Source organism: Rattus norvegicus, chromosome 3, assembly GCF_021556685.1.
Source record: "Rattus norvegicus strain SHRSP/BbbUtx chromosome 3, alternate assembly SHRSP_T2T, whole genome shotgun sequence".
Lineage (NCBI taxonomy): Eukaryota > Metazoa > Chordata > Mammalia > Rodentia > Muridae > Rattus > Rattus norvegicus.
The window spans coordinates 61,988,594-62,060,682 of record NC_141536.1 but is presented as its reverse complement, the minus strand read 5'-3'; the positions used below and the strand labels follow the sequence as shown (position 1 = coordinate 62,060,682).

The following is a 72,089-nucleotide window of genomic DNA, read 5'->3' as shown; positions in this document are numbered from 1 at the left end:
AAGAAAAACACAAGTGGGGGTAAGTTTTGTGGGGAGATCAGAACCCTGTTCAGTGAAGCCTTTGTTTTGTTTCTGCCCACTTCCCTGTATCAAAACATCCCCTGTGGCAGTTAAAAGCTGCTGGCTACCCCAATTAAAGTGTTTTTTTGGAGAAGCTGTCGAAAATAGTTCCTGGAGCACTTTTAAGTTATTACATGTGGGTTACATAAGCACGGAGCACTTGTTAAAACATTCGACATGTGAGAGGAATTGAGTCACTCAGCAGTGAGTCAAAGCTTTAGCTCTGCAGTGTGACTAACGTGGTCGTTGGAGATTGAAGCAGCCTGGAAAAAAGTATTATAAAAAAAATCAATAGAAGACTATTCACTTCCAGGAGTCTGTACTCTTAGCTTTTAAAAACACAGTTATAACTATTTTGTACTTAGATTAAATGTGCTCTTAGATATAACGGTTATAGGACCAGACACATTACAAAGGGGATTTGGGAAGCAGGGCTAATCCTTTATTTGCTTAAATGTATCTTTTTTGAGAGCCCCACATACTGGCTTGGGCAAAGAAAGATGTAGAAATTTATCCCTCTAAACCAAAACGGATAGTATAATTTAAATTTCTCATGGTCCTTGGGGGCACCTGGGTGGGACAGCTTTTCCTTGAACTCTGTGTGTATTTGGCATCCTCTGCCCATCGCTATTGCCTATCTCCTCCGACATACCAAGAACAGTCTCTTGGCACAAGAACCACCTTACACATTTCCAAAGCCGCATTTGTGTGTCAACTCTGCCCTTCCTCTGGAAGAGGAAAACAAATAAATAACAGACTCTATGTTTAGCTCAAGTATTTAACTTCTACCTTTGATCTACCTTTTCCACCGTCTCTGCAAGCTGGAAACCAGCCTTCACTGGAAAATGGAATATCAGGGATCTTCCCATCAGGTTAGCATTCCAAGGCAATGGTCATTACTCACCTGTTTGGCCTTCATAGTCACTATCAGTCACTAAAGCCATTCGTCACTATTCTCCACATGTAAGCCAACCCTAGTTGGTATGTGTTTACATAAGAGCTATTTACAAAGGTAAGCCTTCATGTATAACTTCATTGCATTATTGATTTGTCAAACTTATACACTGGCTAGAAACGAGACATTATTCACATGAATTTATGTAAAAGTTATATCCCTGTGAAAGTAAAGAAACTTGGTAAAAATAGCATTCTCTTGATTTTTATGTGATAGAGAGCAAGCATTCAACTCCTAAGACATGGTGTTCTAAATTTAGGATTTGAAATAACTTCAGAAGAAAGGCAAAATGAGCTATCATGTATCTTCACAGAAAACCAGAACATTAAAACTAAAAGTTGTCTGGATAAATAATCACATTGGAAATACCCTTGTTTGTGTGAGTCTATTGTAATTGTTCTTTTATTTCACTGGACCTTGGATCACATAGATGGATTGGATTAAATCTATCATGTACTTCAGGGCAGAAAAGAGCCCTGGAGGTCCTGAGTTGGTTTACTGGTACAGCCTGAAGTTTTCTAAGCAGCCCTATTACAGAAGACTGTACACACCGTGATCCTTAGTCCAGAGCACCAGGTAGAGTTTCCATTCTGAGACACTTAGGAAGGAGACACCAACACTTTTCTGCTCAAACAAAAGTGAAATTTTAAATTTTCATTTAAAATTTGGAAGAAAGCAGAAATCTATTCAGTAATGAGGACAAATTGTTGTGGTCAATTTAGTACACTACTAATAATATCAGAAAGAGGAGAGTAAAATTCTCATAGCTATTTCAGAAGGATTTCAGCAATGCTTACTATGAAGTAAGGCCATATTAGTGATCCTTTCCCACACTCATTCTCTACCTTGCCCTCCCATCCCTGACTCATTTAATCCTTGCCATTGCCTTATTCCTTGTTCTTTCTTCCCTTGAAGCACCCCCGTGGCCTCTGTACAGTTCCCTGCCTAGACTATGGGGCCATAGTCTAACACACATTTCTAAAATTTCAAATCTAGCGTCCATGTGTGAGAGGGAATGTGTGATATCTGTCTTTCTGGGTCTCTGTGACCTTACTCTGAATGGTGGTGTCCAGCTCCATCCATTTACCTATAAATTTCATTTTTCTTTATAGCTGAATAATATTCCACTGTATATTCTGAATTTTTATTATCCATTAATCAGCTGATGAACACCTAGGCTGCTTCCATTTCCAGGTTTCTGTGCAAATAGCAGCAATTATACGGATGAGCAAACATCTCTGTGGTAGGACATGGAGTCTTTGAATTCATATACCCAGGAGTGGTCAGCTAGTAAGTCTATTCCCAGCTTCCTGAGGGACCTCCACACTGACTTCCTAGTGACTGCTAGTTGCACTCCCACCAGCAATGAGTGTTTTATTTCACTATATCCTCACCAGCACTTGTTGCCATTTGACTTTCGGATCTTAGCTGCTCTGACTGGGATAATGTCACATTTTTGAAAATGCCATATGCAAACCTACTAATACAGAAGCTTCTAAAAATGTATACATATACATATTGTGTTGGTTAGTTTATTGTTAAAGCTAGAGTCATCTGGAAAGAGAAAACCTCAATTGAGAAAATGCCCCACTAGAGTAGACTATAGACAAGCGTGTGGGGACATTTTCTTGAGTGATGGTTAATGTGGGACTTGGGGCAGTAATGCCCCTAGGCAGGTGGCCCTGGAGGGTGTAAGAAATCAAGGCATATATAGGCAGCATAGAGTGGTTCTGTGGTTTTAGAAACAGTGAGAAATAGAAAACACATAGAGCTGAGAATGGAGGGAGTGGGTGTGAAGGAATTGGAGGTGAAGGCATAGAAGTAGAATTGATGACATTCACAATAAGATACTAAGACATGGCAGAAGATGGATATGGGGGAAGATAACTAACTATAATAAGGGCTTAGTGGAAAACATTGATAAAAAGCCTTACAAAATTGCTAAGACAATTTTACATTCACATTATATTCATATTTGAAATTCTTAATAAATACATTTGTAAAGAATACACACACACACACACACACACACACACACACACACACACACTGTAGCTGTCTTCAGACCCACCAGAGGAGGACATCAGATCCCATTACAGATGGTTGTGAGCAACCATGTGGGTGCCAGGAATTGAACTCAGGACCCCTGGAAGAGCAGTCAGTTCTCTTAACTATATCTCTAGCTCCTAATAGATACATTTTAAGAACTAATATGGACACTGAGTGACAATATACACACTGATCTCCATGGACATCAGGTAAAATCTTTTGTCTCTGAAAGTTTTATTTTCCTTTGCCTAGGGAAGGTTAAATGTCTCTTCTGACATCACCAGTTTTTCCCACACCATCTTTAAGATTATGTCAAGTAAGGAATTTGGTGCATACCAAACAAAACTGGTTGTTTCCTTCATCTCTATACCACTAGATCTTTGTGGAAGACATAAAAACAGTATCTTCCAATGTTCAGCCCCTTAGTGTCTATCTTTAACATCTTCAAACATGCCTCTGAGTATAAACCCTGTTCTCCCTGTGATCACCCCAGCTATTATTGACCAACCAAGATTATGGTACAAGAGTCTACCCTTCTCTTCTAATGGTTATTTCTTGATCTGACTTCTCTGATGCAGATTTAAAGAGACTGTTTGCTCTGCACTATAGTATGCTGATGTTTGCTGATCAATACTGCTTCCAGCTTTTTCCATTATTGATGTCTATGTCTCATAAGCCTGCAACACTCCTGTCTCAGAGAGCTCATGTAAAAACTATCCCAAAGAGTTAGTGATGGTAAGTCAGGTTTCTCTAGAATAACAGAACTTATAGAATAAATCTAGATAGGATGGATGAATAGATAGATAGATAGATAGATAGATAGATAGATAGATAGATAGATAGATAGATAGATAGGGGATTTGTTGGAATGACTTACAGGCTGCAGTCCAGCTAATCCACAATGTCTGGCTGTGAATGGAGAGTCTAAGAATCCAGTAGTTGCTCAGTCTGCAAGGCTGGATGTCTCTGCTGGTCTTCTGTATATTCTGGAATCCCAAAGAAGTAGGCTCTAATTCCAGTGAAGGAATGAGTCTGCTAGTAATGTGAGGGCAAGTAGGCAAAAAGCAAAAGATTCCTTCTTCTGTGTCTTCATATAACTTCCAGCAGAAGGCATGATCCAGATTAAAGGTGTGGCTTCTGCCTCAAGACCCATCTCAAGGTCCAGATCAAAGATGTGTGTCTTCCTCCCTCAAAGGTCCAGACTAGAAGTGGATTCACCCACATGAAACCAAGCTAAAAAAATTCTCCTCCAGGACTGACTTCCATTTCTGAAGTGTAGTTCATTTAAGAGGCCGTCAAGCTAACCAATAATAATTATCACACATGGTAAGTTGGATTTGATGCTGGTTCCCTTATTACTGAAAGCACATAGAAGAACACATCACAGAACTTGATAAGGGAAAGTTTGCCTGTACTGTTCACTCTTCTTAGGCATAGGAATAAGGATTCTGGGGAATGAATTCTAAGGGAAGAATTTGTTACCAAGGTCACAAGGCTCTTGGAGAAACTGATAGCCTAGGAGGAAACAGAAATGTCCAAATTGCAATAGCTAACCATGAAAGCGAGCCTAGAAAAGCCTGGGATAGTGGGCATGCTAGAGTAAGCGTGAGGGCAGGAAAACTTATACTGTTAATTTTTTAAACGAGAGGCAAAAATACACTATTTGCCAAGACCATCGGGAAGATACTGGCACACCAACATCTTTAAGGATTCAGCATTGGCTTCTCTCTACAGGTTGGGGAAAGTTGCATGGAACTTGGCTGTTTGATAACAGTGATGATGATGGGACCCAAGGCAAGGGAGAATGAATCAATGTTGGTCCACCAAAGCCAGAGAATCCCACTGACAAAATAACCAGCAATGCCAGAGTACTAACATAAGGGAAGCTGTAAATACGCTTAATAGCACCCGGTTAACAAGAGGAGAAGAGGAGGGGGAGGGGAAAGGGGAGAGGGGAGGGGGAGGGGAAGGGGGAGGGGGAGGGGTGAGAGGAGAAGGAGGGAGAGGAGGGGGAGGAAGAGGGCCACAGAAATGCAGTGGGTGAAAAGAAACTTGAGGATGGTGTCCTGATTAAGTTTTTGTTGAGTTGACACCAGTATGGTCATCTAGGAAGAGGAACACCAATTGAGATATCACCTCCATCAGACTGCCTAAAAGCAAGTCTGTAGGGCATGTTCTTGATTGATGTGGACAGCCCAACACACACAGTGGTTCTGGGTGGTGGTGGGGGAAGGGGGGTCTGAACAAGTCCTGGGACACAAGCCAGTAAGTGGCATCCATGCATTGTTTCTACTTTAGTTCCTGCCTCCTTCAGTCCATGTCCTGACTTTGTTGATAATGCCCTATATGTGGATATATAAGCCAAAAACTCTGTTCAACTGCTTTTGGTCATAGTGTTTATTAAAGCAATAGAAAGCAAACTAAAGCAGATGGTTATGTCTGTTTTACAAGTCACAACGTTGTTCAGCATCTGTGCATGTACCAGGTATTTATCTGTCTATCTGTGTCTCCCTTCTTCTCTCCCCACTTCTCCTTATTGCTCTTAGCCCTTTCTTCTTTCCCTTCACTACAAAGACATCTGCATCATCTAGCAATCCCAGAGAATGTTTTATGCATTCATTTTATCAGGCTGGCCAAACAGACTGAGCAAAAGCTGGGCAATGAACTGAAACAGTTGTGCTCCAGAGTAAGAAATGAACCCCATGAAGAACCAAACGTATCTCTTTGTTAAATGGTTAAGGATACAGTATCACAGAAGAACTAAGGGGTCCATTTCAAAGTAAAGGGGGAAAATGCTGCATTTCTCATTCCCAGCAAAAAACGGGGAGATAATAGCACAAGGCTTGAAAGCTGCTTTGAGTTCTATAAACACCAAATTCTACCATAGGACTATTTTTCTTTCTGAGACGTAAGTCCCCCAGCTCCTCAATGTAGCACAGGAAAGCGCTGTAAAGTATGTCTGAGCTGTGTTGCAAGAACAAATACACCCAGATACATGATCTTGCACAGCTTATGGTGTCAAAGGTGTCATCAATAGAAAAACAAATGTAATGTGGAGTTTATAGACTCTCAGAGGGAGAATATCAGGTACCCAAGATTCTGGATATAGAGTTAAAATCATTTGAAAAACTGCTTCAGGCTTTGTTTACTGCCTTGTTTGACTACTTTGTCTTTGATCTAAGAACTGACCCTATTCTCTGCAAGTACCTAGAACGCAGACTGGAGAAGAATAAACCTGCTTCAGCCTCAGCGCTGCCAGGTGTCGTGTTATAATGTTGTCTAATTGTCTCTTTTTAACCGTCCCTCCCTAGAGGCCGGGTTAACTGACTGGGCTGGCTTGATCACTTATTAATCCAAGGACAGCTGTGCCTTCTACCTTCTAGAGCAAGATCTCCTATAGCTCAGTCTTGACTCAGGCTACGTAGTCCTGGTTTTTGAACACCTAAGCCTGCTTCTGATGCCCAGTGCCTGGAAAACAGTCCTGCAACCCCTTTCCAGCTGGTCCTCTCCTGGTCAGTGTGAATGTGTGTCCTCCAGCCTCTCTGGAATGTGGAGAGCAATGATAGATAAAAAAGAACCTGGAGCCTGCAATAATCTGAGGGAGCCTCAGTTAAGGGTGAGCCCCCATCAGATTGGCCACTTGCTGTGTCTGTGACAGCTTGTGTGGATTGATGACTGATGTGGGAAGGCTTTTTCTCTGAGGGTGGCAGTATCCCTAAGGATGGAGGCTGGGGCCGGATAAGAGATCTCACTGAGCAAGAGACAGTGACGTGCAAGTGAAGAAACAAGGATTGTCTATGGTTTTACCCCTTCATTTCCTTATTTGATTTTCTGATGTAAGCTCCCAAAATGATGGACTAGGATCTGACAGAACCATCCCAACCAACCAACAAACCAACCAACCACCTAACCAAGCAAGGAAAGAAACTTCATTACCTGAGATGCTTTCGGTTGGAGGACTTAATAACAGCACCAGAGTAACAAGTTTGAACAAAGAATTGACCTCCAAAACTGATTCCACTACTGGACAGAACCTGAGAATGTTCTCTTTTGGAGAAATGTGACAACCATAAGGACTTGAGATGGCAAAAGCATAGAAAATTGTACACAGAGCACAATTGGCTCCTCTCGTAGGGTCCAGAAGATCGGTGCATCAAGAGTCATGCAGACTGAGGGACTGTCTGATCACAATATTTCAGTGGAAGATAGACTCCGTGAGAAATTTAACTATACATCATCGTGTGATATTTTGCCCCCAAATCTTTTTTATTCTGCCCATTCCCTGTGGAACTGAGTTAGCAGAATTAAATGATAATGGGCTGATGTCTTAGACTCTCCCAGATGCTCCTGGCTCTGGCTGTGTTCTCCCTTATCTATTTCACATTTAAAAAAACCTGCTTCAGGGGTTGGGGATTTAGCTCAGTGGTAGAGCGCTTGCCTAGGAAGCGCAAGGCCCTGGGTTCGGTCCCCAGCTCCGAAAAAAGAACCAAAAAAAAAAAAAAAAAAAAAAAAACCTGCTTCATTATGCTACTCTAAAGAAGGGATACTGACCAAGCTACACTAAGTGATATGAAAACAGAAGATAAATAAGATACTCTCCCCTTAGACACATCAAGTTGGAAAGCCATCATATATATTCAGTAGATGTCAAAGCTGGGTGTGGTAGTTTGAATGGACCCCATGGGCTCATGTATTTGAATATTTGGTCCACAGTTGGAAGAACTGTTTGGGATTTGGCCTTGTTGAAGGAGGTGTCACTGAAGGTAAGTTTTCAGAAACTCATGCCATTCCTACTGAGATCTCTGTCTCCTACTTTGAAGATAGGGATGTAAGCTCTCAACTACTGTTTCAGCACTATGCATCCTGCCTGTAGCCATGACGGTCATGGACTCTAACCCTCTGAAATGGTAAGCCCCTAATGAACTTGTTCTCCTACTAGCTGCTTTGGCATGGAATCTCTTCACAACAACAGAAACATAGCTAAGAGACTAGGTAACACATCTCAGTGACTGCTTTTAATGACAAAAGCAAAGTGGAGCAAAGACAGACATCCACAAAACAAACCAGGAAGAAAGGCTTTGCCTGTAGAGAGGAGGATTTGGGATTTCTGGTTCTTTTAAAAACACAGAAGTATTATAAGAATATGTTTTCGCCCGGCCCACAGCTCCCTGCTCCCAAACCCCAGGGGAGAGAGAGAGCTCACCGCCCGGACAGGTGGGGACTCCTGAGACTGCAGAGCGGGAGAGACTACCAATACTGCCCACCCCTGCCCACATCCCTGGCCCAAGAGGAAACTGTATAGGGCCTCTGGGAACAGGAAGATAGGGGCATTCAAGTGGCCAGTCCCCTGCAGTCCAGACACCGCTCAGACCTGAAGGGAACCGATCAACAGCCCCTTGGACCCAAATCTCGTGGGAGGGAGAGCTAAACTTTCAGAGGGGCAGACAGGCCTGGGAAGCCAGAAGAGACTACACTCTGCCCACATTTCTGACTCCAGAGGAAAACACCTAACTCCATCTGGGACCCCGGTGCAAGGGGCCCCGGGAAAAGGTGGGGCAGGTCCTTCTGGTTGCCGCCCTCACGGGGAGCTCAAAAGCAGCCCCCCAGAAGCACCTTCAGCCCTGGGACCACAGATAAGACCGACTTTTCTGCTCCAAGTGACTTGCCTGGTAGACTCAGAACACACGCCCACAGGAACAGCTGAAAACCAGTAGACAGGAACGACTGCATACCTGAAAGCAGAACACTCTGTTCCCATAACTGGCTGAAAGAGAACAGGAAAACAGGTCTACAGCATTCCTGACACACAGGCCTATAGGACAGTCTAGCCACTGTCAGAAATAGCAGAACAAGGTAACACCAGAGACAACCTGATGGCAAGAGGCAAGCGCAGGAACCCAAGCAACAGAAACCAAGACTACATGGCATCATCGGAGCTTAATTCTCCCACCAAAGCAAACACGGAATATCCAAACACACCAGAAAAGCAAGATCTTGATTTTAAATCACATTTGATCATGATGATGGAGGACTTCAAGAAAGACATAAAGAACTCCCTTAGAAAAAGGCAGGGAAACATAAATAAACAAGTAGAAGCCTATAGAGAAGAATCACAAAAATCCCTGAAAGAATTCCAGGAAAACACAATCAAACAGGTGAAGGAATTAAAAATGGAAATAGAAGCAAAATAGAAAGCACAAAGGGAGACAACCCTGGATAGAGAAAACTAAAGGAAGAGACAAGGAGCTGTAGATACAAGCATCACCAACAGAATACAAGAGATAGAAGAGAGAATCTCAGGAGCAGAAGATTCCATAGAAATCATCGACACAACTGTCAAAGATAATGTAAAACGGAAAAAGCTACTGGTCCAAAACATACAGGAAATCCAGGACTCAATGAGAAGATCAAACCTAAGGATAATAGGTATAGAAGAGAGTGAAGACTCCCAGCTCAAAGGACCAGTAAATATCTTCAACAAAATCATAGAAGAAAACTTCCCTAACCTAAAGAAAGAGTTGCACATAAACATACAAGAAGCCTACAGAACTCCAAATAGATTGGATCAGAAAAGAAACTCCTCCTGTCACATAGTAGTCAAAACACCAAATGCACAAAACAAAGAAAGAATATTAAAAGCAGTAAGAGAAAAAGGTCAAGTAACATATAAAGGCAGACCTATCAGAATCACACCAGACTTCTCACCAGAGACTATGAAAGCCAGAGATCCTGGACAGATGTCATACAGACCCTAAGAGAACACAAACCCAGCCCAGGTTACTGTATCCAGCAAAACTCTCAATTAACATAGATGGAGAAACCAAGATATTCCATGACAAAACCAAATTTACACAATATCTTTCTACAAATCTAGCCCTACAAAGGATAATAAATGGTAAAGCCCAACATAAGGAAAGAAGCTACATCCTAGAAAAAGCAAGAAACTAATCGTCTTGGCAACAAAACAAAGAGAAGAAAAGCACACAAACATAATCTCACATCCAAATACAAATATAACAGGAAGCAACAATCACTATTCCTTAATATCTCTCAACATCAGTGGAGTCAATTCCCCAATAAAAAGACATAGATTAGCAAACTGTATACACAACGAGGACCCTGCATTCTGCTGCCTACAGGAAACACACCTCAAAGACAAAGACAGACACTGCCTCAGAGTGAAAGGCTGGAAAACAACTTTCCAAGCAAATGGTCTGAAGAAGCAAGCTGGAGTAGTCATTCTTTTTTTTTTTTTTTAAAGATTTATTTTATTTATTATATATAAGTACACTCTAGCTGTCTTCAGATACACCAGAAGAGGGCATCGGATCTCTTTACAGATGGTTGTGAGCCACCATGTGGTTGCTGGGAATTGAACTCATGACCTCTGGAAGAACAGTCGGGTGTTCTTAACCACTGAGCCATCTCTCCAGCCCTGGAGTAGTCATTCTTATATCGAATAAAATCGATTTTCAACTAAAAGTCATCAAAGAAGATAAGGAAGGACACTTCATATTCATCAAAGGAAAAATCCACCAAGATGAACTCTCAATCCTAAATATCTATGCTCCAAATACAAGGGCACCTACATACATAAAAGAAACCTTAGTAAAGCTCAAAGCACACATTGCACCTCACACAATAATATTAGGAGATTTCGACACCCCACTCTCATCAGTGGACAGATCATAGAAACAGAAATTAAACAGAGACATAGACAGACTAAGAGAAGTCATGAACCAAATGGACTTAATAGATATTTATAGATCATTCTATCCTAAAACAAAAGGATATACCTTCTTCTCACCACCTCATGGTACTTTCTCCAAAATTGTCTATATAATTGGTCATAAAAGAGGCCTTAAAAGATACAGAAAGATAGAAATAATCCCATGCGTCCTATCAGACCACCACAGGCTAAAGTCAGTCTTCAATAACGTTAAGGGAAGAATGCCAACATATACATGGAACTTGAACAATGCTCTACTCAATGATAACCTGGTCAAGGAAGAAATAAAGAAAGAAATTAAAGGCAGGAAATAATCAAACTCAAAGCTGAAATCAACCAAGTAGAAACAAAAAGGACCATAGAAAGAATCAACAGAACCAAAAGTTGGTTCTTTGAGAAAGTCAACAAGATAGATGAACCCTTAGCCAGACTAACGAGAGGACACAGAGAGTGTGTCCAAATTAACAAAATCAGAAATGAAAAGGGAGACATAACTACAGAATCAGAGGAAATTAAAAAAATCATCAGATCCGACTACAAAAGCCTATATTCAACAAAACTTGAAAATCTGCAGGAAATGGACAATTTCCTAGACAGATACCAGGTACCGAAGTTAAATCAGGAACAGATAAAACAGTTAAACAACCCCTTAACTCCTAATGAAATAGAAGCAGTCATTAAAGGTCTCCCAACCAAAAAGAGCCCAGGTCCAGATGGGTTCAGTGCAGAATTCTATCAGACCTTCATAGAAGACCTCATACCAATATTATCCAAACTATTCCACAAAATTGAAACAGATGGAGCACTACCGAATTCCTTCTATGAAGCCACAATTACTCTTATACCTAAACCACACAAAGACCCAACAAAGAAAGAGAACTTCAGACCAATTTCCCTTATGAATATCGATGCAAAAATACTCAATAAAATTCTTGCAAACCGAACCTAAGAGCACATCAAAACAATCATTCACCATGATCACATAGGCTTCATCCCAAGCATTCAGGGATGGTTTAATATATGAAAAACCATCAATGTACTCCATTATATAAACAAACTGAAAGAACAAAACCACATGATCATTTCATTAGATGCTGAGAAAGCATTTGACAAAATTCAACACCCCTTCATGATAAAAGTCCTGGAAAGAATAGGAATTCAAGGCCCATACCTAAACATAGTAAAAGCCATATACAGCAAACCAGTAGCTAACATTAAACTAAACGGAAAGAAACTTGAAGCAATCCCACTAAAATCAGGGACTAGACAAGGCTGCCCACTCTCTCCCTACTTATTCAATATAGTTCTTCAAGTTCTAGTCAGAGCAATCAGACAACAAAAGGAGATCAAGGGGATACAGATTGGAAAAGAAGAAGTCAAAATATCACTATCTGAAGATGATATGATAGTATATTTAAGCGATCCCAAAAATTCCACCAGAGAACTACTAAACCTGATAAACACCTTCAGCAAAGTGGCTGGGTATAAAATTAACTCAAATAAATCAGTAGCCTTCCTCTACACAAAAGAGAAACAAGCTGAGAAAGAAATTAGGGAAATAATTTATAATTATTAGCCCCAAATAATATAAAATACCTCGGTGTGACTTTAACCAAGCAAGTAAAAGATCTGTACGATAAGAACTTCAAGCCTCTGAAGAAAGAAATTGAAGAAGACCTCAGAAGATTGAAAGATCTCCCATGCTCATGGATTGGCAGGATTAACATAGTAAAAATGGCCATTTTACCAAAAGCGATCTACAGATTCAATGCAATCCCCATCAAAATACCAATCCAATTCTTCAGAGAGTTAGACAGAACAATTTGCAAATTCATCTGGAATAACAAAAAGCCCAGGATAGCTAAAACTACCCTCAACAATAAAAGGACTTCAGGGGGAATCACTGTCCCTGAACTCAAGTGAAAGTGATTGTTGGCGGGAGAGAGGGTGGTAATGGGGGGAGGATGGGGAGGGGAACACCAATAGAGAAGGGGAGGGGGATGGGTTAGGGTGATATTGGCCTGGAAACCGGGAAAGGGAATAACAATCGAAATGTAAATAAGAAATACCCAAGTTAATAAAGATGAAAAAAAAAAAAGAATATGTTTTCATTTTAACTCCAGTTGTGGGAGATGGCGCTGCTTCACGTTGTCCACATTAGCTGACTATGATTTGCCTCTTGCTCTAGCAGGCGTGTGATTTTGCCAGTGGCAGATATTTTGTGTAATTGTATGACATTTTGGAATTCCAAGTTTAGGCAGTGTATCAATGCTAGGGCCAAGGGAGGCAGTGTGGGTTGTTGGTTGTTGGTTCCTTGTTGTTAGTTGCTATAGGTCATGGTTTGTTAAGTAGTCATGCACAAAGAGCAAACAACAACAAGAAGAAATTAGATATCCTGATGGCAAAGATCAAACTTACCCCAAGGCACTTGACACCCCTAATCAGCAGGAAGTAGTCTAATGATAATGTCACCCTCTTTCTGACCCCTAACTTTATTCAGGGATCTCTTTCCCTTCCTCACTATCCTTCCTCTCCTCTTTTCTAGTATTAGGGAGTTGAAAAGGTTGGGGAGAAGGTAGAGAAGAAAAAAGGAATACACAATGTAGCAAAGACAAGTTACATTTGCTACAGCGTCCTACCAGGACACCTCAAAAGCAGCTTGCCAAAGAGAAAGGGAGTTAAATCCAGTCCTTCAGCATAAAAACCAGTATGAGACCTATCACAGCAAAACCAAAATGGGGCTACCTCGCAGCCCCTTTCCCCAAAGGAAGTCCAGCACAGTGCACTTTAGTGTGAGACAGGCCTCATGACCTCTATCCCCAATTTGATACCTATAGGTTCAGCTATGGGAACTACACTAGACAACTAATAAGACTGTTTCCAATATGGGGCAGTAGAAAGACCATCTAGAATATGAGTAGTAACAGAAGACTGTCTTAAAACTCAGTCTAGGTGACCATAGTCCGACCTTCCACCATAAAGGAACCAAAGATCTGGTATCATAGCAGAATTTTCAGAGACTCTAGAACTAACCTGGCATCAGACATAGACTTGTATCTATTGAGATGAAGGAAGTTTTAGCCTACATCACTGCTGTCTTTAGAGTGGGCCTGGGGCACTCAGATAACCTGTCTTGGTGCCAGCTTCAGCGGCAAAATGTAATCTCCATCACTCTTTCCCCAAGTTTATGCAGTTGAGCTGTCCCCAGGTTAGTTCTTACATTTGGGGTTCCTTACACCTGCTCCCCAACCAGGCAGAAACCTGTGTCCTGGTAAGGCAGACTCATGTTTTGACATGCATCACAACCAGATATGGCAGGCATGTGGGTGCCTTGGAGATTGGGAGGGGTGAAGTTTGTTCTGATGAGGAGATCCATGTGTGACCCCTGTTAAGGTCACTCATAGTGGCTACAGGACTTCTTTAAGCAGGATAGAAAAACAAAAGGCAACAAGATGCTACTCATTAGACATAGAAGAGGAGCAATCACAGAGCTTGGGCCCCCGAATTTAGTGCTGGGATGGTGAAACATCAACTGGTAGAAGTTAAAGTTTCCTCTTCAGCTGCCTGCCGATAGACAGAGTCCCTTCCGCTGCCCCTGGACAGCCCCAATCCTGCCGATAGACAGAGCCCCTGGACAGCCCCAATCTTGGGAAACGGCAGGTGGCCTCATCTATTAGACGTCTATTCCAGCCAGCCTCATCTATGGCTGATGGTAGAAGTCTTTGGCCACATGTCCAGCTCAGTAATAGGAAGCGGACGGCAGTGCAGGCCTTGGACCTGCCCCAGCACTGTGCTGGTCTCGGTGAAGTGCGGACTCAGACATGCGATGCATTTTGGTTGCATTGGTGGGCAGAGACCTGAATAGAAGCCTGGGTTAGTCCACACACATACAGTGATGATAGCCTCTAGTAGTTATTTTCTTATGGATGTAACCACACCCCCGACCTCCCCTCACCAAAAGGAAAAACTGTAAGGGGAAAAGGTATTTATTTTGGCTTACATTTCATCGTGATAAAGCAGGCCATGGGAGGTGTTTGGTCTGTGGTACTGTGGTGGTTTGAATATGCTTAGTCCAGGGAGTGGCACTACTAGGAGGTGTGGCCTTGTTGGAGTAGGTGTGTCATTGTAGGCATGGGCTTTAAGACCCTCATCCTAGCTGCCTGGAAGTCAGTATTCTGTTAGTAGCCTTTAGATGAAGATGTAGAACTCTCAGCTCCTCCTGCACCATGCCTGCCTGGATGCTGCCATGCTCCTGCCTTGATGATACTGGACTAAACCTCTGAACCTGTAAGCCAGCCCCAATTAAATGTTGTCCTTATGTATACCTCAGTCATGGTGTCTGTTCACAGCAGTAAAACCTTAACTAAGATAGGTACCCACAAGTAATCAAGGAAAGAGGAATATTAGTGCTCATCTTGGATTTTTGTTTTGTTTTGTTTTCCTTTTTCTCTTTTTAAAACTCAGTCTGGTCCCCAGACATGAGAGAATGCCATTCACATTCAGGGTATGTCTTCCCACCTCATTTTGGAAACTCCCTCCAAGACACATGGAGTGGTTAACCTCCTAGGTGACTCTAATTCCAGTCAAGTTGACATTAAAAATTAAACATTACACATTCAGAACTGACAGAATCGTTTGCCTTACAAAGCTCCACTAGTATGTGCAATGTACTGGGCCTATCCTGACCTAGGGATAGCCTTGTGGGAACCCCAGTCCTGTCTAAAGCACCATCTACAGATCTAGGACAAGCAGGGTTTTAGATGGTCCTCTTGCAGTGACAACGTACAAACAGTAGGGTTGGGACAAATCCGGTCTGATGCTGAAAGAGTGGAAGTCACCAAAAGCTCACAGACACATAAAATAAGCAACCTACTTAGATTTCTGGAACGATAGGCACCAAAACCAAAAAGCCATATCACAAGAACTGGAATAAATACCTAATTTTTCAAATCCCACAAGATGTCTTATGCCAACGAGTATCAAGAGCTTTCAGAAAGTTTAACCTTACCTTATGGTCACAATATGTACTATAAACAAACAAATAAACCAAATATCAACTTGTAGGAAACTTGATTCTCAAGAAGACACAGAGAAATGATTCAATACTCCAATAGAGAAATTTAATTGACAAATGGAGGCAATTAAAAGTCACATACTAATTGAAATTGAAAATGCAATAAGAGGCATCAATAACAATTGGCATTAGAGGTGGGCCAAGCTATGCAGAATTTGTCACTTATTTTATATACTGGGATACACTACACACACACACACACACACACACACACACACACACACACACACATGACATGATTTCCTTGGGAAAAGAGAGGCTGTGAATAGAGAAAGTGCAAGAAGTCTTGATACCAGGCTGTACTGTCTGACTCAAGATGTCTGGGGAAACCACGGAGAGCTTAACCACTGCCAATCTAGGAGCCCAATTTCATCATCACCCAATACTTGCTTGTTTATATAGACATGAATATGGTAAGAACAGACTATGGTAATGCTGAAAGGATTTACCATTGACATTGACAATGGTTTCTAACAGAATCCAGTAGTGCCTTTGACAAGATGCCGGGTGCTCCTTGTGGTGGATCTCTCTCATCTGTCTCACCTCTATTACACTTAATATTTGCTCAAACATTTCAATAACCTCAAGTAAACCATTAACAATGGACGGATACCTTGAACATGAAATTAATAGGTGACACACTTAGTAGTAGTTATCTTGAATGTGCCATGTCTATCAACTAATGTAATACTGATGACTGCATGGAAGTGATTGCCATTTTCCTCTTTAAAAATATTAGGAAGTGAGTACAGAATGTGAAGTAACTTGGATGGGTGGAGAGTTTGTGAATAAATAATAGGATCCATGATTCACACCGTGGTTAAATCAGTTACTTTTCTAAAAAGGGTTTATTGGAGCTTATGGTTGCAGAGGGTTGAGTCCATGATGCAAGATTAAAGCAATGGCCATTGGAGCAGGAAGTTGAGGGCTTACATCTCCAAATTGTAATCAGTAAGCATAGAGAGTGAACTGGGAAAGGCATATAGCTTTTGAAATCTCAGTGCTCTCCGTCAGTGACTTCCTTCATCAAGGCCAAACCCATAAGCCTTCCCAAACAGTGCCACCCACTGGGAACCGAGTATTCAAATCCCCAAGACTATGGGGCATCCATTCAAGACACCACATACGGTCCCTGGCCCCGATAGGCTCATGTTCAAATCATAATGCAAATACATTTAGTTCCACTCCATAAGTCTCCATATTCTTCCAGACTGTTATGCTGTTTAAAAGTCCAAAGTCTCTTCTGAGACTCCAGGAAATCTTTTAATTATAACCACCTGTAAAATAAAAATGTGAATTTCATACCTTCAACGTGAATTGGCTTAGAATTTAGGAAGAAGGGAGAGATGGGCACATAGTAAGGAAATACTGAACCAAAGCAAGAACAGCACTCAGCAAAGTGAAGGTCAAATCCTGTAGCTCCGTGTCCAGTGTCAAAGGGCTTAAATCATTCTGTTCCTCCAGCTTTTCTACTTGCAATATACATCTATCTCTTGGAATAGTTCCACTTCCTGTGTGCAGCTCTCCTTGTCAGACATCCCACAACTCTGGCATCTCCAGCATCATTGGCGCTCCAATGCAATCTAGGCTTCACTTCCATAGCCTCACATAATAGTGTCTCAAGTCCTCCACACAGAGCTCTCCACCAAACATTCCCTATCATAGGGGCTCTCTGAAAGTCCCCATGGGGGAAGCAATCCATGATTCTTTATTCCCTTGTCCTTCATAATCTTAAAGCCAGCACCTGGGAGACACTGCCAAGTTCACGTGCCAGTTAGGGATGTTTTCTGCACCCCTGGATGACATCCCAGCATCTTTTGCTTGTTGGTGTTAGACAGGAGCAGGAAACACCTTATGCTCTTTCATAAGTTGAAAGCTTAGCTGTGGAGGGGCTAAGCTGAGGATACTCTTCCCTGTATTCCACTGTAAATCAGGTCTCTCTTTAATTTCCTTATCTTTTTCACCCAGCCCTGGATGCAACATTAAATTCCACTTTTCTTTTCAAACTGTACATTTTCTATTTCTTTCTCTCTTTCTCTCTTTCTCTCTTTCTCTCTTTCTCTCTTTCTCTCTTTCTCTCTCTCTCTCTCTCTCTCTCTCTCTCTCTCTCTCTCTCTCTCTCTTTCTTTCTTTCTTTCTTTCTTTCTGTTTGTTTGTCTTTTGTTTTTCCAGACGAGGTCTCTCTGTGTAGCCCTGGCTGTCCTGGAACTTGCTCTGTCGACTAGGTTGGCCTCAAACTCACAGAGATCTTCCTGCCTCTACCTCCTAGGTGCTGGGATTAAAAGCATGGTATCTTCTTAATCAGGCCTAATTTGTCATCTCCAGCTGATCTGTATCAATTACCCCAGCAAAGGAAAGGGTTCACTGTAGTGGAGCTGGTCTCTTGTTAATCACAGCTGTTTCTTCAGCCCCGATGATCAGAATCTCAGGCAACACATGGATTTAAGATGATGAATCTCAGTTGCCAACTTGACTTGAGAGTACCCAGCCAGAGCAAGGCTGACTCCATAACAGACTGCACACTGGCAGTTTGGGAGACTAGGCCTAAGTTTCTTTTTCCCAGAACTGGAAAATACCAAACCAAGTCATTTCCAGATAAAAACACCCTCGAGGGCAGCCAGTCAGAAAGCTACTCCTAGCCTGAGCCAACCCCATAGGCAGCCAATTAGGAGCTGTAGAAGCTGCCCCACCACCCAGCTTGAGCCAAGTATAGCCAATCAGCGTAAATTCCCCAAATCCCCCAGAGCCTTAACCAATCAAAAGGCACCCATACCTCTGAAGATAGAGCCAACCAATCAAGGGAAAGAAGGTAAGAGTCACTTACTCCTACCCCCACGGACTTTATATTGACCCTGCAAAGTCTGCAAATTGCTTTTGGTCTGTCCTTCTCCATCAGTAGCATGTTGTTCTGTCCTGTTGCTGACAGTACTAAATCCAAACTTCTGGAGGATTCCAACACAGACTGAAAAAAAGCAGCTCTCCAGGCATCGTCCAGGACTCCCAACACCAGACAGGACTCCAGAGACGAAGCCTCATGGACTGAGCAACAACAGAATTCTTGCCTCTTCCACTGTGAGGCAGCTGTCCTTGGACTGTTTTGGTGGTTTAGGTAGGTATGCCCCATAGTCTTATGCGTTTTAGTGCTTGGTCCATAGGAAGTGACACTATTAGGAGATGTGAGGCAGCGTGTCATTGTGGAGGTCGGCTTTGGGGTCTTCCATGCTTGAGTGTGCCCAGTGTGACACACAACCTCCTTGATCAAGATCTAGAACTCTCAACTCCTTCTCTACCACCATGTCTGCCCAAATGTCACCATTTTTCCTGTCCTGGTTATAATGGACTAAACCTCTGAAACTGTAAACCAGCTCCAATAAATCTCTTCCTTTATAAGAGTTGCCACTATCATGGTGTCTCTTCATGGCAATAAAAACCTAACTAAGACAATTAATCCAGGCCACATCCTGTAAGCCAGCCTGGTACATCCCTCATTATACATTTATTCTATCAAAACTGTTCTCTTAGAAAATCTAATACAGGGTGAGGAGCCGCTCGAGAATTTTATCATTCCCTTTGCTTTGTTCTTGTTGTCGCTGCTGCTGCTATTGTTGTTTTGGTTTGCTTTGCTTTCTTTCTGCTTTCTGAGACATGGTCTCAATCTATAGCCTTGGCTGGCCTGAAACTCACTACGTAGACCAGGCTAGCCTCAAACTAGAGAGCTCTGTGCCTCTGCTTATGTTGAGTCAGCTCAGTCAGTCAGTGGGTTCTCCAGGGCAGGAGCGAGGATTAAAGAGAAAAAGGACAGACAACACTGTAGCATGACCCCTCAGTTCTGAGGCTGAGATGAACTAATTTTTTTCCCCAGTCTGATTTTATACCATTTTAATTACATGCAGATTATAAGGTCAGTTCTAGGTTGAGGAACAAGCAGGATAATAAACACGAATAGTCAAGGAACAAACAAGGCAATAAACAAAGTCCCATGATCACTGTTTCTAGGGGCTTATCAGGATGACCAAGAGATCTGAGCCTACTTCCCTGACCTAGCCCAAAGTCATATTCTTGCCTGAAGCCTACTTCTTTGTTCTAGCCCAAAATCAGATTCCTGCCTGGAGCCTACTTTCTAGTCCTGGCCCAATGTCAAATTCCTGCCAAGCAGCCCCCAGAAGCTCTCCACACTATGTAGGCTTGGCTGGTTGGCCTGGAACTAACTATAGAGATCAGGCTGTCCTTGAACTCTTAGAGACCAGGTCTGCCTCTCAAATTATGGGATTAAAGTGTGCCTAGCCCTTAATTTTTATTTTTACTCACATCCTGTGGCAGTTTGAATAAAAATGGCCCACATAAGCCCTTCGGAATTGGCACTAATAGGAGGTGTGGCTTTGTTGATGTGGTGCAGTGGGAGGAAGCATGTCACTGAGGTGAGCTTCTCAGATGCTCAGAACTGACCTCAGACAGTGTTCAACTGTCTCCTCCTGCTGTCTGTGGATCTAGATGTAGAACTCTCAACCACCTCTCTAGCCCCACAATTACTTCGATGCTGTAATACTTCCCACCATGATTTCCACCATCAAAATAATGGAATAAACCTCCAAGTTGTAAGCCAGCTCCAATTAAATTGTTTGTTCTATTGTAACAATTGCTATGGTCATGGTGTCACTTCTTAGCATTAGAAACCCTAAGGAAGTCATACTATCTCTAGGAAAAGGCTCAATCACCCTAAAATTATAACAGAGACGCAGAACTTAGTGTCCCATGCATTTGAGGCCAGTCCCTATGAAGCAGAGCCCTGCAGATCTCTGTGAGTTCATGACCAGCCTGGTCTACATAGTATGTTCCAGGACAGCCAAGGCTACCTAGTGAGATCCTGTCTCTGTTTAAAAAATAACAAAATTCTAGGAGAAGCCAAGTCTGGCTTATAAAACACTTGGGGCTATAAAGATGACATTGTTTTAGGAAGAGATCTCCACTCGCATTAGCAAGCACTTTATGCTTAGCTTTTGTTAGCACTGAACATCAAAGACTAAGGAAACAGTATAATTGAGGCCAGTGCTCTCACCTCTTTACAGATTCACATTCCAACCCTGAGAAAAGTCACCCCCTTATCATAAATACAGCATGCTTTTCTTTTATCTTTTTCTTTTTCCCCTCCCTCCTTTCTTTCTTCCTTCCCTTTTCTTTCTTCCTTCCTTCCTCCCTTTCCCTCTCCACTTCCCTCTCCCCCTTCCCCTCCCCCCCTCTTTCTTTCCTTTCGTTCTTTCTAGACAGGGGTTCATTACAAAATGTCATTTATAATCAGATAGTCTTCCATTCACTTGAATTTAAAATCTTGGAACTTAATAGATGCTAAATATTTTGTCACCCCCCCCCCCCCCAAACAGACTTTTGGTAAAGATTTTGTCAAAAGTCTGAAAGGGATCTCAACTCTTTTTAATATCTTCAGGCAAGATATTATATAGTAAGCCTCTGTGGTAGTTTCCTAGTATGTATCTTAGAGTTAAACTTTGACACTGTGGGGGGGCGGGAGCTAAGGTGACTACTAAGAGCTACTTTCTATGGCTTTAGAAGGTGAGTAGTGTTAGAATAAGATGCATGCCTGGAAAACCTAGCTCACAAAAGTTGAACGCCTACCCGCACGAACTACAATTCCCGTCTTGCACCGCGGCTCTCTTCGGCAATCGACTACCTATTTCCGTCCGCGCCGCCGGAGCATGCTGGACTTTGTAGTTCACTTGCGCTTACATGTTCTTTTTTCGTGTACTTCGTAAGGAGGGACAGTGCTACTAGCTGGATTGCTTTGAGTCTGGTGTTACTATACGGTACTATCATTAGTATTATAACATACCTGTCAATTCACTATCAGTTTTTCACTAATTTCTCCCGCTGCCTTCACCCGGGAAAGGGAACTGATACACTTCCGGTGTGATGGCGGCGCGGTGGAGCTTTAGGTAATTACGGAACTCTGAAGACTCGGGATATGCTGGGAGCCAGAGTAGGGGCGGCGGGTTGCTAGGTCGCGTGGAGAGGGCAGGGGCTTGCGAGTGGGCGCTTGCCTGGTGGACCTTGCTTTTCTCACGTGGCTGCGCCGTCTCCACCAGCGGCCCGCGAGGTGCGGCGTGAGCGGTCTGGGCCTAGCACCGGTGGCGGGGCGTTCGCGTCTGGGCCTTGGTCTGGGTTAACGTGGGTGAACTCCTCTCCTGGGAGCGCCCTGGGTCACGTCCCCAGTCGGCTTCCCAGGACCCAGGGCTGGCATTAATAAACTGTGGTAATGCTTTTGCCTCATTCCAGCTTAATATCCCAGTAGCCAACTCTATTCTGTTTTCATTTATAGTTTGTTTTCATTGACTTTATTGATTCCCTAGTGCTCCATGTTTCGCATCTTCTGTGTTTACGTCTCATAGTTAATCCTAACTCTAAAAGCCTCTACTATTTGTAACTTCCAAGCATGGGTTTGCAGTCCCTGCCCCTAGCAAGCTGCAGGCTCCGCAGTACACCCTCACAAACAGGAATGTACTAGCTGTTTCCACCTGCTCTAAATGCAAGACTTTTTTGATACATTGTAGCCACTAAGTACTTTCGACCCAAAGGGAGAATAATTGGGGAAAGGTATTGTAGAAACATTAACTGAGTCGCGGTAAGCGGTTGGAGAGTTGGCCCAGTGGTTAAAAGCACATGCTGCTCTCTCAGAGGGATCTCGGTTCAGATCCAAACACCCACAAGATGGATCACAACAAATTGTAATCTCAGTTTCCGGGGACAGGATAACCACTTGCACCAGCACTTGAATTCTGTGTATTTGTATATGAAGGCAGAAAGGTCCATATACCTAAAAATGAGCTACCTTTTCTGTTAATTGTGCCCTGTATTTAAACTGCTTTTTTTTTGGGGGGGGGGGTCTGTTTGTTTTTGTTTTTCCAGACAATTTCTCTGTGTAGTCTTGGCTGTCTTGGAACTCACTCCTTAGAGCAGGCTGGTCTCAAAGGTCTGCCTGTCTCTGCCTCCCAAAAGCTGGGATTAAAGGCATGTGCCATCACTGCCCAGCTCAGACTGCATATTTTGCCACCTAGTTGATTCCAAATTTGGTCATGACTGGCCCAGTCAGACTAGTCTGGGAATAGACCAGTTCCAGAAAGAAGTGATTATTGGTAATACAGCAGATTGGAACTAATACCTTTGAGGGCTGTTCTGTCAGATTTCCCTTGTTTTCTCTGTAAGTCTGAAATTACTTACTACAGGGACTCTAGCCAGCTTGACTGTGGTGGACAAGTCCCTTCTTCCCAATTCCCTGTGTCTTGCTAAAAAACGTTAGATTACATTCCTAAAGCTAGCCCCCAACATCTGTTCCCTTGTCTAACCTGTAAAGATCCAGCTATCAAAGTGTTGAAGTCCAACAATCCAAAGCCTCTTTTGGGTCACTTAATTAACTTGCCCAATTTAAATTAAATACCTCATCCCATCCTAACACCCCCACCCCACCCTACCCCATAAATTATCATTTTCCTACATGCATGTCTGTTTCCTCTCTATCCAGAGACAGTTCTTTGTCTCCTCTTCTCTGCCCTTTCCCCTTCCGGAGCAAAGAAGTCTTTGTGCAGAGAGCGTGGTCTTGGGGTGTCTGGAGCCATCTTCGAGGTTCCCTACAGTTCTAACATGGAAGGCTGATAGGGCACAAAGGCCTCCGGTATGGATTTCAGTAAACTCTCAGGCTCCGTAACACTTTTCGTACATCTCCCCAGTGAATGTGGGAGAAGGCAGTTGAATGCTTACTCAGCATAAACTTCAAAAACATTTTTTAAAAAGGTAGCACATGGGCAGGGGAGGGGATTCAAGCAACCCTTTGCCTATTGCGCCATGTTAGTAAATCCCAGTGAATAGAAAGAAAAGAAAGTGTGGGGCATCCTGTTTTAGGAAAAGCTTCAGTAATTAAAGTAAGCAGGACCCAGAATTAACTGTTTGAGCCTAACTCAGTAGTGGCTTAAGCCAGACAAAGTTCAGCACTTCCTCCCTGAAAATGTATCCTGTGAGTCACTTTACGAGGGTAGGTTCCTTCTAGACCAGAGCTTCTCTGGTAGGTGGTAGTGCTTGGTGTCTAGAGGCTACAAATTTCTCTTATGGAGAAATTTCCTTTAAGCCAGAATATGCTCAGGTGAAAAGACAGACAAAATCTCTAATGATAAGAAAAGTCATTTCAAGCCAATCTGTGCAAGTTGGCAGACTCAGTTGACAAAGCTGGTGACCAGATTTATTGATGGGTTTACTACTAGTAATATGGTCTTGAAGAACAAGAACAAGTCATTTGAATCAGAGAGGGGTTTGTGTGTGTGTGTGTGTGTGTGTGTGTGTGTGTGTGTGTGTGTGTGTGTGTGTGTGACTGAGAATTTTCAGAGATCTGCTATATCCATGAAAGGCCTTTCATGATTTAGCTTCATGGGTCTCTTAGGGTCCATGACATTTATGTTCATTTTGCTTGCTTCATTTACTTGAATGACTTGAAGTCATTGTTTGTTTGTTTGTTAGTTTTAAATGTCTTTGAGCCTGTGTATAGGTATGTGGGTCCCTGTCCAAAATGACCCTTTTTTCCTTCTGTATGGATAACATTCCTACTTGTCCTTCAGGACTCGTCATTGGTACCTCCTATTTTTTGTACACCCAGCAATAGTATGTCTGTAGCATAGCTACAACATTTAGACATTTCTTCACCTTCAGTTAAGAACATTTACTTTTTGATGTCTTTTGAGTTAAGTAATGTAAATATTACCTCCTTATCCACAGTTACTGTTTTTATCAGGACAATATGCTATAGCCTCATCATTTTGAGGTCCTATATTGTGTATTTTTTTAGTTGTTACAGTCTCAAAGAGACTCTTCTGCACAGATACAAATTTGAACAAATGAAGAAAAGACTTGGTACATGATTAGAAGCACTGAAGTGTTTTATTGAAAGGCATGAATCATGGTGAAGATGATGGTCTTTGTAAATGAATGTTTTCTTTGGTCTTTGTTGTCATGAAAATGAGTAGAAACCTGAATTTAAATCAGTGCATCAAGAGAAACTGTAATGACGCCGTTTGTTCAATGAATGAAGTGCCGGGCTACTGATTAAAATTAAGCCGCATTCCCAGGCACTGACACCATGAGCCAAGGATATGTGGGAAAGTAAGCTAAGAGATGCTTAGGAGAATGACTCTAAGTTCCAAGATTCAGGGGATGGTAACAAGGGGGAGGCCCTTTGGCTTCCTTATGTTCAGTAGCAGGAGGACTGCTATGGAGAAATTGTTTTCTGTTATTGTAAATATAAATATATTGTAAAGTGAAGCACTGTAGAAACAGACCTAGAGACAAAGGTTTCTTGGAAAGTAGGGGATAATCCTAAACATGGTCTAATGGAATGTGTGCCCCAATTTCCCCAGGGGCAGGTTTGCAAAGTGGAATGCCAAGTTTAGTGTGGGAAGGGAACTGATACTGCAGAAATTGTTACAGATAGTGCTAAAACTCTCAGAAAACTTGTCAGACCCACCCTGCCTCTGGAATGAAGCTGAAGAGGTTTTATTAGGGATCTTCTCTAAAGGAAAACTCCCACCAGCCTCTTGTATACAGAGAATGGGTAAAACAGCAAATTTGTTTCTTCTACTCAGAGAAGAGTAAAATCAGGACTTTACGACTGACTAGGAGTGAAGGAAAGATGAATTGCCACTCGGGAACATTTACAGGAGACAAGCTAGAGGAAAAGCTGGCTCGAGATGCAGAGAAGGAATTGAGGCCGATTTGCACTGCCTTCTTTTGGAAGCCATCAGGGCCCACATGGAGGCCTCCTCTCTGGAGCTCCACAGGGAAGGATGGGCTTAGATGGGAGTGACAGCTGACACTGTAGGGATGGAGGTGCTCTTCAGAGAATGTAGCAAGGTAAAAGTCAACCAGTCGCTTGTTCTGACACCGATTTGCCAAAAGCTCCAGTGTTACATTACAGTAATGAACAGAATGAAGAGTCCGTGAGCAAAAGTTAAAGTCTACTTAAGAGGCAAGAGCAGGAGGCGGAGAGCTGAGGGTGCTGTAGAAGCTGAGGGTGCTGTAGAAGCTGAGGGGTGGTGTAGAAGCTGAGGGTGCTGTAGAAGCTGAGGGTGCTATAGAAGCTGAGGGGTGGTGAGGGGTGCTGTAGAAGCTGAGGGGTGGTGAGGGGTGCTGTAGAAGCTGAGGGGTGGTGAGGGGTGCTGTAGAAGCTGAGGGGTGCTGTAGAAGCTGAGGGTGCTGTAGAAGCTGAGGGGTGGTGTATAAACTGAGGGTGCTGTAGAAGCTGAGGGGTGGTGTAGAAGCTGAGGGTGCTGTAGAAGCTGAGGGTGCTGTAGAAGCTGAGGGGTGCTGTAGAAGCTGAGGGGTGCTGTAGAAGCTGAGGGGTGCTGTAGAAGCTGAGGGGTGCTGTAGAAACTGAGGGTGCTGTAGAAGCTGAGGGTGCTATAGAAGCTGAGGGGTGGTGAGGGGTGCTGTAGAAGCTGAGGGTGCTGTAGAAGCTGAGGGTGCTATAGAAGCTGAGGGGTGGTGAGGGGTGCTGTAGAAGCTGAGGGGTGGTGAGGGGTGCTGTAGAAGCTGAGGGGTGGTATATAAACTGAGGGGTGCTATAGAAGCTGAGGGGTGCTGTAGAAGCTGAGGGGTGCTGTAGAAGCTGAGGGGCACTGTAGAAGCTGAGGGGCACTGTAGAAGCTGAGGGGCGCTGTAGAAGCTGAGGGGCGCTGTAGAAGCTGAGGGGCGCTGAAGAAGCTGAGGGGCGCTGTAGAAGCTGAGGGGCGCTGTAGAAGCTGAGGGGCGCTGTAGAAGCTGAGGGGTGCTGTAGAAGCTGAGGGGTGCTGTAGAAGCTGAGGACTGAGAACTTGGAAGGACGGAGGGATGGCTCAGCAGGACCAGGTATGTAGCAGTGTCTGGTCAGAGCAAGGAGTTCTTTCTGGATTTCACAACAGGTCGTTTTATAACCCTGATGAATTCTGAGAAAGTAGGGATGGAAAGCCACGAACAGTGGGAGAGAGGAGTGTAGAAAAGCTAAGAGTAAGGGACATCAAGTTTAGACCGATCAAGACTATCTTCGCAGTGTAGGGAGGGGGCAAGCATGACCAGAGAACAGGATCAAGGGAATGTGTCCACAAGTCTCATAATTCATTTTTAAATAGACTGTAAATAAGTCCAACATGTAGATTTTCTTTAATTATTTAAAACTAAACTGGGAACTAGTACCGTAAATCTAGAACTGGATGGCTAGTATTTTGAAACAAAAATGATCAGATTTCAGTTCTTACAGATACTGTGTTTTGGTAAAAAGGAAACATTCAGAGACCAACAGTTGTTTTTTTTTAAAGTGAAATTATTGTATTATGTACTTTTTAATGGTGGACTAGCTTCGTGGTATAAGAAATGAAGGCAGATAATAACTTCCTCCTAGTTGATACTATATGGTACTCATTAAAATTACCTTTTTAGGGTTTTTTCTCTAATCATCTACATATTACTGTCTTAAGATATCTCTGAATTCTGAACTTGAAGCTTTTCTTTGTACAAAGAATCAGAGACAGGAAGACTGATCAGATGTTTGTAACAAATGTTTCTCTTAGAAACAGGCATTATCCTGAACTAGCTACACAGCATGCCCCTTGTATGGGAACATGGGGACTAAATTCAAATGGGGACACAGAGCCTCTGATTTGTTAGTGACTTGGCCTGCATGTCTTACTATATATGCTCTCATCAGACTTGTTTTGACACTTACGATTTTTTTAAAGATTTATTTATTTATTGTATATAAGTACACTGTGACTGTCTTCAGACACACCAGAAGAGGGCATCAGATCCCATTACAGATGGTTGTGAGCCACCATGTGGTTACTGGGAATTGAACTCAGGACCTCTGGAAGAGCAGTCAGTGCTCTTAACCACTGAGCCATCTCTCCAGCCCCATGAATTTTTATATTTTAAGAAAAGCATGGAATATTTATTAAGCATTTTCTCTTTGAGGTCCAGGTCTACATTTTCTAATCAAACACATTAATATTTCAAGAAGCACACGGACTCAAGATGGTACATGCCAGGTTTTGGTGTTAAATTATTTACTATATATGTTTTCAGAGAGTTTGAGATTAAGATTACAGACAGTTGTCAACCTGTACCTATGCCTGGTGACTCTTCCAAAAAGCACCATACGTGTATGATAACCTCCTAAACTTGAGAATCTAAGGTGAAATAATTTCCTTTCTTAGCAGATCATAGGATAAGTCTCTCACAAATGTTTGTGCCTGCACATGTGTGTGCGCATGTGTGTGTTACTGTGGCCAGTCTTCCTCTCATTTCCTACTTGGGAAGGGAAAAGGCGTGTCTCTGAGTCTCTGCCATACTGCCTTCTATTTTGACATTTAGAACTAACTTAAGATTCTTAAATTTTGAATATGTTTAACATTACCATTTCCCCATCAGACAACTTGGATTCTTTTAAAGCCTGTTAAGCCTGCTGCTAGTCTTAGAACACAGAGGCACAGACTATTAGCAAGTTTTGTGTCGAGTATTTCAGTGAGTACTCTCACATGGATTAAACACACTCGGACTGAATGGGGCTAGAAGTGTTGTGTCAAGAGGGCAATGCAGTCAGGCCATCGGAGTGTTTCTTCATGTTCTGAAGGTTTCATGTAATCAACGGATACATAGGTTTTGGTTCACGGTTTGAAGTATTTCATACAAATGCTACCACGTATTTGGTTTCTGGTGCTTGCTGGAACAGGAAAATAACTATGGTTGTAAAGTACTAGTCTTTGGAGTACTGCTTCTTTATTATAAAATGCCCTCTTCACCCACAGAAGCAGGTGTGCTTTTGCTGGGTTGCTCATTTGTGACGGGACGAGAAGTTTAATAATTCATCACAAAGGCCATATAGTGGTGCTAGGAAGAGCAGCAGCAGCTTTAAATTTTAAATAAACTGCTCTCATTGCAGGAATTCCCCTTAGTCTAAGTGTAAAGCTTCCACATGCTAAGCTCTCAGAACCTTCCTCGAGGCATGTTCTGAATACATCCGGACGATGAGAGAGCTTATGCTTCTCTGGACTGCAGCAGCCCTCTACAGTGCTACCAGCTTTGATCTCTACAATTTGTTGAGACATGGAAATATAAAAGACTGTATGAGAGTGTCTGAAAGTTACAAACAGGACAACACTAAACAGAAAGAAAACTCATTAAGTTTAAATAAGCATTTTGAAGGGAAATACATAGAGAATTACAAATAGTGTGGATAGGCTAGGAGAGAAGCTGGGCTTAAGAAGTCAGTAGAACCACAGGAGAGTGCTGTGGCACAGGGAGGAAAGTGATTCACTGGCCTATACCATGTCTGCATAGCGCATTCTCGGCATGCTGATGAAGTCAGAAATCCTATGGCAGATTAGGAAGAGTATCCTTAGCAACATCGTAGTGTTTTCACCTGGCACTGCCAGGGAGTAGGCCAGTTTGGGGATAAGAATATTTTCTAAATTTTCCAGCTTGTATTTCCCGGTGGCATTTGTTTACTAATGCTGGCATTTTCCTTGAGGGGCACTATTAAATGATTTGGGCATCAGGTAAATCTAGCTTTAAAGTTTAAGTATGCTTTTTAAAAACTAACTGTAATTAAAGATTTTTTTCAACACTGTAGTTTAACATAGTTCTGTTAAATTTCAACATGCTAAGACCATGTTGCTAAAGATGCCACGTACCTTGATTGCAAGATACAGATAATATGAGTTGGAAGTGAACTAACTGAAAACTTCTGACTAGCTTTCTGAGAGCTAGAATGTGTTGTCCAGGTTGCTGGGGGAGGAAAGGTAGCAAGTGCCCAGATGTGGATCTTACAGACTTCAGTAGTAACCCTCTAGGCAGGACTGGGACACGCGCAGTAGCGACTCCACAGGAGGACACTCATGAATGAAACTGTAAACCCAGTCAGATACTCAGCTGGAGAAGTCATAGGCCTTAGCGGGGAGCATACCATTTAATTAAGCTGAAGGTGTCAGACTGCCCTCTAAGTATGATAGACAAATCCTGCTGCCTCAGGGAAACTGTTGCTGTGATGAAGCATCATGAGTTTATTTGGCTAACGTATCCTGAATCACAGTCCGTTAATGGAAGCCAGTGTAGGAGATCACACAGGACAGGAACCTGGAAGCAGGAGCTGGTGCAGAGGCCATGGAGGAGTGCTGCTTGCTGACTCGCTTCATGGGGCATGCTCAGCCTGCTTTTTTATAGAACAGATGACCATCAGCCCAGGGATGGCCCCATCTATAATGAGTTGTCCCTCCCCAGTCAGTCACTAATTAGGAAAATGCCCTACATGCCTACAGCCTGAACTTATGGAGACAGATTCTCAGTAGAGTTTCCCTTCTCTCAGATGACACTAGCTTGTGTTAAGTTGACATAAAAAGTAGACAGGACACTATTGGTTTTAACAAGAAAGACACGTACAGTGAATAGGAGCAAAGCAGAGCTTCTGAAGGTATTGAGCCCTAAATAAAATCTTTATACAGTCCCTTCTAAGGCTTGGACATCACAGAAGAGGAGGCATAAAGAACGGAAGAGCGGCGAGATAGGTAGAAGGGCCATGAAATGCCATTCCCTTCGTGTGACACACCTTAGGCTGGGTCTCCAGTTGTATTCAGTCATTTTGTAATAACTACATACTTTGTATTCCCTGTATCTTATTATTCTTTCCTTTTCCTATGTTTCCGTTCATCTTCGTGATTCGATTTCCTCATACCATAAACTGTATGTAATTATAAAATTTTCAATTGGCAGTTCTATGTGAATGTGACTACCAGTTCTGCACTTCATAGAAATTAAAATATATGCAGCAGAAGGAAATTGGATGACATATTTGCAGCTAGGGAGATATCTTAGTAAAGCACTTGCCTTGCAAGCATAAGGACCTGGGCTTGATTCCTGGTTATGGTGGCTCCTGCTTGTAATCCAAGAGTGGAGGAGGCAGACATGGGCAGATTTCTGGGATTCTTAGGGGAGCCAGCCTTACCTGCTTGGCAATTCCCAGACAGTGAGAGACTAAAAGAAAGATGGACAATGGCTGAGGAAAGATGCCGGAGGTTATCTTCTAATGTCCACAGGCACATGTGAATACATGAACATAAGAGACGTTTACTGCAGATTTAGATTTATTCAGAGCCTCATACTTCTTTAAATGTACATATGTATCTGAAACCTTATGCCTTTAGGAAGCAGGCTAAGTTTATCTCAGTTTATCAGATTATCTTTCCATATGGAGTATATTACAAAAGATTGTTTCTGTATAGGTATTGGCGCTTTCATTTATATAATCGATATGTAAAGATTGGGTACTGTTTTCTTGGTTACTTTTTATATACAATACTTGATGATGTAAGTGTAAGTTTCCCTTGCCAAAGCATTTCAATCTAGTTTTATAACAGCTGTTTATAAATTAACTCTGGTCTCTGTCAGAATAAGCCTCTTGTTTTTATAGTCTTACTAATACATATTAAGTACACTTCCTTTTGTGCAATTATTTAAAGATAACATTTTAAAAATTCGATTATATCTACTTTTACTAATTAAGGGGAGTGAAGTGGCTTGGTGCCTGCTGTTTAGAAGGAACCTGCCATTATTGCACATACTGTTAGTCATTGCTAACAAGCTTGTGTTCTTGTATTTCAGGTGACGTGTGGAGACAGAAAACTGACAAGGAACTCAGACCATTGAGTACGTGTCACTTAGAAAAACCTGAAGAATCTGGTTTATCGGGTCAGCCGACAGCAGAAAATGAAAAGTAGTATGGCACACATGAAAGTAAGTGCTGGAAACTTGAAGATGTAAGCTTATAGTCAAAGTTAATGCCTGTGCTTTAACCAAAAATGCTGTCACAGACTCAAACAGTCCAGTCAGACAGTAGAAGGGGGTCAGGCATACTCTGACACCACAGTACAATTTCAAACAAAGTGGACCAGGTAGGAATAATATTGAGTAAAGAGACAGTTGAGAAATCATGCTGGATATCCCATCTCGTGTGTGTGTGTGTGTGTGTGTGTGTGTGTGTGTGTGTGTGTGTGCTGTGACAAAACACCATGACTGAAAAGCAACTTGGGGAGGAAAGAGTTTATTCAGCTTACGTATCCACAGCACTGTTCATCTTCAAAACAAGTCAGGACAGGAACTCACACAGGGCAGGAACCTGGAGGCAGGAGCTGATGCAGAGGCCATGGAGGGGGGTGCTTACTGGTTTGCTCAGTCTGCTTTCTTATAGAACCCAGGACCACCAGCCCTGGGATGATACCATCTGCAGTGGGCTGTGCCCTCTCCCATCAATCACTAATTAAGAAAATGCCCTATAGCCAGATGGTATGATAGAGGCAATTTCTCAACTGAGGCTCCCTCCTTTCATATAACTCTGGTTTGTGTGTCAAGTTGATATAAGACTGGCCAGCACATTGTGTATATATATAGTTGTATTACTTACATATGAAATTATATACATATGTAATTACATACATGAGATTCTGCATGAATCATTTAAAGTGTACATGTGAAGGGAATAACAAATAATGTTAGCGATACCATCGTTCTCACGGAGTGTGCTTTCCTGAGTGATGTGCAAGGCATGGTTCCTTCCTTCAGTCAGTCTAGACTCTTTCCTGCTCGTCCAGTCACTTCATGTGTGGAAGTGGGCTTGGACTTTACTTTAGATGTTTGTTTATTCAGCAAACAGAGTGAATTATAAGTTGCAGTGACTTCTAAGTACTTTTTAACAAAGTAATGAACAAGATTTCTTTATCGTTGTATTTACTTTCTGGTATGAGGAAACAGAAAGTACCTCGTAGACGTGGTAATAAACAAGCTCTGTAGAGAAGTAGAATGTCGCCTGTAAGCTGTGTGCTGTGTGTGGAGAGAAGCAATAGAGTAGAGTAAGGGGACTACAGCTTGTAATGGGGTAAGTACAGGGCCTACTGTGAAGGGAGGTAGTTGGTCATTTGAGGAGAGACTTCTCAGAAGCAAGAGAGTTGACTGTGTAGCTACCCAGTGGGGACAGGAAGTACGTAGAGTCCAGTGTGACTGCAACAGATGTCGAGGAGAGCTGTAGAATGTGAGGTCAGAGCAATAGCAAGGAATAGTCAATCCTTGGGCTTTCAGAAGTCTGCCTGAGTGCCTTGGAAAGTCAGCCAACCATATCTTGTGAGGTTGATAAGCCAGTGCATTGTTTACTGGGCCATGGAGTCAGTGAAAGTTAAGACACATTTGTATTTAATTACAAATATATGCACATATCCCTCCAACTATTCCACCAGTTCTGTACCCCTAAACTTCTTTGAAGAGAGTAGGCTGAGCTTGTTGGCCTGTACATAGCATGTGCTCATCAGAGCTGTTTCTCGTTTTTTCCCTTCTCCAGGGTGAGAGCCTCTGGCCTGTGTGCCCAGTAGACAGTCAGCCTCTTGTTGCTTGTTTCTGTTGGCGGGGGCTCACTAACCCTGTCAGTAGAGTCTTTCCTACACTGGTCTGAAATCTGCTGCTTTTGAATTTGTATTCATTAGTCTACAGTTAATTTATCGAGGGCTCAGTTAGGTAGTTGACAAAATGGTAAAAGCTGGTATCAGCAGGAGAAAAGAGACTCGTGAGAACTGTCTTTGAGCTTTATACAAGTATTCATCTTTAGGTTGATACCTCTAAAGGGAGAGAAACATGTAACTCTTACTATAATCTTCCTGCAGTCTTTTTGGTGGTGTCCCTTATGGTCTTTATGGGTCTTGGTGGCACCACACCAAGCAAGAAATAGGTAGCTTTAGTCCGCATGTCGTTCAGACTCAGTGACCAGTTGTATTCAGTCCTCCTCCATCTTTCATTTGAATTACCCGTTCACAATTCACTAGTGTGGCCGGAGCCATTCTTTCTACACTCCCCAGAGACTTCTCTGGACCTACTAGCAGTGCTCAGAGCCCCTGGATTCAGGCCCTTGCTCCACGCACCTCTCCATTCTGCTCTCGTAAGTCATTACACTGAATGACTAAACGATGTCACCTGATTTTATTTTGCTAATAGATTTGGAGAATTTTTTTTAAGTAATTTTGACTGTATTACTTCCTTCAGTTGTGTTGATTTAATCTAAAATTATGACAAGGGAAATTCATATTCTTAATATTTGGGTTATACCTACAAATATTTTTATTTTAGTGATCTGTCCCCACCCAAAGTGCATGCAAACCATCACCATTGAGAGCTATGGGCCACAGTGATTGCTCCTCCTGAAGATCTCTTGTTAACATTACTGCAGAGTGCCAGTCATTTGTTACTCGATTGTATTTACATAATCCTTCTGATTCACGACTTGTGTGTTTTTGGCTTCTCCCTCTTGTTCACAGCAGCTGTTGCGGAGATGTGTTAAAAATCATTAGCACAGAATTGAGGCTGTCTTCCTAATGTAGTCAAAATAATTGCCTCGCTTATAAAAGAAAATGTGGATAGGGTAATTGTAACGTTATCTGTCTCCCCTGTGTCTGACTCTGTCTCACTCTCACATACATGGGCTACTGTGGTTAATACACAAATCTGTATAAAATCGCTACAATAAACAAGTACGCCTAGTGTGAAGATCTTCAGTTCCTCTGTTCTTGTATTTTTTGCCCCTCTGGATGACTACACAGGGAAAATTGTAGCTCATGATAATTAGTCAGTAACCATATTTTATATTAACTGTTGAATCTTTGACTTAGAAATGTCTCGGGGCGTGGAACCCTCAGGCAGGCCGCACAGATGTTCTGCAGTGGGTTGTCACTTCAGTGCTGGGTTAGGGTTTTGGTGTAAACTTTTATAAAAGCCCGTATCACACATACTAAACAATTTTGCTTCATTGTGTTTATTTGTTTTAAGAATTGTTGGTCGTGTTTGAAGGAGAGGGAGGAAGGGAAATGCCTCCTCTTGTTGACTGTGCCACTGTGCTGCCTATGGTAACTTCTGGCCACTTAAGTCTCCACCCCCCACAGAGCATAGTGCAGAGAACTACAGATGGCTATCACTACTGCTTCCAGTTCTCATATGGGCCCTAAGGATTGAACTCAGGCTGCAGGCATGTGCAATTATTATTTCTATGCCTCTATTCATCTCCTCAGTCCCCTACTGTGTTTTGGTGAAATCTAAGATATGTATATATATATCAATCTCTTGAGACAGGGCCTGATGCAATTCAGGTAAGCCTATAGCTGTCTAGGTCACAAAGAAAATCTTTAAGTAATTTATAAGGTACTATTAATTTGCTTAGATACATGTCATTGCATATATATTTTAACATAACCAATCTTGAAACATTCCTCCTTTTCTTTTTTTACCCACTTTGGAAGCAGTCCTCTGGTCACGACAGAAGGGAGAGCCACAATTCATACCACCGGAGGAGCTCCTCCCCAGAAGACAGGTACTTGTCCTGTGAATTTCATATGTCTATCAAATTGTTTGTTTTTTGATTTGGTTTGTTTTTTTGGCTTTTATTGTTGTTGTTGTTTTGTTTTTTGAGGCAGTCCCTCTTTGTAACTCTGGCTGTCCTGAATCTTGCTCTGTAGACTAGTCTAGTCTTGAACATAGATCTGCCTGCCTCTGCCTCCTTAGTGCTGGGATTAATGTCCTGTGTCACCACCCAGATTCTTTGATTCTTAATTTTAGGGTGGTCATGGAAGTACTGCTTTGCTGTTATAGCTTGCTTATATATCACACAGCCTTTTATATTTAATTTTTATTTATATTATAGCATAATTATATTGAAATAAGAAATCTAAAAGTAGTACTACAGCTGTATCATTTACCCCGTGAGAGTCACTAAAACAGTCCTAAGGGAGACGCTCTATGCCTTGTGCACTTTAGTCCTAGTCCGCCTGCAGATAGCTCTTAGGACCTTTGCTTTAGGACCTTGGTTTGTGACTGCTGCCACCTTTACCAGTCACCTACTCTATGACAATCCCAGACACACAAGGGCAAGGTAATTATAGATATGTATATGAAACACAAAGTATAGTACCATGTAGGTTATATATTTAACTTCCCTTAGTGTTCTCTGATTTTATTGAGTTTTAAGCGTCAAACAATAGATTAATATGGGATCCATCCTTATTTCCTCAATGTTTTCAGTACTGCAGTTTTCAGAATAATATCTAATGATTATAATGTTTAGAGTATCTGTAAAATAACCTCTTCCTGTCCATTATATATAATTTCTAGATTTATACCTTTACTAAGGGCAGTGTGGATCAGGATGAGTAAATTTGGTTAATTCCAGGAGTTGTTTTGCAGGACAATGAGCCATTGGTTAAAATAGTTCATTGGGATGTTGTACCGTTGTAAAGCCACTTGGCATTTACAATGGTACTTGTACTTTCCAAGTATAACAGAGTTGTTCTCAAGGTACAACTTGGGTTTTCTTCTGTGTTAGATATACAGAGCAAGACCGGTCCCCCCGGGATAGAGACTATTCTGATTACAGCCGGTCAGACTATGAGCGATCCAGAAGAGGATACTCTTACGATGACAGCATGGAATCACGGTACGTGAGAAGAGCGGCATTCTTTTCCATAGTGCCTGGTGAGCTTTCTCTTGGAGACTGGGTCTAACATGTCCTGTGCTGATCTGCACTGCAATGGCCGAGAATGACCTTGAACTTCTCTTCCTTCTGAGCTCTGGGACTGCAGCGTGCGCTGTCCTGCCCAGTGCGTGGTGGCGAGGATCTAAACCTGGGCTTTGTTCATGTTACAGTTACTCTGCTGAGCAGGCTAATCCCCAGCCCACATTGTCTTTACCTGAATAGTGAAAGCAAAGATTAAAGCAAGCAACTGCTGCTGATCGCATGCGTTTAGGGGCCAGGGGCTTCATGTGAGTTAACTCTTAAGACAATGGATACGTACAGTAGGTGCTGCCGGTTTAAGACTGAGAAACTCAGGGCGAAACGTGCTTAGTAATTTGTAGTTTTGAAACATAACAGTGTCAAGCCCAGATCTGACTGACCTCGGCCGAGGTGTTGTCTTGTGTTGTACTGCAGCATGGATTGCATCCTGTGATTTTACTTAGGAGCCACACTAAAGGAAAAGCGCAGTCTTTCTGTAATGTGGCAGAGGAATACTGAGTGAGAATGAAATTCCTAATTTGTAGGACTGCCCCCCCCACCCCATCCCCAATAAATGACTTTTATTTGAGTCTTGGAAAACTTGGCTACCCTGTTCCTCCAGTCAACAATTTTCTGGTTTATAATTGATGCTCCTTCTTAATCTAAATTTCAACTTCAAAGCCCACAGGTTTTGTAGCCCCTGCCTGTGTTACTTCAGTATAACTCCTTACGTTTGGTCCAGTGTGGGAGTATAAGGTCTCATGAGGCCCTCAGTCATACTGTGAAGCAAGCAGACTAGGTCTCTAGTTTCTTCAAAATAAAGTTGAGGGCTGGAGAGATGGCTCATCAGTTAAGAGCACTGGTTGCTCTTAACGTACATTCGTAAGTGTACTCACATACATTAATTAATTAATTAATCTTTTTTTTTTAAGTGAATAGTTGAGAAGTATTTCGTGAGTGTCTCTGTTTGGGTTGCATCTGCACAGCGAGAGTGAGGCAGGTTACTGTAGGGAAGTGACCGCGTCAGCCGGGCTCTCCAGCTTCTGTCAGCTACAGCCGCCCGCAGGAGCATGTGGCACGCACACCAGCTAGGGTGTGCACCATCCCTCTTGCTGACCAGTTGGGGGTTATATTTGAAATATTTTCAAGTGTAGTTTTTAAAAGTTAAGTGAACAAACTCTTCTCTGAGGAAAGAGTGAAATATTTTCTAAGTTCCTTATGCTTTTAGAGAAAATACAAAGCCAAGTTTTAAAAGGTGTTAAGGAAAGAGGAACTGTAACTAGAAAATGGGTCTTTCCACCTCATCTATAAGGGCCTCAATAACCAGGGCCCCCTGAAACTTCTCATAAGAACAACAACTCTTTCAAATTTCAACTCTTAGGATTTTATAATACATTTACATTTAAATGTAACATTTTAAAAATAAAATCTTATTTCTGCTCTGTACAATTCTCGAGATCTACCACAGACCACTTTGTGTTGGTTTTCACGCCACACTCTTGCCTACTTGAAGCTGTTTCCCTCCGTCTCTAGTGTGACATTTAATGGGTATCGGTTGGCTCTCTGAGGTCATTTTGATTCAGCTGCTGCTACCATGCTAGATTCGTCATCACTCTTGATGGTGTCGTCTGGTCCTGATGCCCCTGCTCAGTTCTGCAGCACGTGGCCCTCCTGGGTAAGGAGTGTCATTGCCCCTCACCAGCTTGCATCACGCTGAAGTCTGTTTAAGGCCTCAGCCCAGGAGGAAGGCATCCTCTCTGGAAGTATTTCCTGCAGCCTCCGTCTCTTACAGCCTCGCTCTTTCTCTGTGCACCTCCCTGTAAGGATGAGTGTATGCTTTCTCCCCAACCCCATTGTATAGAAGCAGGGACCGAGAGAAACGCAGAGAGAGAGAGAGAGACGCAGACCATCGGAAACGGTCCCGGAAATCCCCGTCTCCGGAAAGGAGGAGCCCAGACCGAGGAGTGAGCCAGAGTTCTACTCAGGAAGAACCGACATCGAAGAAGAAGAAGGATGAGCAGGACCCGCTGCTCACCCGCACTGGGGGAGCGTATATCCCTCCTGCAAAGCTCAGGATGATGCAGGAGCAGATCACGGATAAAAACAGGTAAGCGGATGTACCGCATCCCCAGAGCAAAGGTGGCCTCACTGAACAAGGAGAGAGTAAGTCATTAGCTTTGGGTGGTGAGAGTGCACTTAGTTTACCACGATAGAGATGTAGGCCTCTTGTCTTTCTTACTGCAGAACTGTATACTGCTTGTTGTGATATTAGCTCATAACTTGTCTCATGTTTCCCTGTGTGTGTGTGTGTGTGTGTGTGTGTGTGTGTGTGTGTGCTCGTGTGCTCCTACATAGTTGTGTCTCCACACATAGTGTGTTTGAAAGCCAGAGGATAGCTTTGAGGCACCGTCATTTATTTCTTTTTCTTTTTGAGACTGGGTCTCTCAGTGGTCTGAAGCATGCCAACTGGGTCAGGCTGGCAGGCCAGCAAGCCGCAGGGACACACCTGTCTCATCTCTGCTACTAGCGTGCTGCACTACGCCAGGCACTTTTTACATGGACTTGAGGATTGAAGTTGGGACCTGGTGTTTCTGTGTGTGTGTCAGAGCTGGTGTAGTTGAAATGTCACACAGGAGAGAGTGGGATAACCTCCATCAGTGCCAGCTTCATCGCCTAGGTCTATGGTCACAAAGGCAGCACAGAAGAGTCAGTGCAAAGCGTCTTTTTCAATGGTGAAGAAAAGTGTTAATATGAATTATTGCATCTTTGGTACAGTAGGCAGGGGAGAGTTAGCAATATATGCAACTTTAAACAGTTCTAGGGGAAAATTCATACATAGTGGAGGTCTGTCCATGGGCAGAAAGTACAGTAGAAATGCAAGAGGAGGCTAGGTTTTTCTTCGTGGAGTGACAGCTCCAGAGCTGGGAAAAGTCGTTGTGCTTATCTTCCAGTTTTCTAGGTGGTCATGATTATGCATGAGCAATATCTTACTGGCTAGGTTAGTTACTAAGTCACAGATCTGATTCTCTAGAGACAGGGACTTAGTAAAGTGTGTGGAGTGGGGCATTGATTCACTTTTGCCATAGGTGTGGACAATAAGAGGCAAAGAGTTTGATTGATAGAGAATTTTGAAGGAACAACAAAATATCAATTGCAAGTCAGTCAGTGCCTCTCATCCTCCCCATTGTTTGTGGCAGTTCTTAGCAATGACCTAATGACTGGGTATCAGTGACCCAATACCCGGCAGCACTGACCTCACTGCTGCTTTCTGCAGGGGCCGTGGCACGCCAGCTTTCTGTAGCTCCCTACATGAAATTCAGGCAGTCGGCGCAAGAGTTTGGGTTGGGAAAAGTGCGTTTTACTTTTATTAATCCCTACCTAAAGTTTAGCATTTCTACTGGAAGTGTAACTGGTATATAACGCCAAATAGTGTGTTATGGATACTGCGTAATGTGGCCATATTATATTACTTGGAATTCAAATTGATACTTGGCTTCCTCCCACTTCTTTTATTTTCTGTCTGAAGATGCTCAGAGCACACTGTATCAGCCTGTTCTTTTTTGTGTGCGTTGACGACTATCTCAAGATCTGTTGTAACCTTTTGTATTATATGCATTTCAGGAAGCCTGCTAATTTCACTAGACTTCAAAAGAAGCATATAGAGGAAAAGGCTTTGGTTTCCTACAGAGAAATAATTATAAAAATCATAGATTTTAAAGAGCTTTAAAAGACCTTATCAAGGGCACTATCAAGTTAAGTGTAAAATATCCAAGTGAGGCTGAAATGACCAAATGTAGTTAAGGGCAGCACAGCCGTGCGGCCCTCAGCAGTGCAGCTGCAGGACAGCTGCATTAACAGCAGGCCTTTCAAACGCTCGGGGTCTCGGTTCCGAGGTTCCACCTGACTGTCCCTTCTTTTGGTAATTTTTAGCTTAGCATACCAGAGGATGAGCTGGGAGGCTCTGAAGAAATCCATCAATGGTCTCATCAACAAGGTCAACATCTCAAATATAAGCATCATTATCCAAGAGCTCCTTCAAGAGAACATCGTTAGAGGGAGGTAAGTAACCATTACCCTGTATAGCTCATAAGACTTTTGTAAAGAAACGTGCCATCTCTGTGAACAATGAGCGCTGATTCGTTATGCTACTTCATTTAAAGGTATTTGTGAATGTTTATTGGAAATGCAGTTTTTTTTTTTTAAAATGTAGGCTGTTAGATAAGTTAACCATATTGTTCAAGGTTAATAAACCAATGCTTTCTGAGATTTGCTATCATGCCATAGTTTTGCACAGACATTTACTAAATATCTCCAATAATTTAAATCCATGAGGCATATTATTAAAATATGCTATTTCAAAACACTTTAATTTTTTTAGTTGACATAAAATCTTTACACATTTTTTATTAGCAAAGTGATACTTTGATGTGTACTTTCTGTGTTGTCACGAGTGTCGGGATTTCTTCTTTAATGCTGAGTGGCATTCCGTTGTCTATCATTGGCCTGGCAGTCTGTTTGGCTCTGTGGATAATGCTGTAGGTGTGTGTGTAGCTCCGAGTCTTAGTGTTTTCCCTACCGTCTGCAGTGCTGTGCATTCCTAGTCACAGTCCGTGTGTGTTCCGTGTTCCCTGTTCTCAGCCTCCTGGGAAACACTTCCTTTGGTTACTTTTACGGCAGCCATTTACAGGTATGAGATAACACATGGTGGCTTTACTCTGTATTGGTCTGATGGGTGATGCTTCATGGCAGCTTCTCCGTATTGTCTTGAAATGTCCATTTAGATGTTTTGCCAATTTTCAAAAGTGGGTTGTATTACTTTTATTACTTTTATTATTTGTATTACTTTTGGCAGATATTTTGGATATTAGCTCCTTACCAGATAAATGGTCTGCAGATCCTTTCCTCCATTCTGTATTTGTCTCTTGACTTCATTGATGGTTTCTAGCACTGTTCAGAAGCCTTTTAGATCAATGCAGTCTCGTTTGTCAAGTTTTCTTGGGTTACTTTTGGTTTGGGAGTTCTGTCTAAAAATTTATCCATCCAGGCAAATATCATGGAGCCTCCCTCCTAGAAGTTGGACGGACTCTGTTCATTGATCAGTTTAGGTTGCTTTGTGTGAGGCACAAGACTAAAGCATGCTCTTACTCTTCTGCATGTTACTGTCTGCTTTCCTACCACTCTGGAACACACTGCCTTTATGTCAAAATACAATTAAATAAAAATGTATGAATTTATCTCTAGGTGTTTTGTTCTGTTCTCTGTTGGTTTCTGTTAAGTTTTGTGGCAGTACCATGCTGTTTTGATTACTGTAGCTTTGTGGAGTAGTAGGTTTTAAATCAAGTAAAAGGTGCCTCTTGCTTTTTCTTCTTTTCCTGAAGATTTTTTTGGCTATTTGTATTTTTTATATTCTATGTTAATTTTAAGAGCTTTTCTTCTGAAACATGCCACTAGGATTTTGGTGGGTGTTACATTGAATCTGAGAAGTACGGCAAGCCACATAGCTTGTTCCTGATCCTGGAGGCAGAGCTCCCACCTCTCTGCCAAGACAGTGTTACCTTTAGGTTTGTTATTTGGTCTTTTATTCCAGTTCACATTCTAATCAAAGCAGAGTGAGAGGAGGAGAGATGGCTGGGGAAGATAAACAAGACATTTGAAGGAAAATGAAGGGAATCATCATTTCTTACTTGAATTCAAGCAATTGGTGTTTTTTTTTTTTCTTACTTGTTTTAAAGAACAACAAAAGTGGGAATAAATACACATCTCTCTTAGCTTTAAATCTGAGTGCTGTCTTCTTGTGTGATTTCGCATTACCTTGATTGTAATCATTGAGGATTAAGCTCAGGGCAGCATGTTGTTGGGGAACAGAAGGTTGGCCAAGAGCCTCCACTGTCCTTGGAGATGGCAGAACTCTGTCCCCTTCACCTGGGAAACAGGCCAGGCAGGCAGAGGCGACACGCAGCCTGGCTGGCTTCCGCCTTAATCTAGGTTCACTTCCTTCTCTCTTCCTGCAGCTCAGGAGTTGTCTCTGTATTGCTTGGAATAATGTAGCTTGCTGTATCTCTCTCTCTCTCACCCATGCACATAAAGGCACAGCTCAAGGTGCCTCTACCACTGTGTTGCCTTTCGCTTCATCTTAGATCGTCATGCCCTTACCTTTGTCCTCTAAACCTACAGCAGCAGAAGGAAACAGACCAGAGCTGTGTCCCAGCAGTTACTGTCTATAAGTGGCGGACCATGGCAGAAACTTTACGCTGTGTCAATTTTACACTCTCAAGCAACTTTGTTTTTAAGCCACTATATTTTGGTTTTGGTTTATTTAAATTTTTTTCATACAGTATATTTCAATCATGTTTTTCCCTGCCCCGATCCTTTAAGTCTGATTAGATGAAATGTGAATAGAAAAACAGTAACTTTGATTAGAGAGAAGTTTTTGGAAAAAAAATTATCCTCGTTTTATTTTACAAAAAAAAGCACAATTTTATTTTCATAAAAGCATTTTTTAAAATGGATTATTACCAAGATGAACTCTTTTCCTAGAAAACAGTGAAGATTTACTTTTGAATGGGCTTCTTCTAGTCATGATTAGAACATAGTTCTCTTGAGCTTGCCTACTTTTCTAAACAGCTTGTCTGACTGTTGACTTTTGCTGTGTTTTGCATAGAGGATTGCTGTCCAGATCTGTTCTGCAAGCACAGAGCGCTTCTCCCATTTTCACTCATGTTTATGCAGCTTTGGTGGCGATAATCAACTCAAAGTTCCCACAGATTGGAGAACTGATCCTCAAGAGACTAATTCTCAATTTTCGGAAAGGATACCGAAGGAACGATAAGGTGTGTACGAGTGGCTTGTAAGTAGCCTGTTGCGTGGGGTTATTCCAGTAAGCCAGCATCAATGAGAGGAAGTGCGCTGACTTCACGTGTAAACCGCTCATGCAGCTCCAGTTCCTCTGGCCGCCAAGCTGATGACTTTCAGCTTTCGTAGCTACTTCATGTTGCTATTCCTGAATGAGAATGATTCTACATGTTAGAGACCATGGTAATCCACTATAGCTTTTATTGATACAGGAAAACTATGATAGCTGATGGGGTAACTGTCTTTACTTTGCTTTTTCAGCAACTTTGCCTGACTGCTTCAAAATTTGTGGCACATCTTATTAACCAAAATGTGGTAAGTAATTATCCTTAAAGCCTCATCAAACTCAGTGGCCAAGACCACGGTCTTGACGCCATTTCCCTTTGTCACTGTTTGATCATCTTGGCTGAGATTTCACTTGTTTTAAGTGCACCTAATATTCTTATATAGAGAAAATCTGTGTGCTACAAGGTGTTTTGTTAGACTGAGGAGGCTCGATACTGTGTGTGCTCACTGAGCCACTTAAGAGCACTGGCTGCTCTTTCAGAGGACCTGAGTTCAGTTCCCAGCACCTGCATGGCAGCTCACAACTGTCTGTAACTCCAATTCCAAGGGATCCAACACCCTTATACAGATATACACACAGGCAAGATACCAAAGCACATGAAATAAAAAGTAAATCATTAAACAGTGATAACAGCTCCATCAGTAGTCATGCATATCTTTTAGTGTTTTGTTATTCACTTGTTCACTGTTTTTGTTACTTACTAAATGTTACATTGACTTCTCCGTGGGTATGTGTCCTGTGGCATGGCACCAACTGCCGTGCTCAGCCTAACCATGTGAACACATGGTTCAGGGCCCACTGATGCTCATCCCTCCCCATCATCTCATCAGCAAAATGGGTTTTGTTTTCCTTCCCTCCTTCCCCCTTCCCTCCCTCCTTCCCTTCTTTATCTCCAGGGTGGCTGTAAGCTCACTGTGATGTCAAGGATGACCTTGAAATTCTGATCCTCCTGCCTCTGCGTTCTAAGTGTTTGGATTGTAGCCCTGCACCACTCTGTCCAGTTTATGCTGTATTGAGGATCAATCCCAGGCTTCCTGCATGCTAGGCAAGCATTCTGCCAACCAAGCTACATCCTCAGCCCCCGTTAATTTGTTTCAAAGTTACCTATGCATTCCCTAAATATAGCATATAGGGAATTTTTTTTTCTATTCTTTTTTTTTTTTTTTTTTTTTCAGAGCTGGGGACCGAACCCAGGGCCTTGCGCTTGCTAGGCAAGCGCTCTACCACTGAGCCAAATCCCCAACCCCAAAAGGTTTATTGATTTATTCTATATAAGTACACTGTCTATATAAGTACGCCAGAAGAGGGCGTCAGATCTCATTACAGTTGGTTGTGAGCCACCATTCGGTTGCTGGGAATTGAACTCAGGACCTCTGGAAGAGCAGTCAGTGCTCTTAACCGCTGAGCCATCTCTCCAGCCCGGGAATTTTTATAATGGTTCCATTTCATTAATTTTTAGAGATAAAGAATTGAGGTAGATTCATTTTTATATAATTTTGTTAGGTTTTGCTTAGTCTTCATTATGTGTACATGCAACAAAAACTACATTAAACTTAATTGAAAATGATAATCACTGTTAAAAAATTTGACAAAGAAAAAAGTCATCTTAGTGTTGTAGTCATTTATATTTAGGCCCACCTTATGAAACAGAGGTTAAGTGATTGGCATGTTTAAAACCCATGTAGCTTTATGTCATCCTCCTCTTATTCTAAGTGCTTATCAAGTGTTTGTTCCCAAGACCATCATAACCTTCGCCTGCAGATACATATTGTGAAACACAGTAGGTGGAATAATTTTGATCTATTTTGAGTGCATATAATGTCATTCGTTTGATTTTAATTTCCGCATTCATCCTCTATTCTGTGGAGTATTTGCCTTCTACTCCTCCTTGGAAGTAAAACTGCCCCTGTTCATGTCAGAGACTCTCCCGTCTGCCATCACGCTTACTATGATGCTCACTGTAACACTAAAGTCTTCCCAGTGTCTGTTCTTGGAAATCTTTTACATTTTAACCTAATTAGTTGCCATGGGATTATAATAGTTGGTTACTTAAGAGCGGGAAACAGACAACCTTTCTATAACAGCAAATATGTATTTCTGGTTTTAAAATTTTACTAGTTTACCAGAGATTTTTGTCATTAGCACCTAATAGTTAAAATATTAACCATTTCACCTTCTCAATTAGATGTAGGGATTTCTTTTACAATGATGTATGACTAACACCATTCCTCCCTGTATACTCCTCTCAAAAATTAATATGTTTCTAATTGGACCCAATGTAAAGATGTTCTCTAGAATTCGGGTTCAGATTGCTAAGTACCTTGATTATAAAGATCTATGGATGACGGAATGAGCTATGGTTCATCCTCTCAGAGCAGTCAGTCCTTAGTACACTTTCACTCTCATTCTACAAGGCAGTTCATAGTGTTAACTTTAAAATATGGACCAGGTAAATAGTTTGAACTGTGAAAAGGAACTAGGCCAGGACTCTAGCTCAGTGGTAATGTGCTTTACTGGCATGCATGAGGCCCTGAACTATTTCCTAGTACTGCCATCCAAAATGGAATAAATAAGTAGATAAAAAAGAAATATTCACAGTTCAGCATCAGTAATCTTTAAAATATTTTATGGTTTGATGTTTGTATAGCTTTGGGCTATTTACTATTTAGTAGAATTACATAGTAAATTGAATTGCAGAGCAGATATAAAATGTTGCCACCATGTAAAGGATAAAGAACAGAAGCTTGAGAGGTGGCTCAGTGGCTTAGAGCGCTGGCTCTTTGGGAGGACCTGAGTTCTATTCCCAGCACTCATAACCATCTGTAACTTCAGTCCCAAGAGAGCCAAATTCTTATACATAAGTTAAAATGAGTCTACATGTAATCATGAACCAGATACTTCTTTCTGTTCAGTATTGTGAATTAAAGAAATGATCTATAAAAATTTAATAGTTACATGATGAAATTTATAGAAAAACAATTAATATGTGCATTATGATCATTGTAGAGCACGGATTTGTGTTCAGAAGCTTGTCAGTAGTACATTAATAGCGTAAAACCATCTTGTCTCTCCCCTGTCTGCATTCTGTTAAGGCACATGAGGTTCTGTGCCTGGAGATGCTCACTTTGCTGCTAGAGAGACCAACCGATGACAGTGTTGAAGTAGCTATCGGCTTCCTCAAGGAGTGTGGTCTCAAATTAACCCAGGTGTCACCAAGGGGAATCAATGGTAAGTGTATATTCTTGGTTTGTATTTCTTTTCTGTCCCCCATGAGGTTTCTCTGTGTAGACCAGGCTGGCTTTGAACTTAGATCTACCTGCTTCTGCCCCCTGAGTGCTGGGAATAAAAGTGTGCACCATCATGCCTGGCTGTGTATTCTTACCAGTTCTTACTCTAGTATTAAGAGTGATGGTTTTTTATTGTCTTTTCCTTCCTTTTAACTTCAGCAATCTTTGAACGCCTGCGAAACATTCTGCATGAGTCCGAGATTGACAAAAGAGTCCAGTACATGATTGAAGTGATGTTTGCTGTACGGAAGGATGGATTCAAGGACCACCCTGTTATTCTGGAAGGACTTGACTTAGTGGAAGAGGATGATCAGTTTACACACATGCTCCCCTTGGAGGATGACTACAATCCAGAAGATGTTCTTAGTAAGCCTGGGTATGGGAAGCAACAGCGGGGCACCAGCATGTCAATGTAGAAAATAAACACCTAACTTCCTATTTATTTTTAAGATGTTTTCAAGATGGATCCTAATTTTATGGAGAATGAAGAGAAGTACAAGGTTATTAAAAAAGGTATGTAAGATTTGACAAGTAGCTTGGATCAGTAGAAATAATGCATATTCATTAAATTGAAAGGAACATTGATGGCACTGATTATCCCCAGACAGAAGCTCAGCCCCAGTGAAGCCTGCTCTTCCCTTCCTCACGTGTTAACTCTCTTTGTATTGTTTGCTCCTGCAAAAAGTTCATTCTGAAGGCTGTAGTTCTTTTCCCCTTTGCTTTCTATTAAGTTTTCCATGTCTTAGGAAGTACTCGTGTATTACCAGGAGCTTTTATCAGGCTTTTTTTCTGTACCTACACTCAGTGCCACAAGCCGATACTCAAGTGAGTGCTATTCTCTGTGGACCTGCCACACTTCATTGCTGATGAGCTGGTTACTGTTTGGATGTCAGTAGTGTGCTGTAAAGCGTAACTTGGGACACTTGGTGTGTTTTGTCTTTGCCATTACCAGTTAGACGACCTGGAACAAATTATGTTTGATAGAAAAGTTGGGTTACTAGAGGAAGAAATGATTTGTATTGCTACGGGAAGGTGTTTAGACAACGGTAGCATTGGGAATTCCCCACTGATAATCTCGGCCAGGTATGCTCGTGATGGTTTGTGGCTTTGCTTACTCTGGGTTGTGGTTTTACTTGAGAACAGCTAACATATGATCATATGTGCATTACGATCATTTCATTCTCTACTTTATAGTTAGAAGGCTTCTGAAAGTCTTCTATTTCTCTACAGTGTATTACAATTCTTATATCATAGACAAGTTTCTCTCCTTTAATTCACACTCTTAAAAGCTTTCTGTTGGCAAATGGAACTGGTTCCCTTTCTGCTTAGCCTTCGTTTCTTAAGCCCATTCTTCCTTTGCTTTTGGACTTCTTTCCCTATAGTTTCCCTAAATCCCACCCCCACCCCCACCTATCTGTTATGATCTCTAGTTTAAACTTGGGAATCTCATTAGAATCTAGGCAGTTGGCCAGTACATGGATTATGCTTTTTTATTATAGCAGTTCTCAAGTTCTATGGTTTTGAGATTTCTTATACTCTATAAAATTAGACTTTGTGGAGCTTCAATGTGTGTGTGTGTGTGTGTGTGTGTGTGTGTGTGTGCGCGCGTTGGTGTTTGAATATTTACATATTAACTCATTTAAAAATAATAAAATGAAATATATAAACATAAGCAACATTTTTATGAAAATAATATTTAAGCAAAGGAACGTAAGGAGAAGGTGACATATTTTTGTGGACTGTTCAGTGCCTGGCCTAAAGGAGATGAGTAGTCTCTCCTGTGTTCTGTCTGCTGCAGCTCATTCTCTGGTTTCATTTAGATACTATAGTTAGAAAGGAGAAGTATCGTGATAGCTTTTGCAGATAAGTATGTTATTTCTCCTTGATACAGTGTCAATATTTAACTTAGTGCGTTCTTAAAAATTGATTTCATTCAAAATTTTAAATGGTGTCAGTGAATTTTCATACTAAGTTAAATGGTAAAAATCTTTGGTATATGTCACTTCCAGTAGATCATTAAGCTATGACTCACTTTGTAACATGTTATTCATTTGGAACATCCATCCTTGCTTCACGTTGATGATGATGATGATGGTAATGGTGATGGTGGTGGTGATGATGATGATGGTGGGGTGTGTGTGTGTGTGTGTGTGTGTGTGTGTGTGTGTACACGCACACTAATATGAACATACTCAAAATCAAGTTAATGTGTTAGGACATGATCAAAACTCACATTTGTTAATGTTGCAACCTGTCTCCTCAGAGGAGTTTGTCCCAGTGTTGGGAAGCTATTGAAGGATAAATACATACTTTGTAAAAATTAGATTTACTCTTACAAGCTTAAATTGTATCATGGTGGCAAATACTGTTTGTTGCTGCTTTTAAATTGAGAGTGTCATTTCGTTGCATTTGAAAATGCTTGCAGAATACCTAACAGCATCTATGGATGACATTGGCTATTTTTTTCAAATAAAAGTAAAAAGGTTGCTACTTTATCTTCAACTCAGGCGGTTACCCCAGCTTTGTGTTTTAGGGACCCACTACACTGTAGTCTCTCTGTAATATAAGTGCTACATTGTTGTTCAAGTATGAGATGTAATAAAATGTCTATTTTATGTCTTCATCTAGGGCATTTATAATTTAAATAGGCTTTTTTGTTTCCTTACTGCAAGTGTGGCAGAAAGCAGCATTGATTTCCAGTCCATTTTGGTGTCTTGATTTGTGCTTAGATTGCAGTCATTTTAACCCTATTGCTCTTGTCTGTTACTGTAGCTAGCAATTCAGTGAGAGAGCAGATGTTAGCTTAGAGCTGTGAGGAAAGTAGTGTTGACCTCATCGGCCACTGACAGGTTTCAGGTTCCCCCAGGGAATCATAGACTCTTCGCTGAAACCCTATTTTATTCATCTGATGAAATCCAGTTGCCAGTGCCTACAGAATTTTGGGAAAATTATTTTAAAGGAGAGAGAAAAGAGGATACTGTAAACTATCAGACAGCTCATTTGACCTTCATCTTTAGTAAAATGTTCTCCTGGAACTGGCATAAAAAATGGCCACAGCAGGAAGTGAGCACAGCTTTGGTAATTAGCACCTCTGAGTGACCCAGGTGTACTTGTGTATTAGGTTTTTCAGCATTTGGGAAAGCAGCAGGAGTGCCTGCCTTCCTACTTTTGAATGCTAAATAGTTTCTTCTGCTGAAAGTCTGTTCTGTTGCATAATCAGCTAGACACTGGGGTGTTTCCTGGAGTTGCATTTGTGAGAAATGGTTTTAAGATTCCTTAGATAAGGGCGAAGTAGTAGCTCTGTACAGAGTCTTAGTAAAGGATCGTTTCCGCTAACAGTAAATATGTGACTCCTGATTTACACTGCTCTGCAAAACATGAAGAAATTAGAAGTTCCTAAAAGTGAGTTAAAACTACGATAAATGAGAAAGTGCAGTGCTGGTGAGCGCTAGCAGCACCACAGGGCAAGATAGGACTGTGCGCTCTGTCATTCACACTGTTCGTGTCCTAGGTGGTTTTATGTGATCTTTCATGTACGTTCATTTAGATCTAAATAGACGTTTTATTTAAGAAATAATAAAGTCACGATTTTACCAACTTTGTTTAAGATGTTTAAACTTGTTTTAGTTTTATGCATGAAATACTTTGAATTGACTGTAATATGCAATTTAACAATTGTGTTTAAATTTACAGTTTTCATTCTACTTATTTAAAGTGAATACAGAATGGTGTGCATTCCCTCCCCTATTACTCCATGTTCGCTCTTAACTCTGCATGCCTGTGGCTTTAGCTTTCATCGTAGACTGCCCTCTTTCTGAAGACCGCATTTGAGCTTTGAGATGCTAGCAGTAAACTCCAGGTCTTTTCCCTTGCCTTTCTGTCTTCTTTCACTCCCTTGTTTCATGAGCATGTTTTATCTAGTAAGGAATGACGCAGCTTCTGAACATCGGGTCATTCTAATTGTTGTCTTGCCATAGCCTGACATTTGTGTGGTTATGTGTGTTGGCAGGTAAACAGTTAAAGTTAGATTCAGTGAAATGAGATTAACTTCTCAGAATGAGGTACATGTATCTGCTCAGTAATTTTTTCTTCTTAAATTTACTTTGATTTGTAGAAATCCTTGATGAAGGAGACAGTGACTCAAACACAGACCAGGAAGCAGGAAGTAGTGAAGATGAGGAGGAGGACGAGGAAGAGGAAGAAGGTGAAGAAGAGGAAGGAGGTAAAGTGTGGCCGTAAACACTCTGGGATGAAGTGAATTCTGAGGTACCACTCGAGAACGGCTTTCTCCCTTCACTGAGAAAGGATTGTGAAGGATGCCCTGGTGTTTAGTGGGAGAAGACAAGGGATACTTTTCAGCACCTTCTTGGACAGAAGGCTGTCCCCCACAGTAGGACACCAGTCCCTAAAGTACTAAACACGGACATTCAGTTTTTCCTAAGAACATAGCTTTAATTCAATATTTTAGACTTTCAGTTCTAAAGGTGCATTCATGTTGAGGGTGTGTGATTTATTAACCTTGGCAAGTGTGTGACAGATGTGAGTGACTAGATATTTGCTGTTCATTTTGGCAAAATAGAGTAGGGAGGCCAACAGCTACATTTGTACAGAAATAGGTTCATGTTCTTCTTCTTGGGCTCTGATTACATCACAGAAAAACAAGCTCAACCTTTGGTTGAATATCATCAGTAGCATAGCAGCACACTTAAATCAGGCATTGCTTACATGAATTATACATCTGGAAATATTAAAAGTATATCTTTTTTTAGGGTAATGTATGTCTTACAGTTAGATTGTTCTGTACATTTTATAAAAAAAATAGATTGGATTTCTCCACTTTTGTTTTTAATAAGTCACCTAAATTTCTATGTACATTTCCCTTTAGAATTTCTTTGTCTTATATGGGAGTACTATTTAAGATACTAATAATTATGTATAAGACAAATTTCCTTATGTCAATTAACAGATTTTGTACACATCCACACGTTGGACAGAGTCAACATGCCAAAACCCATTGTTCTGTTAAACTGAATTTCAGTCCATCCAGGTCATCTACTTAATCAAAATTGCTAATGACTCTAGAAATAATATTCTATGGAGCATCAGCATCAAACAACACCTTTTTTTTTCTTTTTTTTTTAAGGGTTCTTTTTTAATGTATAAAATTATTTATTGTCAATAAATTTTTATTTAAGTAGTTGGTTTGATTTCTTTGCTGTCCATCCAGGCACTCTGAAAATAGCCCTTTCTCAAGGGCATCCAGTTGTGCTTTTTAGCCCTGCATAATAAGAACATGGGAGTAATGGGATGAGTAGTCAGTATTCTAGAACCATCTACATATAAAGTAACAACTGGATAAAGATTTGCTCAAAAAATGTTCCCAACTGGTCAAACAGCACCTTCTATGATGTCTATGAATGAGTTTGTAATATAGAGACAATTTTTTTGGTGTTGTTGTGGACTCTGATCCAACAAAATGGTACGGCAGAAGACCTACAGTGACTCCATTAATCCTATAGATACTGACTTACAAACAACGGTCTATTTGTGGAATGTGGTCATAGAATAAACTTGTATTTTTATAATTGTTATGTTTAATTTATTTCAGGACAGAAAGTAACTATTCATGATAAAACAGAAATCAACCTAGTCTCGTTTCGCCGTACAATATATCTTGCTATTCAGTCAAGGTAAGATCTTTTACTTTTTATTTTGGGTAAGAGATGGGTAAGCAGGATTATTTGTACAGTTTAGAGTCTAATGACAGACGATTAGACATCATTTCAACACTTCCACAGTGCTTGCTCTGCCCTCTCCTTTACCAGAGCTCAGAGGTCCCAGCACATCTGTTCTGCCCTTAGAAAGTAATGTGTCTTTACTTACTTAGAAGTCCGAATTGTGCTACCTGAATAGGAGCTGTTTTCTTCTTAGTGGGTCATTTCCTGTAGTTAAACCTTAAAAATGACCAACTCTATATTAAAAGCTATCACAGTATTTGTTAATGAAAATTGTTTCTTTTATGAATGTGATTTTTAATCCTGGTTCTAAGTTGAGAAGCAAGATTACTATGCAAATGCAAGTGGAAATGGAATTGGGAGTTACACTTTGTAAAGTTTTGATTACCTCGTGAAGTAGTATTAAGAAATTCCAGGATATCATGAAATTAAATCTCTTTCCTTTGAAACCTATGTGCTTGATTTGAAGAGAAGTGCACAAGATCTGTAGATGCTTAATCCATCTGTCATTTTGCATATGAGTCAGCCTATTGATTTACGTGTTTACATTTCACACAGGAGGAGGGCTGTTTTCTCGGTTTTGGTTGTTGGTAGATTCTGTGTTTCCATTGAGCAGGATGATGTCATAGCAATAACAAATCATAAGTAAGAGTCATCTTGTTTTCATTGTCTAAAAACTTAAAATAGAGGAACACTAAACAGCAGAATACTGATTAGAAAGATGCTTTGTCTCTCTTGACCTAGACCTTTGTCTTTTGCATGTAGAAACTACCAGTTTTTCTGTACAACCAGAAGTTGAGAACGATTTTAGTTTGACACGTCTGGTGTCCTTTTCAGACATCCACCTTAGTCCTCAGAAGCAGATCACTCTAATGCTGTGTCGGCACTGACTGGGAAGACTTTCAGTGCAGCTCTGAGTAACTGTCTGGAAGAAACCCTTGTTTAAGTTGCCTTCATTTTGCTAATCTCTGATTCCCAGAATTACCAAAAGCAAAAGCACCAAGACACTAATGGCAGCCGCTCTTAGACATAGCCAGCCCTTCCTTGTCGTTGTGCCTATAGACCTTACATGGCTGTGTTAAAGACTACCAGCCCATGCAGTTATCTGTGACAGTGGATGCTAGACTTAAAAACCCACACATACTACAAGAAAGGTACAAGTGATCAGTAGATACTCTTTGCAGGACTTAGAAACGAGACTCTCTGCTGATAAGATCTCATAAAAATGCTCCTTATCAGATATCTAGACAATGAAATGCTGTCATTGCTCACCAAAAGCAGAAGAGGATTAACTTTTTTTTAAGCAGTGGAACTGAGCATTGAATTTTATTAGGTTCACAAAAACATTATTGTGGCTAAACTCCTTACAGAAAACCTTTTAGAAACATGAGACAAAGGCTTTTGTCTATTGGAAAACAATAAAGGGAACAAATGGGTAATCACTAACTAAAATACATGATTAAATGTCTGGTTTGTGGCTCCCTTGGAAATGGAGTTGGTCGTGACTTGTTAGGACCGTAGGAAATGGTCTGATACATGTCAGCTTGGGGACTAAGTAGACCACGCAGAGCTGCCTCTGCCGTCTTACTGGAAACAGCAAACCAGCTCAGGACGTGACACTGCACCTCAGCACTGCCCGCCTACCCGGAGGAGGATGGATTACAGATCCCTGCCCCCCTCTTAGCGCGCTCGCAGGCATGCATGTGTGCGTGCATGCGTGTTTTCTGTTTTCTAAAGTTTTTGTAGCGTTCAGCTAGACGAAATGAAGTGACTGAGTCAGGTGATGTGAGGGCATTTCCTGTAATCTCTTGGGGGAATCTGGGATTTTATAGAACTGAGGACTGAACCTGGTTATGCTCCGTCTGTCCACCGAGCAGCTGTGTTGCAGAACCTCCCTTAGTCAGTTGACCACTGAACTGTTCAGGAATTGGCATTCTAGATTTCTTTTGCTGACAAGCTTGCTAGTCTTCCTTTCTCCATGCTGCTGTGACTCCTGGGTTACTCCTTCATTAGAGAACACCACAGGAAGAGCTGGCTTTTGCTGAGGAAGCCGAAGCGTCCTCCTCATTCTTGCATCTCAATGGTGCTCAGTGTTTGCATTTTCAAAAGTATATCACAGGGAGATGGACTGCAGTGTCCCTGACAATATAGTTTCTTAAATTGGACACATTGACATATCATTTTTAAATACTACTTCAGAACTGGCATTCGGGTTGCATTTAACTTTTCTTTTTTCTTTCTCTCTTTCTTTCTTTCTTTCTTTCTTTTTTCTTTCTTTCTCTTTTTTTTTTTTTTTTTTTTTTTTTTTTGGTTATTTTGTTTATTTACATTTTAAATGTTATCCCCCTTCCGGGTTTCCACTCCTAAAACCTCCAATTCACCCCCTCCCCCTGCCTCCACAAGGGTGTTCCCCACCCACCCACTCCTGCCCCACTGCCCTATCATTTCCTTGTACTGGAGCATCAAGCCTCACAGGACCAAGAGCCTCCCCTCCAGTGATGCCAGACAAGGCCATCCTCTGCTACATGTGCAGCTGGAGCCATGGGTCCCTCCATGTGTACTCTTTAGATGGTGGTTTAGTCCCTGGGAGCTCTGGGGGGGGTCTGGTTGATTGATATTGTTGTTCTTCCTCTGGGGTTGCAAACCCCTTCAGCTTCTTTAGTCCTTCCTCCAACTCCTCCATTGGGGTCTCCATGCTCAGCCTGATGCTTGGCTGCAAGCATCCCCATCTGTATTTGTCAAGCTCTGACAGCCTCTCAGGAGACATCCATATCAGGCTCCTGTCAGCAAGCATTTCTTGGCATCAGCAATAGTGACTGGGTTTGGTGGCTGCATATGAGATGGATGCCCAGGTGGGACAGTCTCTGGATGACCTTTCCTTCAGTCTCTGCTCCACACTTTGTCCCTGTATTTCTTTTAGATAGGAGCAATTCTGGGTTAAAGTTTTCTGAAGAGTAAGTGGCCTCATCCCTCAATTGGGGGCCTTGCCAACCTCTACAGCTTCTCTCTCCCCTTTGTGGGCTGTTTCAGCTAATGTTATCCTTTTGGGTCCTGGGAGCCTCTTGCTTTCTTGGCATCTGGGACTTTCTGTTGGCTACCCCAGTTCCCCATCCTCCACTGCTACACACCTCTGTTCAATTTCCTGACTCTCTGTACCTCTCCCCCATCTCCTCCCACACCTCATTCTTCCCCCCACCCCCCTTTACGTTTAACTTTTTGTTACCCCACCTATGCTCTGGAATGGGCTGTGCTACCAGCCCCTTTCAGTGCAACAATCATGTCAACATACTGATTAAGGAATGCACTTTTATAACACTTATTATTGTTTTAAAACAGGAAATAATTTTGTTTGGCCACTTAAAATATCTAAAATACTCAGCAGAGGTAATTCATGTAGTATTTATAACTAATGCAACTTTCAGAATCATTCATACACTTTAAAAGAAGTAAGTATATAGGTATGTGTATATATGTGTGTGTGTGTATGTATACATATATATGCGCGCACATATACACACTGGTACATTTATATGCTTGCTTATCTGCAGTTAATTGTTTTAGAATATTTGCAAAATGGTTGAAGCATTGTTGAAGAAATATTTTGACACTCCAGAATGAATTCTGTTTCCATTAGCAGTTATTTTGGTCCTTTCAGCCTCTTTCTAGCCATGGGTTTACCTGTTTGGAACAGAGGATTATATTGTGTGGCCTTTGGGCCTGGTTTCTACAGAGCAAGGTTTAGGCTTCCTCATACTGGCAGTGCTTACGCCTTGTCATTTGTAGGGTTAAGGGCTATTCTCTGCGTACTGGAATATTATATATGTTTAGAGTTAAAACAATAACCAAGTAATATTATGACAGGTAAAGAACACTTTAATTTATTTATTGTGACTATCTTGTCTCCATAGTTTAGATTTTGAAGAATGTGCACACAAGTTGCTGAAAATGGAGTTTGCTGAGAGCCAAACAGTATGTCAAAGCCTTTTTTTCTATTAGGAAGTACATATTGATTATTTAAATGTTTAAGGAGGTTAATAGGTTTTGTGAATTGAAACAATAAAATGATAAATACTTATATAAATATAAATTTTTGTAATTTAATTCTAACCCAAGGCTGAGGACTCGTGGGGTTCTCTGTTCTGTGCTAGTAGATTGCATGGTCTGTCGATGGCACACTGGAGTGTTAGTCTCCAAGCACAGTTCTTACCCAGAACCTCTGGGTGGTTTCCTATGAGCAAACAAGGGCACAGGAGGACTCTGTCCTTACTTCATCCCTGTCCTATGTGTGCAGTCAAGAAGTAAAGCTTTATTGGGGTAAAAATGGAGCAGTATGCCCATCCCATGCCCACTGCCTGACTCTCCCCCGGTTGTCTTCATACCACAGCAGCAGAAGGAAGAAATACTTTGGCCAATATTACACTGGCCCTAACCTGTAAAATAATTAGTGCTTGGGTATTTATAGGGGAAAAAATTCTCAATTCATTACTGAAATGCTGAAATTTTATAAGACCAAATTATTTTCAAATTACAAAGGTCTATTTTCCTTTTTAGTCTGTGCAGTCTATACACTAATAACCATTCCTGTATGTATTCTTGACTATAGATGATATGTCAGCCTTAGAAGGAAATAAATCAGTAAATTAACCTTTACAGTTAGAATTGACACTGAAATTACTATGTGACCATGTTACACTCGAGGAATGTAATTAATTCATTATGAATTTTATTAGTGCTAAGCCAAATGGATTAGAGCTATCCTCAACATATTTTGATTACTATTTGGAAGTATCTTAGTGCATCTATTTTGTATGCTAATAGACTCAGATGTTTAATTGATAGGTTAAAAAATTATCACAAACTACAGATAATAGTGCTTATAATTGTACTTAGTTTAGGGGTTCATTCTGTGAGTAGCTCTGACAACAGTGGCATTAGTCTATTACTGCATTTTGCTGAAACTATGATTAACATATTAGACAACACAGTAGGAAAAATTGAAAGTGAATTTTATATTATGTATCAGTTTAATCTAATGGCATAATTTAGAAAGGCTTCCAGTTTTCAGTACCAGATGAAATTTTGACAAAGTGTATCTTTCTAGAACTTAACCCATTCATAAACATTTTACTTAATTGGATTAACTTGTGACTGGTTTTCTTTTTTCTTTCTTTGTGTCTGAAAGCACTCTCATGTTTTAAAGTGATGTTTCTGTCAGGGCTGCTTCATGGTAAACCATCTGTCTCTAGAGCAGCACTGTGCAATGGAACTTTCTTCAGTGAGGAAATGTTCAATGCTACCCTGTTAGGGCAGCAGCAACTGGGCACATGCAGCTGTTGATTGTGCAGGATATGCGTGCTGTGACTAAGGAGCTAATAGTTTTAAATAATTTAAATAGCTGCTGGGAGCTAATGGCTATCATGTTAGACAGTGCAGCTTCTTGTCTACCCTGCTGTCCTGTGTTTGTACTCTGGGGTTTCTGACACAGATTGCTTGCTTACATAGATTACATAGATATAAATGATGATTTATATCTTTTCTTTTTACTGCTAACAATTTTTGCTTAGATTATACCTTAGTGACTGTGACAAATTTTCAGAATAGTTAATAGAAATTTTAAAAATAAAAACTTAACTGAAGCTTTACTCCACGTAGGCTCGTTTGTAATTGAGGATGAAGTGTATGAAGTGCTAATACGTTTGTAAAAATGTAGACATTCTTCCACTTGCTATGTTACCTGAATTATTTCCTCATGGAATTGCTGTCTGCTCCCTTAGAATTATGTCAGGGATTATTAAACCATTCTTGTCAATTAATTAGATGTCAACCATTTGTGATAGTAGGTTTTCTTATCAGGGGTTTATTAGTTCTAGCATTTTTCACAGAAAGGCTTTCCAAAGCAGTTAAATTGCTGGTTGAACAGTGTATTTCAGCAGTAACAGGGTTGGTCCATCCATCTTCAGATGTCCCTCTGTAGATAGGTCTGTACATAGAGTCCATTCTTCTGTGGATAGACCTGTACATAGAATGGCCACCCCCTGAAGGTAGGTCTGTGATCAAATATTTATTTCAGGACTTAGAAGATTGAGTCATCAACTTGTTCCTCTCTGTTCTTCTATTTTTATTTTTTCTCCTTTTTTTTTTAATCAACTAAAACGTCATTTACGTTGAAAAAGTGACCATTTGTCACTTTGTAAATACTTGTGTTCTGTTTTTTCCATACTATCTAAATTTAAATTTAATCTAAATCTTAGGTATTTGTGTTGGTGAAAATAAATGTAAAAGAATTCCACACAGAAGTCTTAAAAAGTAGAATCGTGTCATAGCTTGACCTGGTTCGTGCCCTAAATTGTTTAGAAATGATTCATACTTTTGATTTAGAATGTCATTTAATCAAATGATCATAAATAGCTTTAGATAGTTTCAGCCAGTCTAAAGTCTTTTTAAAAATGATAAACTTGACATTGCGTTTTTAAAATTAATTTCTCAAGGTTTTCAACATTTTTTAAAGTTTAGTTTGAAAACACAGTCTCTGTGGTTGTGGTTGTAAATTGTCATATCACATAGCTCCATTGTGTTCTGAGTCATTAATGCAAATTGTCTTTCCAAACAGAAAGAACTCTGCAACATGATACTTGATTGCTGTGCCCAACAAAGAACCTATGAAAAATTTTTTGGCTTGTTAGCTGGGGTGAGTTACAGCCTTGATTTTCATGTCAGGATTTAATATAAATTCCAAAAGAATTCCTAACAATATAGTGAATTAATGACTGTACTTTGTGGTCTGGTCTATCCTTAATTAACAACATGTTTTGTTTTTTCCCCTGTAAGCACATTGTTCCCCTTTCTGTTTACTTTCCCACATTAAATTTGTTAACCATTTTCAACAACTTCTTGAAATTATAAATACTTTGTAACAATTTCCCAATACAAAATAACTAGATGGTCTTCAAAAACTGAAAGCAATTATTAAAGTCAGAAACTTGTTTAAGCAGCACAGGGTCAACATGATTAAAGAAATAAATAGATGTTTATTTGTATGATTTTTACTTGTGTCTCGTATGCGTCAGGCATGTGCCTGTGAGTGTAGGTACTGTGTAGGCAGGCAGAGCCGAGCCGTCTCTCTCGGGCTGGAGTTGCAGGCTGGCTGGAGCTGCCTGACGTGGCTGCTGGGAGCTTCACTTGGGTCCTCTGCGAGAGCATATGAAATCCATCTTTCTGATCCCTAAAGCATATCTATAAACTATTTACAAGGCAGATATATAATGCAAAATGTGTCTGTTTAGGATCAACTTAATGTATAACTATATTTTAACATATAAATCCAGATAGAAACTGTATCGTAACTTTTTTGATCCACAGAAAGACAGGGTGATAGAAGTCTCTTGTAGGCGTTTACAAACATTTTCCTTAGTAAGTTTAGGAATAGTAAGTCCGTTGTATTGACACTTGGTTTCTGCTGGGGTTGACTTTCCGTTTTCTTCTCTATAGCGGTTTTGTATGCTGAAAAAAGAGTACATGGAATCATTTGAAAGTATATTCAAGGAACAGTACGACACCATCCACCGCTTAGAGACAAACAAATTGAGAAATGTTGCTAAGATGTTCGCTCACCTTTTATACACAGACTCACTTCCGTGGAGTGTAAGTAATTGGGTCAGTGTTTGCTCTTCATTCCTCATCCTGTTATTGTCGCCTATGCATTGCCTGTGGCATGGCCATACTTATCCTGTCGTAAACATGAAGTAAAGCTATTGGATTGTGCACTTTGACTGCAGTTGCTGTCTTTGAAACACATCCATGTAACATGGAATCAAAAGGCTTAGTCACACACTATGCATGCGTGTGTAAGAAATAGTGTAGATCACACATAGCAGCCCAGACCCATGATCCTTTTCAGTAGTGATGATGAGCAGTATTTTCAGGGAAAACATGATGTATTTGCATGCTCGCCCTCTGTGTGCATATTTGTCCATACCTACATAACAAAGGAGAGACACATATCCCAATTTTGGAAGCACTTGTACCTCAGAATTACTGTCCATATTTCCTGAAAGAGTAACTTTTCCAAAGTTCCTCTAATTGAGACTCGAGAGAAAGGATTGTCCCAGGAAGCTATAATAAGTAGGTACTTTTCTTTAAGCAGTGGGAAGGAGATCCTGTGATCTTCCGTAGAACAAAGATAGGCATTCTTAATGGGGAAAAGTACACCAAATTGAGCATTTATTCCATGTTCATTATGGAATTACCATTCACTCAAATGCTGTGAGGAAGCTACCACCTGCATGTCCAGTCACAATTCTTGGTAATGGGCAATCAATGGATTTATTTTAGGAACGTTGCCATGTATTTATGTCAGGAAAGTTACCACGTGAGAGAAAAGTTAAGTCTACGGAAATCATATGCCATAAAAAGTCACATGGTCTAAGTGAAGTAAAGTTGCTAGAAGAATTTTAATAGAGAGAAATCACATCACAAAAGGAAAAGGAGAAGAGAACGATGTAAAGTACCACCAACTGATGGTGGAGTGAGTTTCCACCCCTGCTCTTAGAAGTATCAGATAAGTTTATATACAGTACTTAAGGACTAAATATATCCACCCATATCCAACTGCCACTTCTAAGCCAGCCTAGCAGCTAATCATAATAACCCTTTGCTTCATTTCGTCTGTTCTAGAAAAGAAGCCAAGTTTTAAACAATTGGCTAAAAATAGGCTTCCAGAACATACAATCCATAAAAGCTAGAGGCTTTTGTTCCTTTGGTCTTGCTCTTAAAGTCCATGTTCACAAGTTAGTTTGTAAAAGGTGTAAACTTAGTTTTCAGGATCCATCATCCATCATTTTGTTTTTGTTTTTACTTTTGTGCATATGTGTGCTAACTTTACTGTAACTAATGCTCTTGGTGGCACTCTGCCTAGTCCCTTGTGTACACCACATTCTGCTGAGGGAGTTTGCGAGCAATCTTTACTTTGATGTTATAGGCACATACAGGATATCTTCTCAGCTATAAAAAGCACCTCCCTCAAGAAAAAGAGCGAAACCTATTTCTGTACCATCTCAGCATTGGGAAATTAATATAGAGAAGTCACATGCTTTGCCAAGAAAGAATCCATGTCAGCATGAGGGACGCGTTCAGAGGTGCTGCTCAGAGATGAAAACTCCTAGTCATTCTGAGAGAATGTAAACTGCTTGGCTACTGGGCTTTGTGTTTTAAAACAAAACAAAAATCGTTTTTTCATTCCCTCCTACTTTTCAGGTTCTCGAGTGTATAAAGCTGAGTGAAGAGACGACGACATCATCCAGTAGGATTTTTGTCAAGATCTTCTTCCAGGAGCTGTGTGAATACATGGGTCTTCCTAAACTGAATGCGAGGTTAAAGGATGAGTAAGTTACTCTTCACAGCTTAAGGCTAGTCTTCCTGTCTATAGGAGTTCCCCCACATAGCACAGACAGTTGTACTGTCATGGTAAGGAGCCCTCTAGGACTTTGGTAAGGTCAGCATGCAGCATCTCAAGGCCTGAGACAACATGCACCTTTCCGGGCTTTGTTCTAGGACTGTCCCTTAACTCCCACGGTACCTTCTTAGTACTCGTTCATGTGTCCTGATTCCTCACTGTCACTACAATTGGCTTCCATTCCATTCCGTTCAGGCCCCATGTTATTCCAGTATCTCATTTCTCCACTTTTGTTAAACATTGATCAAAGACTTGCGCCTAGTGCAGGGGTCTACAGGCTGTCTCTAACCTTCCTCTTTGCTTCCATGTAATCTGTCTACTTTACCAGACTCATCTCCTCCTCAGGAAGCTGTACTCTAGTCATCCCAGTATCACGAAACTTGTAGTGAAGTCTGCTTCCTTACCACCATGACTACAGAGGCCGTCTTTTTGATCTGTCTAACAAACTTAGTCAGACTTCCTGTAATTTACCCTTTTCTGTGAAACACTTGTTGCCTACTTCCTACTCTTTCCAGTGCTTTTACACAATTTAGATGTACATACAGAGGTAGATGAAAATAAAAGCTAAGGAAGACCTTTATATTTTTCTGTGTGCCCACCATATACCATATAACCATATACACATGTTACTGGACATCTGTGTATTCCATGTGTACCTTAGTGTGTGTATAAAGTTTCTAAATCTGCTGTGTAATTACAGAAATCAGAGCTGTCTCCATAGGTAAAGGACACAAAGTCTGAAATAGGCTGGATCCCTGACAGCCACCAGTGGAAGGAAAGAGGCAGCTCCCACATGTCCTCTCACCTGCACACACACACACACACACACACACACACACACACACACACACACACACACACAGCTCCCACATGTCCTCTAACCTGCACACACACACACACACACACACACACACACACACACAGCTCCCACATGTCCTCTAACCTGCACACACACGCACAAAACTACAAAGAAATTTTCTTAAAGAAATGAACTTCAGTGAATTGTCCCTCGTTACCTATTATATGTTTAGGCAGCCTCACGTATAAATGCATAAACCACTTTCTTATATTTCACTTACTGATTTAATGTCTAGAAAATCTGATAGGAGCTTTCATTTTCCCTTTCTCCATCTTCTCAATTCTTTTTTCCTTTTCAGAACTCTTCAGCCATTCTTTGAAGGACTGTTACCCCGAGACAACCCACGCAACACCCGGTTTGCCATCAACTTCTTCACTTCCATAGGTCTCGGAGGATTGACGTAAGGATCGTTTGCAGAATTTTATCTTTAGTTACAAAATTATCTCACAAGTGCCCAGTAGACATAATGTTACACATTATATTTCTGTTAGGGATGAACTTCGAGAACATCTGAAAAATACGCCCAAGGTCATTGTAGCCCAGAAACCAGATGCTGAGCAGAAGAAACCGGTCCTAACATCTTCATCTTCAGAGTCTTCCTCGGGGTCTGATTCCTCTGACTCAGATTCTGACAGCAGCGAGAGCAGCTCAGAGTCCTCCAGTGAAGCGAGCGACTCCTCCTCCTCCAGCAGTCAGAGCTCTGCCTCAGGTATCAAGGCTCATTCAGACGTTATCCTGTTCATTTCTAAGAAGTGCGGGGCTCAGTTGCTGCTTATTTATTTTGCCATCTATTTAAAATGTTTATTAATGGAGATGATCGTCTGTCACTGACAGTCTGCAGTGTTTTATCTGTTTTAGAAGCCTCTTAGACAGAGCTAATTAATTCATTGGCACCTGCGAGTCCAGGGCTGTCCACGTCCTAGCTTACAGTTCCATCCTGATGCTTCATTCCAAGTAGCCAAGCTTTATGTGGCTGTGTGACATCGTCGCATTCGTTGTGTAGCTCAGGGGGCTTTGCCATCCATGGCTCTCCCCAGATGAAGTAGTACTGGTACTTGAGAACTCCTCGTTCCTCTTGGGCCTGTAGCTGCTCCCATGTTCATGGCAGCTGCTCTTCTGATGTGTATGTCCATTAGCTGGTCTTGCCTCTTACTTGGTGAGACAAGGTCTTACAACATCGTTAAAGCTAGTCTTCTCCTCACTGAGCAGCCCAGGCTGGCCTTGAACTGCAGTCCCTGTGTGTGTGTGTGTGTGTGTGTGTGTGTGTGTGTGTGTGTGTGTGTGTACATATTTATATGTATATGTGTGCATCATATGTACAGATTTTTATATATGTGCATATATACATGTGTGTGTATATATCATTACCTTGTGTTCTTGGCTTTCCAACTTCACAATGGTACAAAAGCTGTATAGTGGAGTCAACAGAAACAGTACTTAGAAGTCTGAATTTCTCTCTTCTTGAGCTCCTATGTGTGAGTAACTCTTCTGTGATGTCTACCTGCAGACTAATGTTAAGTATTGTGAGGAAGAATATACTAAATTGTGGTGTTTGTAGTTGGGGTATTAAAAACATCTTATGACACGTCATCTTCAAGACAGTGCCCACTTGTCCATTTCTTCCTAGTTATGTAGCTACAGATAGAGTCACTGCTGTAGGATGTGTGTATGCGGGTTCAGTAAATAGACGGGTTTTCTAAGTGATTATTCCAGGTTTTACTCCTACCACGTGTATATTGGCCATGTTTCTAATTTAACCATCCTGGTGGTGATGTTGACGTATACCTTTCATTTTAATTTGCATTTTCTTCGCTAATAAAGCTGAGCGTAGTGCTGTCATTGGACAGTGCTCCGATCTGCCTCCTCCCCCTCTTGAGTTGACTTTGACTTTTTAGTTTGTAGGGTTTATCTTTATTGTATATTCTCCCTCTCCCTCTCCCCTCCCCCCTCTCTCTCTCCTCTCTCTCTCTCTCTCTCTCTCTTTCTCTCTCCTCTCTCTCTCCTCTCTCTCCTCTCTCTCTCCCCCTCCCCCTCCCCCACCCCTCCTCCCCCCCTCATCTCTCCCTCCCCCGTTCTGTGTGTTGCATGTGTATATTTTAAGTAAGTAGCTCACACTTGTGTCTGTGAGGCTGCCAAGGCTCTGTTGTCTTATTTCTTTTCCCTCAGCAGCAATCCTGGATCAGCAGATCCTTCCAGGAGGAGGTGGCTGCAACCCAGCTTAATTCTCTGCACTTCTTTCTACCTTCCCTAAATTTGGGGGTGTTTGGTTTTTGTTTTCTTACCAAATTCATGTTTTTAATTTTATAGTATTTATTGTGAACTGACTTCCCACTTACAGGAAAATCACAACAGAGAGAATCCACATATACCCTCTACCTAACTTTCCTCCGTTAGCACTCGTGCAAGCAATGCAATTATCAGTAAAGCTGTGGAGATTCATACTGAGCAGTACTGCTAACAGGTTTTGTTTGAATTTCACAAAGAGTAAAGCAGTAGATGAGTGAGTCAGGGTGTCAGAATGCCAGCTCTCTCTCTCTGTCTCTCTCTCTCTCTCTCACACACACACACACACACACACACACACACGTGGGTGAAACAAAAGGCAGAGTTCAATAACTTCATACATTGAGCAAAGCTCTAACAAGCAGGCTCCAAGCATTTCACCCATTCAGATATGTCCATGTACACATATACACACACACTTGGAAGGTGGAGGGAACAAAGCCCCAACACACTCTTACATAAACTTTACACATATACATACATGCCCGTAGTTGATGGATGGAAGGAACAGTGTTCCAGCCCCACACTTTATTCCTTCTTCTGTAGCTTATATATTCTAGAAAATCTTTTAAGCAGTATAAAATTACAATGTGATTATATTTTGTTTTGTTCTAGTGAATGACTACGGAAAAAAACAATGTTCCCCAATAACTTTATAAGAAATATAGGTAAAGAAAACAAATTATTCCCAAGAACCCGTGAACATCTGTACTGAGCAGGGAAGGTGGTTTTCTCAGCCTGCTCCTCTTACTTGCAGACAGCAATTTTTTATTACAAAGAAAGAAATAATTATTATCTATCTTTAAAAGTAATCTTATAAGAATCTTAAAAGCATCATAAATCTAAACTTTTATATAAAAATCATATCTACTTTAAATTCTTAGAATGTATATCATCAGCAATTCTTATTAAATCGTATCAGGAAGCTAAGGGCAAAATGGATATAAGAAATCAGTCATCACCAGTCCAGCCTTAGTGAGAGTTGCGTCAGCCAGTGCTGCCATTGTTCTTGTTCCCTGACCACAAAGGGTCCCTAGCTTAACTAATAAGAATGTGCCTTTCTGAACTTTATATTTCACATTCTTTCCTAAGATTTTTTTACATTAGAGCCAGTGGCAAAAGCATCTCAACCTAGCTTTACTCACTACTTTTCCAAATGTTGTCTAAGGGTGGTGGTCACTGCTGACAATCTACGTCTCTAAGGTCTTCCCTAGGGTGGTGACTGAATCATGAATCTGCTCCAGCAGCCATGCCTGAGAGATCGAGTACTGTTATTGTGAGTGCCAGAGCCACTGCCCAGTAAGAGTTTTCATACACCTCTTAGATGACGAGGGATGTGAAGGCAGCAAGCAGAGCAGAGCTCCATGACAGCATGAAGCCCTCAGGACAGGTGGTCCTTGGGGTCATGCCACTGAGGTGTGTAGGGAGCGGTTCTGATGCTAGGCTCCTATTCCTCAATTGCTTCTTGTCAATAAAGAACACCATGGGCCAAGTGCTGGGCGGAAGATCCAGGTGAGACTGCTGGGTCCTTGGAGGGTGGAGGAGATGTGGGAGGAGGACAGAGGAGGCAGGAAGACACACGGAGGGAGAACGGAGCTCACCATGCTTTGGAAAGCAGGACAAACAACCATATGAGATCTCAAAACAGAGCAGTCACACAGGCTGCTCCTGCAGGCAGGTGGTCAGGGGAGTTTAGCAACTGCAGTGTAGAGCAGGCAGGAGAGATGAAGAAATTGATAAGGGCTTGCTTTCCAGGTGGGAGATACAACAGTTATGCCCAAAAAGACAAGTTAAAATTCAACAAATACATGTCTATGTCTTTTGTCCAAGGATTCAAGGGAAGCTGGGTAGGGGCTGATAGCTCTGTCACCTCCTGGAGCTAAAAGTGGGTGGAGTGTAAAACCACACATAACCAGTTACTGTCATGGCTGTGGTAACTGGTGGGCCGCATCCCATGAGTTCTAACGCTGGTTGTCATTTCTCCTGCATGACCCTCGGCAGTCCTTCCTTCTTTCAGGAGCCTGTTTATATTTCAGTGTTCTATCAGGGCTTTCAGACGTCTTTGATATTTTTGAAGCTTCTGATCACATTGAAGTCCTTTAGCGTAGATATTTATTTGATATTTTCTTAAGAACAAAATAAAAGTTGATGTCATAGTTACTTTTCTGCTGCTGTGAAGATTCACTATAAGCATAGCAACTTATAGAAGAAAGCGTCCATTGGGACTTACAGTTTGAAGGGTGAGTCCATAACCATCATGGTAGGGAGCAGGCGCGTGGGCGTGGTCCTGTAGTAGGCGTGGTCCTGTAGCACTTGCTGAGACCTTACTTCTGGTCTCCAAGCCAACCTTAAAGTCCACTCTCGCTCCCTAGTGACACACTTCCTCCAACAAGGCTACACCTTCTTCTCCTTTCCAAACAGTGCCACCAGCTGGGGACCAAACACTCAAATGTGAGTCCAGCTTTCTCAGTCAGACACCAGATCTGGCACTTCAGATAAAATGTCAGAAATGGTCTGCTCTTAGTGCATCTACTCATGGGACGTAGAGCTGCTGGCAAGTCCTAATTAACTAACATCACCTACATCACTAAATCGAGAAAGTGTTTGTTGAATTTCTTCAGATAAACACTTCATTTCATTCTGTTCAAATCTGTCTCCAACTTTTCCTCAGTCATTTTGGCAGCCATCTTTAGAGCATTCTCTATGGTGTTTGCCTAATGATGATTTATCTATTTTCTTTGTGGATTAGTAATTGAATTTCTACAAGAGAAAAGCTGTCCCCTTTCCTCTTTTATTTACCCAGCTATATCTTTATACCACGATCTTACAACTGTTTGTATTAGTCTGTGAGTTACACTCCAGGTGCTTTTGTTCAAATCATTTTACTTTTTAAAAAATATTTTCATTACATTTTTGTGTGTGTGCATGTGTGCACATGTCACACTCGTGTGTCTGTCTGTTCCACCTGTGTGACAATCAGAGCAAGTTTCAGGAGTTGTCTGTCGTGTGGGACCCAAGGATAAAGCCCAGGTCTGCAGGCTGGGCTGTTTTCTTCGCCACTGAACCATCCTGCCAGCCCTCATTTCGTGTTGAGACTTTACAATTGCTGCTGTCAGTTGGTTCCTTTCTTTGCACAAGCTCCCACCCTTTCCGTAAGCACATCTTTCATTCCAGCATCACAAATGTTACAGATCTTCAGTGCCTTCAAACAGATGGAAAGTTCTAACAGATGTCCAGTTCCTCTCAGTATGTGCCTTTTACACCAGGAGAGGAGGATGCTCTATTGAAATCCTTTCTCAGCTTCTTCTGGTCCATGTTTTCGGAAAAGATTTGTGTAGTTTAACCTAAGACCTACTCGGCTTTCTTCAGTAGAGCATCTGGGTCCATGTGGGTGAAGGGTTGTCTGCGCATCTGAAGTTATTGTTATATTGGAATGCCTGTATCAGTGGTAGCAGCCTCCCTCTTCAACCACAGGTTGGATGGCAGACCCTCACGCTGTGATTTCCTGGTGTGTTACCTTTGAAAGTACTTGGCATGCGGTATGACAACAAAAACTGTGGGGCTCTTTGTGTTCTGTCTTATTAGAGCAGGAGTGCATTTGCTCACAAGAACTTTATTCCTGGATTGAAAGAATGCAGCACCATTCATTTCACAGTTCTTTGAATGTTACAGAATCTGTTTCATGGCATCTATTTTGAGGACAGATGATGGCTCAGCTTGAATTTTGCACTAAGAAAGTTTGCTGATTCAAAGTTAATTTGCCTTATCCTACAATTTTAGCAGAGAACTGTTTCATTATTAAAGTATTAGCATAAAAGTAGTGTGAACTGCCCCCAAATTAGGGAACAGAGGAGCAGACCTGGCCAAGGGGCTTGCACATTGTGGCATGGCTGAGGTGTAATGTTGGCAGAGCCCTGACAGTGTAGAACGAGCCAGAGACACGGGCTTAGCACTGAGCCAGATGGCTGCTGCTTGGGCACTACAGCCTGAGAAGGAAGTTCTGACTGGCAGACCAGCTCGTACACCATGTGCCATCACCAGTGACTTAGAAGAAAGAGGGGTTGGTATACTGGCATTTGGCTAGAGTCGGGGCAAGAAGAAGTGATTTTCTGTTGTGTTTTCTTTCTGTAGTGAAAGGATTTGTGAAATTTTAGTCATCTCAGTGCTTTTGATTCGTGAATTCAAATTAATAAGTGACATAAGTTTAACCTAAAATGGTGATTTATTTCCCTGCATTTTATATTTGGGATTATATTAAGAAGCTGTGTCAGAAACCAAGCGTCCGTGGCTCTCATTGAGTTCATAGCTATTGTAACCCAGCTCTTGCTTGTATGGCCAGTGAGGGACAAAGCATCAGAGGCTTTGGGTAGACGCACACTCGTTGTGATGAGAACGCAGGTGCCCCATCTCCCGGTAGGGAGTGGGTGGGGTGGGTGGCTGTGTGTCTTGGTGATGTACCAGGGCTGCTGTCAGCTACTTTCATCTGACAGGCAGCTCTGTTGGGGTTAGAGTATGTATGTGGCAATGTACATTTTCTGTACTTGATGGATTGGTTTATTGAAAGTTCCTATGGGCACTTGAGTTTGAAACTAATTACATAGTAACTATTAATGGCATATTTTAGAATTTATTCATCTTTTAAAATAGTCTGTTTTTAGACTTTTTGTTTGGCTTTGCATCTAGTTTATACAAATGAATACTCTACAGTATGTTGGTAAGTGTTATTGTTAAATTATGAATTTATATTAACATAAAAACTAACTAGAATTCATTTTTTGCATGCAGCTAAAGGTTCAAGAAAGAAAAGACAAGGAAAGGCCAGAGGTGAAGAAGTAGATAAGTTAGCCAGGAGCCACCAGGCACGTGACAGGCGGCGAGAAGGAGGCAGAGAGGACCAAAGGCATCAGGAAGGGAGGACTGAGAGAGCAAGGTCTGAAAGACACAGAGCTCAGCACTCACGAGATGCAGACTGGCGAGATCCCCCAGCAAAGCACATGGAGGACAGAAGTCATGAGAATAGTTACAACAGAGTTGGCAATGGCCGAGAACAAGGCTCGCACAGAGAGCCAGAAGACAGGCATGGCGAGCCAAGGAAGAAGCGGCGAGAGAGAAGAGATTCTTTTTCTGAAAATGAGAAGCAAAGAGCCCGAAATCAGGACAGTGATAATGTTAGAAGAAAAGATGGCTCCAAGTCAAGAGAGAGGAGTAGGAAGCATTCTGGTCATAAAGGAGATGATGACGACAGGTATCAGAACGGTGCCGAGAGACGCTGGGAAAAACCTAGCAGATACGCTGAACATTCTAGAGAATCGAAGAGAAGTCAGGACCGGAGGAGAGAAAAGTCTCCAACAAAACACAAATAACTCTAATGACAACTGGACTCGCCTTACATTCAGTTCAATGTCCTTTTTACATTGATGGATTTTATAGAGAACTCTGTATAAAGTACCTGTTTGTAAATTTTAAAGATTTTTTTTGACATGTTTTATAATTGATATATCTCAAGGTTCTTTGTGTAAAATCATAAAGAAAAGGGACTCAACAAAGGGGTAAATCTTATGTTTTGTGAATAAAAGGAACAAATGTTCATTGAATCATTGATTTTTTTAAAAACACTTTTCTATGTGTCTAATTACTACAGATTACCATAAATATTACTGGCTTTTATGTATAATCAAAGGCTAAAATAGATAAACCTTTTCTACTTTTGACAGTGAGGTACTATGACAAGTTCCCATGTGTAGGTTTCTAAAACCTCAGGTGTTTGGGAGGAACTAAGTATGTCTTCCTCTAGAGAGCTGAACTTGTTAGACGTCCTGGTTCCGAATCCATGGCTTTTCTAATGCTCTCTCTTCTCAGACTGCTGGGCAGTTTCACCTGTAAGGTTCCTGGGCTTAAAGCTATTTGCCAGCTCTAACGTTATGTCAAGGTGAGCTGATATATATTTCATTTTACTGTGGATTAATCATTTAAAAAGCATAGGTACATGAACTACCTATGAAGCAATTCCAATTTTTTACATGAATGGGAAAGATTTTCTTCATCGTAACTTTTTCAAAATATATAAGCGTAGTTATTACTATGGAGATAAAAATGTTCCCTGAGGCCTTAGGTTGATGGGCAGGTCCTCATCCCACTTGTTCAGTGGATTTCTTACATTTGTTCTCCTTAAAGTGCATAGGTCCAAGTTTAGCCAAAGTGTGGCTATTAGTGGGACTTACTGGCACACGTCATTAATCCAGCACGCAGGAGAAATTTAGATATTTTGCACACATATTTACTTTCTCAGCTTCCTTGCTTGGCAGTTCTATTCCTCAGTCCTTACCACTTCTGACATCTTTAGAGCTGTGGCTGAAGTCTCTTCTTGACAGGCGCTTTGATCACTGCCCACCCAGCTCACCTGGCTTCACACCACTGTTCTCTGAGCTCTGTCTCTTCAGAACTTCTCATCTGTTGACTTGTTGGCACCTTCTCACTTCATTTCCTTTGTTCTGTAGCCTGGCCCTTGAAAAGGATGAGGAAATGAATGGGCTAGTTTAACTCTTCAACCCTTTAAGAATGGTGTTTGTCTCTTAGACAAGGAGGAGACTTCAGTCCAAGAAGCCAAAGGACTCAGATCTTGTGGTTGTTAAGTGTCAGAGCCAAGTTTTCTTCTAGCTCTGCCCCCCTCCAAGCAGAACTGGGATGGGAGAGCCCTTGGACCTGTTGACTGACTAGCAGCTTCTTTACCGGACTGTGGGGGCCTGGGCAAGCTAATCCTGTCCTTGTCCTATTCCGTAGGATTCTTCCAGTACCTGCTTTACAAAGGTCTAACCATGAAATAACACAAAGGAAGCAGTCAGTGTTCTCCCTTCCTTCCCCATCACAAAGGACAGACTTCTAAGGACATTTGAGCTCTTTGACGGGCTTCTTGGGATTGCTTTCTTTTATCTTACCTAAAGTGGCATTTAACCTTTTTCTTTTTAAATGTTAGAGTAGCCTTGTAGGGAAGCTTTAGGGAGCTTAGGTGTGATGTAGGTATGACAAAAGTAACTTCTATAATTTTTCTTGTGTTTCTTACGTTTACAGCCATTCAGATTTTCCATTCATTTATCTGTTAAG

At 41.4% G+C, this 72,089-nt stretch overlaps 1 protein-coding gene across 14 annotated transcripts; it reads left to right on the top strand.

The window, feature by feature from the left end:
• Positions 1-21,580: 21,580 nt before the first annotated feature.
• Cwc22 (CWC22 spliceosome associated protein) lies at positions 21,581-70,587 on the top strand. Of its 14 annotated transcripts, none has more exons than XR_015683165.1 (20): positions 21,581-21,683; positions 31,540-31,671; positions 35,211-35,278; positions 36,287-36,397; positions 38,316-38,561; positions 40,385-40,513; positions 43,116-43,284; positions 43,568-43,621; positions 46,466-46,601; positions 46,820-47,026; positions 47,111-47,173; positions 50,775-50,882; positions 52,269-52,350; positions 56,309-56,364; positions 59,006-59,083; positions 59,884-60,036; positions 61,648-61,775; positions 63,004-63,105; positions 63,197-63,414; positions 69,774-70,587. XR_015683165.1 is itself a non-coding variant. In XM_087653143.1 (20 exons), the coding sequence occupies exons 2-20, from the start codon at positions 31,645-31,647 to the stop codon at positions 70,349-70,351; spliced, it is 2,718 nt and encodes a 905-aa protein (XP_087509269.1). In that variant the 5' UTR covers positions 21,581-21,683; positions 31,540-31,644; the 3' UTR covers positions 70,352-70,587. The 14 variants fall into 14 exon arrangements, 10 of the variants coding, with proteins under 10 accessions (XP_087509269.1, XP_087509266.1, XP_087509268.1 ...); XM_087653143.1 differs by having other exon boundaries at positions 56,304-56,364; XM_087653140.1 differs by having other exon boundaries at positions 56,304-56,364; positions 59,884-60,048.
• The last annotated feature ends 1,502 nt before the right edge of the window (positions 70,588-72,089 follow it).

Bases quoted from the DNA above. Each gene is read 5' to 3' on its own strand.
- Cwc22 (XM_087653138.1), top strand. From the start codon at position 31,645: ATGAAAAGTAGTATGGCACACATGAAA. The intron at 46,602-46,819 runs GTAAGTGTATAT...TTTTAACTTCAG, and splicing joins GTCACCAAGGGGAATCAATG to CAATCTTTGAACGCCTGCGA. The intron at 52,351-56,303 runs GTAAGATCTTTT...TTGTCTCCATAG, and splicing joins TATCTTGCTATTCAGTCAAG to TTTAGATTTTGAAGAATGTG.